The 72089-nt window shown below is 34.5% G+C and overlaps 3 protein-coding genes, 1 long non-coding RNA gene and 2 pseudogenes across 4 annotated transcripts; 5 read left to right on the forward strand and 1 right to left on the reverse strand.

Moving 5' to 3' along the window:
- The first annotated feature begins 20119 nt into the window (after positions 1-20119).
- Positions 20120-25670, forward strand: LOC115956006 (heat shock cognate 70 kDa protein-like). Its single transcript, XM_031074450.1, has 2 exons — positions 20120-20385; positions 23690-25670. Exons 1-2 carry the CDS (start codon positions 20172-20174, stop codon positions 25336-25338), a joined length of 1863 nt encoding a protein of 620 aa, XP_030930310.1. The 5' UTR covers positions 20120-20171; the 3' UTR covers positions 25339-25670.
- Positions 25671-31573: 5903 nt separating this feature from the next.
- Positions 31574-33650, reverse strand: LOC115956007. The gene is made up of 3 exons (XR_004084243.1): positions 33525-33650; positions 31725-31964; positions 31574-31632 (listed from the first exon to the last, which is right to left on the reverse strand). It is a non-coding gene; the product is annotated as an uncharacterized LOC115956007 (long non-coding RNA).
- Positions 33651-35308: 1658 nt separating this feature from the next.
- LOC115957164 lies at positions 35309-39615 on the forward strand (annotated as a pseudogene).
- A 2016-nt stretch (positions 39616-41631) lies between these two features.
- Positions 41632-45058, forward strand: LOC115957165 (annotated as a pseudogene).
- A 3776-nt stretch (positions 45059-48834) lies between these two features.
- On the forward strand, positions 48835-55524 carry LOC115957751 (heat shock cognate 70 kDa protein 2-like). The gene is made up of 2 exons (XM_031076074.1): positions 48835-49054; positions 53650-55524. The coding sequence occupies exons 1-2, from the start codon at positions 48841-48843 to the stop codon at positions 55212-55214; spliced, it is 1779 nt and encodes a 592-aa protein (XP_030931934.1). The 5' UTR covers positions 48835-48840; the 3' UTR covers positions 55215-55524.
- A 12762-nt stretch (positions 55525-68286) lies between these two features.
- On the forward strand, positions 68287-69995 carry LOC115957752 (heat shock cognate 70 kDa protein-like). The gene has a single exon (XM_031076075.1). It carries the CDS (start codon positions 68380-68382, stop codon positions 69916-69918), a length of 1539 nt encoding a protein of 512 aa, XP_030931935.1. The 5' UTR covers positions 68287-68379; the 3' UTR covers positions 69919-69995.
- The last annotated feature ends 2094 nt before the right edge of the window (positions 69996-72089 follow it).

The raw sequence follows: 72089 nt of genomic DNA on the forward strand, positions 1-72089 counted from the left end.
AGTTTCTTGGGTTTTTTTTTCTTAGTGCAACTCGAAGACTATTTTTGAGTTTTTACAATATAAATCACATGTTGCGCGACCTTTAAAAAAAATGGTGGCCATACTGAGACCGATACCAGGGATAGAACTAGGAATTTGTCTCAGGACCACATATATTAATTAAAAAATTTTAATCATGTAGCATACAAAAATTAAATCTCAATATAAGATAGCATTGCTTTGTCAACAAGATTTTGTTTGCTTTGCAAAATAGTTTGAGTGAGGGAAGCCCCCATGAATTTTGCCAAAGATATTCTATGCATTGTAGTACATGCTTGCTATGCCTAAGGTGGATAACACCAAAATGTTTGCCACATGAGATTTTTAGTCCATGAATAGTGACTTACCAATGGGACCATGATATCATAAATCATTGAATCATATAAACATGCTGATTTAAAGTCTAATCAAGGCTAGCTATTCTTCTGAAAATGTATTAAGAGATTAGAAACTTCCTTGAGGACATGGCTTAGAAGGCTTAAGAACATCTCCACGCGTTGCTTTAGCTAAAAACCTTGCTCTTTTGGTGGATGCTCTTGATCTTATAATTTTTTTTTTTTTAATAACTTTGTAGCTATAATAAGCTGTCATTTTTTATAGTTTACTGTAGTTTGGATGCCAAATTTTTTAGCTTTAGCACCATGAATGCAACATGCATTTTGTTGTTTATGGTGCTAAAAATAACTTTTTAGCAAATTAAGAGCATCACTGTGAACGCTATTATATTAGAAATTTATATAATTCTTCAAATTTTTTATGTTTAAATGTAAATTAAAATGTTTGTTGTGAGTGTTTTTCTTTTTAACGGAAATGTTTGTTGTGTAATCATTATAGAAATTTTAGAAATTAAGAAGAAAAAGAATTAAAATTAACACATCACCTATATGTAAATTTATACATTTTAAATGTGGAAAATTATTGAATACTCACTACAACAAAGCTGACTTTTTTCAAGGTTCAAAATCCTTACATGTACAACCCTTAATATATAGGTTATTTAAGGGTCTCTTAACCCTTAAATTGATGTCGGAGCATCCTTATGCAGGTGCCGTTAGGTTTTAATTTGGTAAATGCCTTGTGACATATTAAGGGTTGTATTTCAATGTGTATAAGCAGTGTAATAGTCTTTTACAATATTTTTTTTGAAGAAATTGAAGACAAGCAAGCTTGCACAAGTAAGTTCTAGATTGCTCAAGCGATTATTATTCGAGAAACAGAAATTTCGTGTGACACTCACAGGCTATTCGCTTGAGCAAGTTTCTTGGGTTTTGTTTTCTTAGTGCAACTCGAAGACTATTTTTGAGTTTTTACAATATAAATCACATGTTGCGCGACCTTTAAAAAAAATGGTGGCCATACTGAGACCGATACCAGGGATAGAACTAGGAATTTGTCTCAGGACCACATATATTAATTAAAAAATTTTAATCATGTAAGAATAGGAAATATACAAAATTCAAAAAACAAGTAATATATGAAATTTTAAACTAATAATTTTTTCAAGTATTAGCAAAAGAGAAACAAAATAAAAGCCACAAATAACTATTTCTTAATACATTCCAACTCAATCATATAATATATTAAAATAGAACTCAATTTTTTTTCTTGAAAATCATTTATGATTATTTTTGTACAAATTTTGTAACAATTTCAATATTTGAAGACAAGCAAGATCGCTCAAGTAAGTTCTAGATTGCTTGACTGCTCGAGCAATCATTATTCGAGAAACAAAAATTTCATGTGACACTCATGGTCGCTCAAGCAAGTTTCTTTGATTTATTAAAATAGAACTCAATTTTTTTTCCTCAAAATCATTTATGATTATTTTTGTACAAGTTTTGCAACAATTTCAATTTTTGAAGACAAGCAAGCTTGCTCAAGTAAGTTCTAGATTGCTCAACAGCTCGAGCAATCATTATTCAAGAAACAAAAATTTCATGTGACACTCATGGTCGCTTGAGCAAGTTTCTCAGATTTTGTTTTCTTAGTACAAGTCGAAGACTATATTTGATTTTTTATAGTTTACACTTTGTGTGGGTCCTTTTTTTTGGACAGTACCCAAGCCCAAGTAGAAACAAGGATCTTGGGCCCTTTACTTGTTATTTGGTGGACTGGGCTTGGTTCATTGCAGTTAAGTGGGGGCTGATTACAAACCAAGTTATGTGCAAGTCATATAAAGCTCCTCAAGGCAAAAATGTGATTCCTCCTAAGTAATAAAATACCATTATAAGTGTTTTAGTGTCATAAAATGACCCTTTACTTTTATGAGATAAGTAAAATAAATATTCATAATATTCACAATGAGAAGGAGATTGAAATAGAGTATTTGAGGCTTATCTTTTATTGTGTGAACATTTAAAAGAATTCCTTCACTTGGTACTCCGAGCGTAATATCGTGGTACCCCGGACGTACTGATGTGGTACACCGGATGTACTAGGCTTGTAATCCCAAAATACTAATTCTTTGAACTATAAGATCTTTCTCACTGCTTATTATGCAATGGAGTTTTGTCCTTTCCCTTTACCTCTATAGGTCCTGCATAAGAACACACTATACAATACGCAAATCTTCAAGTAATTGTTAGTTTCTTAGATTAGGATATACATTTTAATACATATACATATATGTAAATAAATCTCATGAGAATGAGTTAGCCACGAGGATCCTGACCCCAATTCTCACAGACTTAGTACTTTTGCACAAGACTTGTGGGATTTGGAACTTAAGTCCAAGTGACTTTGTTTAGGCATTGCCTTCCAAGATAGTTGGAAGAGGAGGATTTTTGTGGGAGAGAGTGATATTTGATGTGTGCATGTTTTTGGCATATGTTTCTTTGGAGGTTAAGTGAGATTTTGAATAATCTCAAGGATATGGGATGAATTCCTACTCCTTGGCTTTCTCTCATGTTTTGTCCCTTTTTTCTTTCCCCTCCCTTGCTAGGCTTTTAAAACTCTAAGAATATATCTTTTGAACCTCTAAAATCACCCTTTGAATCCCCATTTTTCTCCCCCCCACCCTTTTGCTATGTCTTAGTGTTTCTTTTATAGTGGACATGGTCTGGTATCCCGGGTGAGGACATCCTTGGTCTGCTGGATAAAACCATGTCCTCTAGAACCTAAAAAGGTACATTGGGCAGAGGTTTAGCTTATTTAGGCAATTATAACTCAAAAAGGGATTTGGCTTTAGTTATAAATAAAAGATTCCTTCTTGGAAAGTCAAAGGAGAGGGTGGGCTGCTTAGTGTACTTGATGACAGCTTTAGTTGAAAATGACAATTGAGAGAAAATTGTGGGGAGGTGTCATGCACATAGGGGAACTGAGTTTTCCATTGGTTCATGCATTCCAAGCAAATATATGAACCAAGAGAAACCTTCGGGACCCTCCTTTCACCAGAAATCACTCCCCTACCGACCAAACCATTTCTCCCTTACTATCCACTCGGGATCCCACAGGCTTGGACCATGGTTACAAAGATAATACTTAGTTTTTGTTGGATTTTTAATGGCTTTTTGCATCTTGGTTTTCCCATGTGTTAGCCAAGGTCCTCTTCTCAAGGCTTCAAAAGGATACATCAAGGTCCTAGGGCCTTGATGCTCTTCTTGCTGCATATCCTCTAATCGAGATCCTTGCTGCATGTCCTCTGGCCTGATCGGGATCCTCTTCTTTTTTCTTTATTATTATTATTATTTCTTTCTTTTTTCCTTCTTTTTGGGACTTTGGGCCTTCATGGTCCTTCTTAACTTCATGAATTATGTCTTCTTTTGTTAAGACCCATGGTCTTTCTTTACTTTTCATGGAATGAGCTTCCTTGTGAAATTTTGGTCCTCAACATTAGCCCCCCGAGCTCGTGGGTTACCTGTAGCCCACGTGCGAGAAAATAAATTGTTCTTGGACACTTTCCTAGTTTGTAGAACCAATGTGTATATCAAACAATTCTTAAGGGAAACTCCAAAGGAATTTCTACACTTCCTTCATGGGATGAACTAACATGTTGCGAAAGATTAGAATTCACCTTCATGTTAGTATTAAGATGTAGATTGGTATTCAACAAATCAACTTTGTCAAACTAACAATGATATATGCAGATATATATGTATAACCAAATTATATTGGTATTGCATTTGATGCCAAGAGTATATTTCTAGCACTATTGTTTTTGCTAGCAATTCTAGGATATGCTTTTTTGAAAGTAGCATACAAAAATTAAATCTCAATATAAGATAGCATTGCTTTGTCAACAAGATTTTGTTTGCTTTGCAAAATAGTTTGAGTGAGGGAAGCCCCCATGAATTTTGCCAAAGATATTCTATGCATTGTAGTACATGCTTGCTATGCCTAAGGTGAATAACACCAAAATGTTTGCCACATGAGATTTTTAGTCCATGAATAGTGACATACCAATGGGACCATGATATCATAAATCATTGAATCATATAAACATGTTGATTTAAAGTCTAATCAAGGCTAGCTATTCTTCTCAAAATGTATTAAGAGATTAGAAACTTCCCTGAGGACATGGCTTAGAAGGCTTAAGAACATCTCCACGCCTTGCTTTAGCTAAAAACCTTGCTTTTTTGGTGGATGCTCTTGATCTTATAATTTTTTTTTTTTTTAATAACTTTGTAGCTATAATAAGCTGTCATTTTTTATAGTTTACTGTAGTTTGGATGCCAAATTTTTTAGCTTTAGCACCATGAATGCAGCATGCATTTTGTTGTTTATGGTGCTAAAAATAACTTTTTAGCAAATTAAGAGCGTCACTGTGAACGCTATTATATTAGAAATTTATATAATTCTTCAAATTTTTTATGTTTAAATGTAAATTAAAATGTTTGTTGTGAGTGTTTTTCTTTTTAACAGAAATGTTTGTTGTGTAATCATTATAGAAATTATAGAAATTAAGAAGAAAAAGAATTAAAATTAACACATCACCTATATGTAAATTTATACATTTTAAATGTGGAAAATTATTGAATACTCACTACAACAAAGCTTACTTTTTCCAAGGGTCAAAATCCTTACATGTACAACCCTTAATATATAAGGTTATTTAAGGGTCTCTTAACCCTCAAAATAAGATTTTCTTAAAAATAAAAATAAAAAAACCACAATCATGCACAAAAACCACATACTACAACTAAATATATCAAAAGTTCAATATATACAACCAAATAAAAATACATCGTCCAATGTATACAACCAAATACAAAAACATCAAAAGTCCAATGTACTATAACCAATCAACCCAGATAATTACAAGACAAAAATTAACATCCGAAAATAAGGATATTGTAAAGGTACTGAAAGAGCATGACCTTGGCACTAAATTCTTCTTTCGAAAGCCAGGAACCCATTTTCAACAAGGCAGCCAAAGCAAGGCAACAGCTGAACCAAATTCAAGTGCAGAAGCTAATAATGGAACTAACTGTATAAACAAGAAAACAAAAACATAAGCTGGCATTCAAAGACATTTTAGGTAGATATATAACATTAGAATTTCCATGTCACACTTTTTTCAGGACAATTGGACGAGGAAGCTGCTCTGCTAAATTTGGAAGCTTGTGGATAGGGTCGGCCCTAGGCCGAGGCCACTTAGGCCACCGCCTAGGGCCCCCTACTAGAGGAAGGCCCCAAATTTTGGGGGGGGGGGGGGGGAATTGATATATTTAAAAAAAAAAAAATGGAGATATAGAAAAAGAAATTAGTTTTATATTTTTCCTCTACTTTTCAGAAGTCCCAAAGAATTGAGTAATGTTAGAGATAATACAACTTTAAATTCATGGGTCTTACAAATAGAGTAATGATACAGTTATAAACTATTTTACAACATTTTTACAAATTGTTGTTATAACCAACTTCTTACTGGTTCTCATCTAGACCCATCGATAACATCACTTTTTTATTTATCTATAATCATTTACCACATCATCAGTTTGTAAAAGTTTTTTTAAAAGAATTTGTATCTCTAGCATTTTTCCTTACAAATATATGTTTCACTAATCACAAGAAATAATTCAGATAGGAAATGTTTGAAATATTATTAATTTTACTTGAAAACTTTACAAATAGATGTGGCAATTAATATGATATATGGACATCAATAACCTATTAAATGCATTTTTGAATTATTTTTTTTATTAGTGATACATCTTTGTAAGCCTAATGTTATAAAATTTATAATATCCCTAATATCATTAATTCAAATGCTTGTTTATTATCTTCTTGAGGTGTCATTAATCGCATTTATTTCTACATTGTTTGAAAGTTTTTTTTAGTAAAATTTGTTATAGTTTTAGCATTTTTTTTCCCCAAAAAAAAAAGCATATTACAAAATGAAAGGATTTCTACATCGTTTGAAAGTTTTTTTTAGTAAAATTTGTTATAGTTTTAGCATTTTTCCCCAAAAAAAAGCATATTACAAAATGAAAGGAATAGGTTTTTGTTAAAAAAAAAATTATGATATTAAATAGTAGTTAAATATTATTTAAGTGATAACAAAAAGACCCCATTTAATTATATCGCCTTAGGCTTCCAAATTTGTTGGGTTGCCCCTGCTTGTGGAAGAAGGTATCCTTTTCAACAGTTTCTTTTAAATTTAGAGTCTCCATAAAATATATTGTGTCCACTAGTTGTAACACCAGATGTCTCTAAGGGGCAACAGATGTAACTACAAAATAACACAACTAGACATGGCCGTGTTTTAAACGGGGCTATAGGACCTGGACTTGGGCCGCGGTTAAAAAGTGCAGCCATAGGACCGTCAGTCCTATAGTCACAGGTTTTAGGCCACATTAGAAAACGCGGTCTAAAAAAACGCAGCTATAGGCTATAGCCACGTTTTTTTGACATATAGCCGTGTTTTAAAAACGCGGCCATAGAACCTTTTTTTTGTAGTGCCACCAAGAGATCCATACTACATTAAATTCAACACACAGGTATATTATATTCAAAACGGATGAATTATATCCAACCTTTCCCGCTCCAGAAATAGGGTTAGTAGAGCATACCCACTTGACAAAGATCGAATAATAGTATTTAGAAACCGAAGCTGCCTATGAAGAAAACTACAGAGAAAGGGATAGTCCAAGCCATTATTGACAAGGTAAATTCATGGCACTATTTGTACTCCAACTTGTGCGTCCTATTTCCATATTGAGATTGCACATAATTTTGTAGATCGTAAGAAAAATGCTTGCATCATGAACTGAAGCAGAGATGCGAATTAAAGTAAACACATGCTCAAAATTTTCCTGACAAATTTTTCCTCACAAAACAAGCATATTAGTATGGTCATTCATTGGCAAATTCTTGGTATATTTCTATATATGAGTAGCCAAGTGGCCATTTCTCCATTTACTGCCGCATTAAGCAAAAACTTGGGAACAATCAGTCCCATGAACCATCAAATTCATTTGGTGCATGTGGCCAAAACTTGGAGGTGGTAGAAATTCAAAATAATCTAGGTATCCATCATTTAGTTAGCACTTTGAAACTACTTCTATTGCTTCTAAAAGACAAAATTTTGCCTTTGGCACTTATAAACCAGTATTGTAGTTCTAAGAATGCAATTTCTTATTTGCTGAGATTGAATACAATTCCACAACAAAGAACTTTGATATTCAATATAATTACTAATAATCAAGGAAAGAGGAAGGTTTATAAAAACAAAAAACCTCAGAAATTCTTGAGAGTTATGAGAGTCATATCAGGAACTAGACAACATAAATCACACAAAAGAAATCTATATGTTTTGTTCTAGTAGCTCAACTATTGTATTGACAATGTTACTAATACTCCACATTGTAAGCATTCACAAAACCAAACACAACTGTAACAGATATAAAATACTCAAAAATATATAAATATATATATATATATATTTATAATCTCATTTCAAGCACTAAAGGGAGATTTAAGAGGGATATAGCAACAAAAAACTTCAACAACAAAAAAAAAAAAAAGACACACCTGATTAGTTGGGATACTCACTCTTTAGTGCATAAGCATAACAATCAAACTCAGCTATGAATGGTTAGAGAAAAAAAAAAAAAACATTTTTTTTTGCAAAAACCAGTCCTAATTAACCAACCATACTGCAACAATAGTAAAAAAATTAAAAAAAAATTAAAAAATTAGTAAAATGGCTGGCTGTAATCATGCAGAATCAATTCAAGCATCAGAAGCTTAATCGCAGGAAATTCGTGAAATGTTAAATTGTATAAACAAACACAGTAAAGTCTCCTAGATTTAAACAAAGTCTAGATGATCTAATTAAATAATTATTTGAATTTCGTAATTAATTAAAAAGGGGGGGGGGGAGTGTAATTTACATCAATTTATTATTGATTAGATCAATTATGTAACTATAATCAACGTTTCTTGGACTCCTCAAAATCAACCAGACAATGCATGGCAAATTGACTTATAGTAGGTGATACTAAAGCCAAAAATTCCTGTTTAATGTAAATTTTAATAAATTTAGATATCCACTTCCTCAAGACAGTCAAATTCTACCATTGGATTGATGTGACAGTGATCCTTCCTGCAAATTCAAAGCTCCTTATAATACAAGTTCAGGCAACAAAGGAATGAGATGTGGCATATTGGGTTTTGGCATACAAGTTTAGACAATTTTAACAAGTGGTTTAAAACTTTTATCAAGAGAAACAACAAAAAATACCCAAAAATTCCAGCCAATGGCTACAAAAAGTCAGTCCCATAAATCCTTGTGAAACATACCTTATAACACAAATTAGTACTTTGCCCTACTTTAGACATCTTCACTAGAAAAAAGAGGCCATAGAATGAATCAATTAGAAGGAAAACATAAAAGAAAAGTAGCAGGATCTACCAAAACACAACCAGAACAAACAACATAAACAAACTTCAAGCAATTAAACAGAATAACTGTTCGCTCATCAAATATGCATGCAAAAAGCCATGTTTAGTCCCACTTTATTGTTTGGAGAAGGTGCCAATTGGTTATGGTTTCTACACTAGGACAGATGAAAGTCACTGAAAGTAAGAAATAGAAGAGAAATTGCTACATAGAATAAAGAAGGGATCATATATAGGAATAACACCATCTGCAATCTGCAGCTTGCGCAACTCAGTAGCAGTAATCCTTAGTGTCTCAACTGCCTGCACAAAACAAACTTTTAATAGATTAAAATTAAATTAACAACAGGTAGAAAATCCTAAGAGTGAATGCTGTATAAACCTGTGGAGCCGCTAAGGCACTCTTCCACAAGATTGCCGAGCATGCTTCTGGACTGAACCATGACAAGAATAGAGCCACCACCCCCCCCCCCCCAAAAAAAAAAAAAAAACAGATGAGAACGTAGGGATTTAACATATTAAAACAATTTGCAAAAACTGAGTTAGGAAGGACTTGTATCCATAATGGGAAAGAAAAAAAGAAGATTGCATCACATAATCCAATGTATGGTTGTGTGGCCACATAAAACTAAAGATGAAACTATTTTGTTATAAGGCAGGACCATTAAACAACATAAACATTACTTCATTTAGTAAAAATAGCTCTTTGCCCATCTCAAATTGAGAATCAAAATGGAGAACTATGCTAGCAACTTTTAATGCTTATAAGGAGACTCAGCTCATTTAACAAATGACTATATTATCAATAGCAAATGGATATATTCAGCAACCTCACAAGCAATTATTACAAATGACACTTTTTGAATCTAAGTACATTTTTGTATAGCATTAATCCATAGTAATTACTTTTAATTTTAAGGTAAAGGTATGCTTTATGAGAACTTGGAAGTCATCATTTAAATGTCAAATTGCCCATATCTGCAATCAAAATTTTAACTTAGATGGAAGGTCTTATTCCCATTACCCACATCCTCAAATGGTGAATTTTCCAGCACTACAGGAAGTTTTACAAGTTTATAATGCATCAATATGATGCATTGACACCATGCAATAACTACATTGAGTTAATACTTGCATCAATAAGAATGCAAGGTTTGTATTCATTGGAACAGAACAATAACAAATATAAGGCAAAAATAGATTACCAATTCCAAGCTACATAACTTGAAAATGAATTTATAAAATTCATAAGCTCTAGTAAACATTATAATAAAAAAAAAAAAAAAATGAGTGTAAAAATCTCTGCAATGTAAAGAAGCTAAACAGAGCGTTGAATTGCAATGACCCAAACCAAGCAAAAATTAAATTGATACTATTGACAAACCAATGCTCGTTTCCACAGGAAACCTAAAATTAACAAACACAGCAACACAAAAAAAACCTCAAAGATCCAACCCATACTTAAATTGATATTATTGAAATACTACACCATTTACACTTACCAACTCCTTTTTAAGCATTTCTTCAATATAATATGTTCAAACCCCATACATCCAACCCATACTTTAGATTCCAAAGGACAGGTATGTAATTCCATTTCCAAAGTATCCAAACCCTAGCCCCAATTTATATTATTGGCGAGGAAGAGAAATATCAATGGAGAGAATGAGAGAGAGAAAACAAGAGAGAATACCAAAATTCCTTTGCAAAGTTCTACTAGGTAATTTTCAAATTCAATTTTTTTCTCGGGAAGCAAACACAGAGAGAGAGAGAGAGAGAGAGAGAGAGAGAGAGAGAGAGAGAGAGAGAGAGAGAGAGCAGTAATAGAACAAAGGGGCGAAGGAGAGGGCTCTGACTAGCAATAGCTGATTGTTGTCGGAGATAGGATCGCCAACCATTGCTCCTTAACCTATCGTCGGAGAAGAGATGAGCTCCAAGAGAGAGAGAGAGAGAGAGAGAGAGAATTTTCTAAGAGTTCTCTTTTAGTTTGGAAGATGGTTGAACAAAATGAAAATGGGTTTTCAAAGAGAGTGAGCAAAGACTTTATTCAAAAATTGGTTTTCTGAATTCTAAGTTTGTGAGTGAGAGAGAGAGACTTTATTCCTAGGGTTGAAATATTTGGATATCTTTTATTAAGGGTTGTGTTAGAATTCCGTTGAAGAATGTAAAAATTTAGAGGCAACAATTATGCGGGATTTTAGTGTTTTAGTTTATTTCAAGAGTTTTAATGACCATTGTAACAAGATTAGTCATATTTTAATTAGCGTGCCAGTTTTTAACGTTTGTTTCAACCATTTTCACTAAACCCTTGGAAAAAGTGGGTTGAAACAAGTCATGTTTTTTTGTATTGACTCCAGGAGTATCATAAATGTGTATTCTCTACTCTCACATGAATTATAAGTCCTACCATGAATTTAATTAGTGGGACCCACAATTATGTTAGAGAGAAATATACATTTATGGTATTCTCAAAATACTCAATAATTACCCTTTTAAATGTAGGACTTGTTTATATATTTAAGACCTCTTTTTTTTTTTTTTTTTTCATCATAAGTTGAAAGGAGGAAAAAAGTTTTTTCTCCTCTCCGTAGGAGTGCTCCTTCTCGCTATGGGTGAGACTTTCTTACACTACTTCGGTGGGCGTGGTGGTCATGGATTCTAATTTCCTTGATAAGCTTAGTAAGATATCACTCACCGAGGATGAGGAACTAGATATTGCTGTGCAGATTACCCATCATAAAGAAATCCTTGAGGAATGCTCCCTTAGCATGCTTGGACGATTTCTGAGTGATAAACCGATTAATATTAGGGCGGCAGAGAACCTGCTGTGCTTAGTGTGGCAAATGGGGAATGATCTTAAGATTGTGGAGGTGGATGAAGGGCTACTTCAATTCAAGTTTTCTTTAGAGACCCAACTGAAGTGGGTCGTTGATAACGGACCTTAGTGCTTTGATAATCATCTCTTAGTACTTTAGCGATGGGAGAAAGGATTATCGGTGATAAATGTCTCTTTCCCTAGTATACAACTATAGGTTCAGGTGTGGGGTTTGCCCTTCGACCTAATGAACGACGAGGCAGGGAAGGAGATTGGAAGCGGGTTGGGTGAGGTTTGGACGTGGATGTTAAGGCCATAAACTTTGAACGGGCATGCTTTCTCCGAGTTAGGATTGACATTCCACTGGACAAACCTCTGATGCAGCGGGCTCCAGTTTTTAGTCCTAAGGGTGATAGGACATGGGTCGCCTTCAAGTATGAGCAGATAGTAGGACTGTGCTTCTCATGTGGATGATCCGGGCATGAGTTGAAGGGTTGTCCTTATTGACGATCGTCACAAAACCCAATGGATAGCAAGTATACTCTATACGGCAACTGGATGAAGGCTAGTGGTTGACGAAGCATGGAGGTACCACAAGTCCATGAACGTAACACACTGCAACAGCAGCACGAGGGTGGTGATGGCACACATAGTAGGGCTTCGTCTCCCTCTGAACATACTAAGTTGCTGACTAGGACTGAGACCACAAGCTGAGCATGTGCAGCGGAATCCTTGGAGGGGAATAATTGCATGAACCCAAATATAGGGGGTGGGGATCCTAGTGGGCCCAAGCCACAATTAATAGGCACTGATTTGTCATAGTTTAATGCTCCAGAGAGTAATGAAGAGGAAATAAACAATATCTGTGTGATCAAACCCATGACTTTAGACCAATGCCATTTTGGGATAGTTGACAAACACAAACTCATAGGTGGGGAGCATGTTATTGGTGATGATAGTGAGACATGCAAAGTAAACCATGTGAGCAAGAAAACTCACTCCCAACATGTGCAACCTAGGTGGAAGCGAATAGAACTTATATAGGAAAATGATGGGATGAACTGTAAGGATGGGATGTTTGATAAAGTGGGAGACAAGAGATTGCATGAAAGTGTTTCAGTGGAGCTTGAACTCAATGTTACTAAGGATGGAAAACATATCAAAACTGGGGTGGACCTTACTTATATGGAAGCATCAATGATGGAGGCTGCAATGTAGCCCTGCCGAGCACAATGATCATCATTAGCTGCAACTATCGGGGGATTGGGAACCAACGTGCAGTGGGTGTACTCACTAAGTTAGTGAGAAAAAAAGGATCCACCATTTTGTTTCTTATGGAGATAAAGCGGTCTATAGCAGAGATGCGAAAACTATGTTTTTACTTGAACTTCCAATCAGCGCTGGCTAGTCCAAGTGACAGATGTAGTGGAGGGTTGGGTATGTTTTGGAAGTTAACATGCAACCTGCACATTTAGACCTTCTCGCCAAACCATATTGATGCACATATATTACCTGATAGCCAACAACCATGAGGATTACTGGTTTCTATGGTAGATTGGAGGGACACCGTAAGCATGAGTTGTGGCAACTCCTTAGACACTTACATGCAAGATCCTCACTGCCATGGGTTTGCATTGGTGACTTTAATAAAGTACTTCACTCTTCAGAGAAGCATAGTGGTCTTCCTAAACAACTGTCACCAATGCTAGCATTCAAGGAGTCGCTTCTTCACTGTGAGTTGATGGACCTCAGATTCCATGGTTATCCATTTACTTGGCGGAATGGTCGACCAGGCACAGTATTTGTGGAGATACGTTTGGATAGAGTGTGTGCCAACACAGTTTGGCAGGCTTTGTTTCATACAACTAACATACTCTGATCATGATCTTATACTCATAAACACCCAATATTCTGTCCAGCAGGTTCGGCCATGGCGTAAGCAGCTTCACAGGTTTGAGGAAAGATGGGCGACTCATGAAGGGTGTAAGGAAAAAATCAAGGAAGCATGGTCCTAGCACATGCCTAATGGTAGCCTTATGTTTCGACTGTTTGAGGAGATTAAGTTTTGTCGAATGTAGCTAGTTGCTTGGAGCCGAGAGGTCTTTGGGAACACAGGACACCAGTTGGACGAAAAATAGAAGGTACTAGAGGAGTTGATCAATACAGGCTATGGCAACAACCTGGACCAGATCAACCAAGTGCGAGATGATATTAATGACTTGTTACACCATGAGAAGGTGTTTTGGAGGCAAAGATCAAGAGCCATATGGCTCCCAGCAGGGGATAAAAATACCAAGTTTTTCCACAAATGAGCAAGCCAAAGAAGACGAAAAAAATCATATTGAGGGCTCAATGGATGAAAATGGGAGTTGAAGTTCAGATGAGTAGCAAATAGGTGGTATAGCAGAGAGGTACTTCTAGGGGATTTTCTCCACATCACACCCGACCAATGTAGAGGAAGTTCTAACCTCGATAGATAGTGTAGTAACAGAGGAAATGAACTAGAAGTTGAGTATAACCTTTATGGGAGATGAGGTGAGGAACGCATGCTTTGCGATGCATCCGTCAAAATCACCAGGCCTGGATGGTATGTCACCATTTTTCATTCAGAAATATTGGCACATAGTGGGTGGGAATGTCACCGAAGCATTGCTCTCAGTCCTAAACTCAAGCCACATCCTTAACAAGATGAATTTCACCCACATCCTACTCATCCCAAAGCTTAAGGATCCGCAACATATGGCAGACTATCACCCTATCAGTTTGAGCAATGTGGTGAGCCGTATAGTCTTAAAAGTTTTGGCTAATCGTGTAAAAACTATCCTCCCGAATATCATCTTTGATACACAAAGCGAATTTGTTCTAGATAGACTCATCTCCAATAATACGACGGTTGCATAGATGTTGCATCCGTTGAGAAACAGAATGTTAGGACATATGTGTTTCACATGTTAAGAACATATGTCATGATTTTATGTAATTGGCTTATCCTTTGACAAAACGCACTTTACTTGTATTTGGGTAGATTTAGGATGTCTTTAAATACTTCAAGAAACCTTGTTTCAAGATCAAGTATTGAAGTCTTCAAGTCTGTTCAAGAAAACAAGTTCAAAGTGCAAAATCATTAAAGCTCGACAGCTGCATCTATCGAGCTTAAGGAAGCTGTTCTACATTCGGTGTGCTCGACACCTTATCGACAGCTACTCGACACCTGCTATCTGTCGAGGTTTAAGATTTTTAGAATTTCAATCTGATTTTCTTGGGATCCGTGAATGTGTCTTTGGGCTTTCTTTTCTCCTAACCCTAGACATATAAAAGGATCAATTTAAGGGCCGTCAAAGTGTTCACAAGTTGCACAACCTTTGAGCAAACTCTGTTCAAGCAAATTGTGACCGGAGACGAAGTTCTTGCCCTAGTTCATCTCTTTCTCTTGAAGAAGTTGCTGTGTATGTGCACCGTAGGGTTTTGTGACCAAGCATCTTCTTGAACTTCATCGTGTGGATGAACTAAAGAACTTTGCAACCAACAACCTTCTTAGTTGGTGATTGAAGTCGCGTATTGGGATTCTCGCAATTAGTTAGTCATGTACTGGGAGTCGTGCATCTGAAAGAGGAACTGTCACTACAGAACAAGTCCAATTTAAAAGGTAAGGGTTCAACTGTAGGTTGGTAAGGTACTTGGATTCCTTTACTTGTAACCGCTTGTTGTGATAATAGTAGAGTTTCGGGAGTGGTGACCAGAAAATCACCCGATGGGATTTTTGCCGTTAGGTTTTCCCCATTCGTAAACAAATCACCGTGTTATTTATTTTCCGTTGCATATTTAGTTTATTGGTGATTTGTTTGTGCTTCCATGCGTTTGCATGATAAATTGATTAATTAATAACTTGACTAATTAATTAATTAAATTTCATCACAAGGGGTCATTCAGTTTGTGGCCCATCATAGAAGACAAGGCAAAATAGGTCACATGGCTGTGAAGCTTGACATTAGTAAAACTTATGACTGAGTGGAATGGGAATTCCTACATAAGATAATGCTAAAACTAGGTTTCACAAAGAGGTGGGTAAACTTGGTTATGTGGTGTGTTTCGACAGCAAACTATATTGTGCTTATTAACAGAGAGCCACGAGGCTTCATCTCTCCAACCCCCGACATAAAATAGGGTGACCCTTTATCGCCATACTTGTTCTTATTTTGTGTTAAAGGCCTATCTGCCTTGATCTGGAAAGCGATAGAGTGACAACAGCTTCATAGGGTGCTGTTTTGCCTTGGGGGGGTCAGTATCTCCCACTTGCTCTTCGCTGACAACAGCCTATTGTTTTGTCTAGCTTTCCACTTGAAATGTAGTAACCTTCTCCATGTGCTAAGTACATATGAAAGAGCCTCGGGCCAGGTTATTAAACGGCAGAAAACGACCTTATTTTTCAGCCCAAATATGGCCTGGATGGTAAGGGACAATATTCGCAGGTTGCTAAATGCCCAAATAGTAATGGAGTTTGAGAAATACTTAGGACTGCCAATGGTGGGAGGAAAAAATAAGGCCAACACGTTTAAGGACCTTCGGGAAAGAATAGCAAAACGAGTCATGGGTTGGAAAGAAAAGCTTATTATGAAAGCAAGGAGAGAGGTTTTGATCAAAACGGTGGCACAAGCAATACCAACATACTCAATGAGCTTGTTCAAGCTTCCAAAAGGCCTATGCAACGATATTAACTTTATCATTGCTAAGTATTGGTGGGGACAGACAAGCAATGAGAGAAAGATACACTGGATAAAGTGGAAATGGTTGTGTGAGCCTATGAAAAAGGGTGGAATGGGCTTTCAGAATATTAATTCCTTCAACTTGGCTATGCTAACGAAATAGGCATGGAGGTTACTCAACCAATAGAATTCCCTATTCTTCAGAGTGTATAAGGCTAGAAACTTGCCCACGTGCTCTTTTCTGGAAGCCAAACTAAGGAGCAATCCATCGTATGTGCGGATGAGCATATTACAAGCTAGAGATGTCATACTAGCCGGGTTGAAGTGGAAGGTGGGAAGTGGTAACTCAGTGGATATTGCATGTCACGTGTGGTTGCCTTGACCGCCATGTTTCCGGCGACATGGGCCAGGACAGACGAAGGTGAGGGAGTTGGTGGATGTAGCTACAAGTCAGTGGGACAAAGCAAAGCTAGCATATTGGTTTGAAAGACATATGTGTGATGACATTCTACGAATACCTTTAAATAACTTGCATGGCAATGATGTACTCGTTTGGAAGGAGAATAAGGCCTAGAGATTTACGGTCAAAATAACGTATGGTGTGGCACAGAGACTGCTCATCTAGGAAGCACTGACACAGCTGGAAGGATGCCACACCGAAGTTTGATGAGGCCCGACGCGACTACCCGCTCGTCGGTGCTGCGTCTAAGTGTAGGTTTTTTTTTTTTTTTTTTTTTTTTTTTTTTAATGGATTTGCACTGACTTGGCTTCAATTCGCGTAGACTCGGCTTTGATTTATGTATACTTGGCTTCGATTTGCACCGAACCGAGCAGATTTGGCCAGAATTGGGTTGTATCAGCTAAATCAAATCGTATCGGTCGGTGGCCGAAATTGATTGAAACGGCCGAAATCGACCTTGATTCATGCTGGAATAGCCAAAATCGGCCTTGAATCATGCTGGAATAGCCGAAACCGGCTTTGAATGAGACTCAAACATCCCAAAACTATCCTTCCTCAATTTTATTCCGAATATTTGTTGCTTCTTTTGTGTTTTCTTTGTTGTTTTATGTTTCTTGCCTTTGAAAATATATTTGAAATGAAAAGGATAACATATAGAAAATATATAGAAAATGATGTTGTTTGCATGCTTTCCCAGCAGTGAAATATATTTGTTATCATTTGTTGTTTGCATGCTTTCCCAAAATAAAAATATATTTTTGCCTTTGAAATATATAGAAAATATAAATAAAAATATTTTTAATAACTTTTTAATTGCCGCACTCCACCACACCCGCACCCTATTTTTTCAAAAATTGCCGAGTCCCGCATCCGCACCCGAATCCGAAAACACACCCGTGCTTCATAGCTGCATATCCCTCCAGGTGTAGTGGCGGCGCCACATTCAGTCCAGGGTGTTGCTCTTGAAAAAAAAAAATTATATATAATAATTAAATTTTTTTTTATTTTTTTACCCTTAAAAAAAAAATTAGGAACACCTTTAAGCAAAATTAGGAACACCCTCAAATATATATATATAAATATTTGTTCTACTTTCAAACAAAAAAAAATCCCAAAAAAAAATTTTGAGCTAAGATCTGAAGAAAAAAAAAATTGTAACAGAGCAAGCCAACTAGGGAAAAAAAGCCCAACATCAAAATGAATAGATTACATATAGTAGCAAACCCACAGATTCCAAAAAAAAAAAAAAAAAAAAAAAAAAAAAAAAAAAAAAAAAAACCCAACAACAAACAAACAAGCAAACCAAACGCCAATATACACGTCTGATTCATCAAGTAAAGCAAAAACTGAAATAAAAAACCTCATCAACCATGAATGACAACAACCAACGGACGGCGCGAGCTCCAGAGCACATCGATCATCAGTGATCGAGCCTTAAACTCGAGTTCCAGAGCATATTGGGCATCCGAGATCAGAGATCGGTCCGATCAAATCGGAGATTAGTCACGCCTCAACATGATGCCCAACGGCACCACCCCTCTGCTCAGCCTCAAGCCTCCCTGCTCCCTCAACCTCAAGGTATTTCATCTTTTTCTCTCTTTAGTCTCTTACATATACAGGTTAATGGGTATGAGTTTCTCTCTTAGACTCTCTATCTCTCTCTCTCTCTTTATCTGAAGATTGAAGGCAATTGAGAGTCTCTCTCTCTCTTTGAGACTTTATCTGATTACTTAGCTTTACTTTATCACTTTATTAATATTTGCCCCTGTTTTTGGGTTTATCCATTGGTGTTGGTGTTGGTGATGGTGAGATACAATTAATTGTTTTTTAGTGTATTGTGATTTGTGATTGTGAATTTATCTGATTGGCTCTTGTGATTGGGGGCCATGGGGCTTGTCTATTGAGTGGGGGGTAGATGGGGCATGGGGCTGGGGTGGGATATTTGAATTGGGAGGAAGTAAATGCATAGGGTGTGTGCTAGTGCAACTAATAAACAATAATTTAATTAACCAATAATTAATTGGGGGAAGCAACTAATAAACAATAATTAATAATTTAATTAATCAATATATTATAAAAGACAAACAAATTAAATTATGTTAGGCTAAACAACAATTAATAATTTTATAATTAATAAGACAACAATATAACAAATTATAGTTTATAAAAGACAAACAAATTAATGAAACAACAAAACAATAATAATTAATAATTTTATTAATGTTTCAAATGAACTTATAGTGTATTATTTATTCTTTTACTAGAATTATGTATTTGCATGTTTTTTATTATTGTTGTCTCAATATATAAATTTATCTTTTTATTAGATTGTGTAATTTATCTTTTTAAAAGAACACTCTGAGAAAAATTTCTGGAATAACTACTGTCCAGGTGGGGACCACTCTATGGCTGGCACGAATGGATGGGTTTGGAAATCGGTGTGGGCGCTCAACACTCCTCCTAAGGTAAAAAATTTCCTATGGAGGGCTTGTTCTAATATCTTCCCAACCTGCGACAACTTACACAGAAAAAAGTTGCAAATAGAGCCTCTCTGTATGGTGTGCCACCAACATAGAGAAACGGTATGCCATGCTCTTTGGGAATGCCCCTTGGCTCGTAATGTGTGGGGGACTGGTCAGTGGTAAGATTCAGAAAAGCAAGGCCTATGCAACAGATTTTTTCCTTTTGACGCGAAGCATGTTAGAGAGGCTACCAAAAGACGAGATGGAGCGACGGATGACAGCTGCATTGGCAATATGAAGGGCACATAACAAGTTTTGTTTTGAGGAATTCTAGCCTAGACCTGAAACCATCATTCGCGAGGCAATGTCCATTTTGCATGAATACCAAAAGTTAGTGGCAAACCAACGTACACATTTGTTGTTTGAAGGGATGGGTGTAATAATGTTTCTTGTTTTTTTTCTTTGTCCCGGGTGTCAGGCTAGAATGTATAGCCCTGAAGCACTTCATTACCCTTACACCTTTGTACATTTATCTCATTATTTTAATACAAATTTTACCTTTTCAGTCCAAAAAATCAAGTTGAAAGAACGAAACTTCGAGGTTAAGGGATATAGCTTGTCAAGAAAAAAAGAAAAAGGGCTAAGGAAATTGTACCGTCTTTAACTTTTCATGGTCAAAAGTGTGTCATGCAGACTGCTTTCTTCTATTTCGTTTTGCTTTTTTCTAAAAGCACCCGCCCATGTTTTAAGTATTTAGGGCCTTCAACCTTTCAGTTCTAAAGTACGTCATTGTCTACTTTCATCTACTTTAGTTTCGATTAACAAAAGTCTTTGGGCTTCTGTTCCCGGCGACAATGTCCGACCATGGAGAGGGTCCGGCGATAGGGATCGATCTAGGAACGACGTACTCGTGCGTGGCAGTGTGGCAAAATGAAAGAGTAGAGATAATAGTTAATGATCAGGGTAACAGGACCACTCCCTCCTATGTTGCTTTCACTCCGATAGAGCGCTTGGTAGGTGATGCCGCCAAGATCCAGGTCGCCAGGAACCCCACCGACTCCATCTTCGGTAATCTTCAAAGGTTTTTTTTTTTTTTTTTTTTTTTTTTTTTTTAATTATTATTATTATTTTTTTTAAGCACTTTGTGTTATGCTCCCCCATTAATAATAATAAGGTTATTCGTGAAAATAACTTTGATCACATATATTGTTAGCTCATCGCATGAAAATAATAATTCCACATATAACATTAAAAAAAATTCCACATAAAAATTCAAAAGTTATATGTGAAATTATTATTTAGATAAAGTTATATGTGGACCCAATCACAATTTAGATAAAGTTATATTTGGAATTTTGATCCCTTAGAATAAATTGAGAAAATAAATCAATCTAAAAGTTTTAAGAGTATAATTGTATATATATATATATATATATATATTTTATTCTTGTTAGTAAGAAATTTATATATCAGAGATCAAAATTAAAAAAATAAGAGATTTATCTAAATATACATAATTCAGAATGTGAACAGTACAAAATGAAAACTGAAAACTGAACAGTACAAATTTAGTAAGAGATTTAGGGCCCATTTGATACGTTTGTTTAAACAACAGTTTTCAATTTTTTTAGAAATACATGTGGGTGAAAAAGTGTGTAAAAATACGTGTAATGTTGTTTAAAAATTGAAAACATGTATTTAAAATGGTATACCAAATAGGACCTTATATTTTTGGATACCGTTTATTTTGTTGAAAACTGAAAACTTATTACTGAAAGTACTGTAGCAAAATAATTTATAAGCTAGCTAATTTTTTGGATTGAATGTATTGTAGCTTCAGCTAAATAGTAACGTAAACAGTACAAAATAATTTATATGCATTTTTCATTTTTTGTAGGGTTCATGAACAGTAACGTGGGACTCAGGTAATTTTTAGCCAAATGCACAAAACGCTATCCAAACACTCACCTAATTTGACTTGTTAGAATAAATTAAGAAAACAAATCAATCTAAAAGTTTTAAGAGTATAACTACAAATTTTTTTTTTTTTAAATTTTATTCTTCTAAGTGTTTAAAATTTGGGTTTATGTTTTATAACCAGAGTTCAAAACATTGAGAGAGAGAGAGAGAGAGAGAGAGAGAGAGAGAGAGAGAGAGAGAGAGAGAGAGAGAGAGAGAGAGAGAGAGAGAGAGAGAGAGAGAGAGAGGATGCTTCAGCCTTTAGGGATTTAGTTTAGTATAAGAGCATTAAGTTTTTAAAAAATATATAAATTTATGTAATTATGGTAATTGAATTTCCTTGAGAAAAGATAAAAAGAAATGTTAAATTACTACAAATTTTACTACAAAATGATAATAATTTGATATGGTAAGAATGTGATTAGTGTCACTTGAAAAAGTAATAAATAATTATATAAATTGATTTTTTTGTGATGGTGATATATCATCTTATAAGACTAATATAGTAAAATTTGCAATATACGTAAAATTACTCAACAAGAAAAGAGACATAAATAGTGAAATGAGTGAAAATAATGAAAAAGAAAAGAAACTAGAAAAATGGATGAAAACCTAAGACAAAATAAAAGCTACTTTAAAAGAATAGTAAAGTAGCTGAAAAAGTTAGGTTATGTTTGGTAACAATTTTTGTAATCTATTTTCAAAAACTTGTTTTTGGGAATAAAAAGATTTTTTTTTTTTTTTTGAGATCAAAAACATGTTTGGTTAGTTGAAATTAAAAAAAAAAAAAGTTTTTTGAAGAAAAAAAATAGAAAATACTATAGTATGTTGTTACTAGAATTTGAACTCTAATACTAACTCATTAAATGAAATAGATTTATTAAATTAAATCCGTGTTTTCATTGACTTTTGAAAAATAGAAACTGAAAATAGCTTTTTGCATGTTTTCAGTTTCCTTCACAAATTCAGATTTGAGAATAGTTTTTGTTTTCTGTTCATTTTGGGTTGGCAAACAAGTTTTTTAGTCTCAAAAATAGAAAATTGTTTTTCGAAATAGAAAATATGGGTAAAAACAGTTACCAAACATACCCTTATATTCTTTGATATGTGAAGGAAGATTTCCACCCCCCCCCCCCACTTTTTTTTTTATGTTGGTATCATTGGCTGTTTTTCAGGAGTGGGAGTTGTTTATTTTCTATTTCTAACCGTGTTAGGGAGGCAAACTACTTAAGTGCAGAAGCAATTGAATGAGTGGCAATTGGCCCCTCTCACCCCTGGCTCCACCTGGTCTCATTCTAATATATTAATTTATTTTTTTATAGTTAGAAATAATATCAAGCTATATTAGTTTAAATTAATTAAAATTCTCCATTTTTTTATAAGTAAACAAATGGTACAACAAATTTCGATTAAATTAGGTTTGATCTTTTTAAAAAATTATCTAATTAAATTTTATTTATTAGTACTTATTGAATTAATATGTATCATATATAAATAAACTTTCCCCTGGAGCATAGAGATAACTAGTACCCCAATACTAAACAAATTCTAATTTTAGGTTTAATAATTTCTAATTAAATTAGGAAAGATCCTTTCCACAAATTCTCTAATTTAACTTGTTATTTATTAATAGTATTTTTTTATTATTGAATATTAATAGTACTTATTAATTGAATGTCTCATATATAAATTCTATTTATCAAACTTTTCCATGCATTAATTGATCAGATTAGTGAATAATTTAAAGCAAAAATGGAACTTATTTTCCAGACGTTTCTAGTTATTCCTTTTACAAAATTAGTTTGCACTCAAATATTAGCCAAAAGATGCAGGGGTTATTCAACTTAATCATTGTAATATGTTTGGATGAGCTTATTATTATTTGCCTTTTATTTTATTTGAAATTAAATTACATAAAAATATATCTATACTTCTGTTTTTTAATAAAAATATAACTTTACTTTTTCTTCGAATGATAAATATATTACTATACTTTACCTAATTAAATAAGTTAAAAAAAAAAATTAAAAATTAAAAATTAAAAATTAAAAAAAACCCAGGAAAAAAAATGAACTTACCTGAATATCACAATGTTTTATAGCACTCATATTCACCATTTTATAGGCGACAATCTCATTCAAATTCTACCACACATGGTGTTAAAAACTAACAATTACGGACAGTTTTGGGTTTATTAATTGTAGTGAATATGAGCTTAATTAAAGTTCTCTGTTACAAATTTCAGACATATAGTAACGATTTATATTAAAAAATTTCTAGGTCATCAGCAAGTATGTTTTCTAATTATACTTAAATATATATATGGTCAAGAAATGAATAATTTATTTCTGCTCCTTATTCTTTATTGTTGTCAAATCATTTTTTAATTCCTTAAAATGGTATTGTCATGTAGATGCGAAGCGATTGATTGGTAGGAGATTCAGCGATCCTTTAGTTCAGGAAGATATCAAGCTTTGGCCTTTCAAGGTCATTTGTGGTCTTGATGACAAACCTATGATCGTTGTCAACTATAAGGGCGAAGAGAAGAAATTTTCTGCGGAGGAAATCTCATCCATGGTCCTTAGAATGATGCGTGAGATTGCCGAAGCCTACCTGGGCACAACTGTGAAGAATGCGGTTGTTACTGTCCCCGCCTACTTCAATGACTCCCAGCGTAAGGCTACAAAGGATGCTGGAGGCATTGCTGGCCTGAATGTCCTGCGTATAATCAATGAACCAACTGCTGCAGCCATTGCTTATGGTCTAGACAAGATTGCAGATAGTAATGGCAAGAGAAATGTGTTGATTTTTGATTTGGGTGGTGGTACTGCAGATGTCTCACTACTTACCATTGAAAAGGGTGTCTTCCAAGTGAAGGCCGTTGCTGGAGACACTCACCTTGGAGGTGAGGACTTTGATAACCGAGTAGTAAAGCACTTTGTTGAGATATTTAAGAGGCAACACAAGGTGGACATTAGTGGGAATTCCCGAGCTCTTAGGAGGTTGAGAACTGCTTGTGAGAAGGCAAAGAGGATTCTTTCTTCTGCAATTGATACTACCGTTGAAGTCGATGCTTTGTGTAATGGTATTGATTTCTTTTCAACTATTACCCGTGCCAAATTTGCAGAACTCAATATGGATTTATTCATGAAGTGCATCGCTATTGTGGAGAAGTGCTTGACTGATGCTAATATGGATAAGAGCTGCGTCCATGCTGTTGTTCTTTCGGGTGGTTCTTCCCGAATTCCAAAGGTGCAGCAGTTGTTGCAAGACTTCTTCGATGGGAAGGAGCTTTGCAAGAGTCTTCATCCGGATGAGGCTGTTGCTTATGGAGCAGCTGTTCAAGCTGCGATCTTGACCAATATGAGAAATGAGAAACTGCAAGACATCGTGCTCTTAGATGTCACCCCTCTTTCCCTTGGTGTAAAAGCTAATGGAATGGATATGAATATTATGATTCCAAGGAATACCGCCATTCCTACTGAGAAGAAGAGGTACTACACCACTAGCGCTGACAACCAAACTTCTGTATTGATCTCTGTTTACGAGGGTGAAAGAGCAAGAACTTGTGATAACAACTTGTTGGGACGATTTAAGCTTCCTAATATTCCTCCAGCACCCAAGGGTGTTGTTAAAATAAACGTTTGTTTTAATATTGACACTAATGGTATCTTGAATGTTTCTGCTAAGGAGATGACCACTGGTGTAATGAGGAATATCACCATCACTAATGATGAGTCAAGACTGTCCAGCGAAGAGATTAACAGGATGGTCCAGGATGCAGAGATATACAAGGCCGAAGATGATGAACACAGGAAGAAGGTCAAGGCTAAGGAAGCTTTGGAGAACTATACCTACAACATGAGGAATACTATCAATGATGAGAAGATTGGTGCCAAGCTTTCCCGTAGAGGTAAGAAAAAAATTAAAGATGCTATTCAACAGGTGATTGAGTGGTTAGATGGCCTCCAGCTCGTGGAATCAGAAGAGTATGCGGACAAGCTGGAAACGCTCAAGAGCATCTGCAATCCCATCATGGAGAGAATTTATAGATTAAATTGAGCAGAATCTCTCAACGGTGCAGCATATGTAAGGGTGCAAACCATGTTACTAGTGTGACTATTTCGACTTTGTTTGTCCAAACCTTTAACTCAATTATTTTCTTGCTAGTTATTAGTAATTTGTCCTTGGTTTGAAATTTATTACTTAATTTATGGTTTGTCATTTTTATGTCCACTGATAAGGTTGAGCCTCAACCTGTCTAGCTTGGATGTGGATTTATCCTCGTAAAAGCCACAGTTTGTTTGGATTTTAGAGTCTTAGATTAGATTAAGAAGCCATGTGAATTGATAAAGGGTTAGCTCTGACTCTGTTCATGGAGAGGATAAATTGCCCCTGTTACGTAGCCTTTGTGAAATGTATCATGGCCCTGAATTTACATTGAGAAAAAAAAAAAAAAAAATCTGATTTAAAGATATGGAAATTTTGGCAAATTCCTTAAGACAAATTCTTTGAGACAAATTAAGGGCGGTAGTTCAATGTAAGTTAGTTAGGGTTTAAATAGTGTAAAAGTCTTTTACAATTATTTTGTTGTTGTTGTTGAAGAAATTGAAGACAAGCAAGCTCCCTCAAGTAAGTTCTAGATTGCTTGACTGCTCAAACGATCATTATTCAAGAAACAGAAATTTCATATTGTTGGGGATATTACACAAAGTAATGATGGAAGAACAATGTCAACACAAAAGACAAACATAAATAGATAATTTGGAGGCACATTATCATTTGCCTTAGAAAATATTTGCCCCCATATTATTATTGCTAAAGAGTTATCACAAACTTGTCTTCAGGATACATCCAAGTTGTTGGGTTCTACAAATAGCAATTCTAGAAAATGACCAAAGGATTTCTTGTATTTCTTTGTAACTTACTATTTTGTGTTTCTTTTTAAGTGAACATAAACCTCTGTTTATACCCATAGCGATATATTTCACCAAAAGACACATATGGAGAGTTAAAATGTTTCATAAAACTGTTCACAATGCATAAAACATTTTCAAACATTCAAAACAGTTATCGAAAATTCTGCAGAAAATTTAGTTTTACGAGTCTCGATCGATTGAGCATTCCTTTCGATCAATCGAACAAGAATCGAGCATCAATCAAACCAGGCCGAGACTGTAGAGCAATTTTATTCATCAATTTGATTGATTGAGGAAAGACTTCGACCTATCGAAAATACTGAATTTTGAATTTCACTTAGAAAATTCCAGAACATGAATTTTCACTTTATAAACTTTATGAAACAATATTCTCATAACTCAAATATCATTATTACAACCTATTCATATATATACCTAACAAAAGTGAATATCCAACCAAACGTGGATTTGTTATCACTCACAGTAGTAATCCAACTAGCATCTAAATAACCTTCCAACATAACTGGAATTTCGGAATAAAAGAGTCCCAAACTAATGGTTTTTTTTAAAAAAAATAACCAAGAACTCTACCAATTGCTTTCCAGTTGTTAGGGTACATTTTTTTTACGCCTGATTTTATTTAAGCACTACCTATTTATTTTCAAACACCACTAATAAGTCATTGGACTTTCACAAATAATTTTTGCCCTATTATTATATTAACCACATATATTTCATATTTTATTATCTAAATTGAGTCATGATATAAACTATCACAAAAAGTCCAAAAAACTCATATTTTTTCTAATTTTATTATCATTATTTAGTTTAGCCCAAAATCGGCCCTACAAGCCCAATACACACATCTCATTTTATTTAAAGTCCAAGAATACTTATGCTTGACAATATTTGAAAAGCCCATGATTCCAGTCCATGGCAAAACAATTTTATCAATGGAATTCAAATCCATAATCAAATCTCATGGTTTAAACCCACGGCAATTTTATCAATGGAATTCAAATCCATGATCAAAGCCCATGATTTAAACCCGTGGCAATTTATTTATCAAAAATCCAATTCTCACAGGCAATATAAAAAAAAGTCTAATTCTCATTGGCAACATTAAAAGCCAAGTTCTCACTGGCAATATTTAAACCTCAATTCTCATTGACAACATCAAAAACCCAATTCTAATTGGTAATATCAAAGCCCAATTCTCATTGACAATATTAAAAACCCAACTCACATTGACAATATCAAAATCCAATTTACGTTGACACTATTAAAAGCCCAAGCTAATTACTTGAAACTATTTTATCAAAAGCCCAAGGTTATTAATACTTGGCAAAATATAATATCATAAGTATTTTGCTTAAAAGCCCCATGATGAAAGATGTTTTTAAGTTCTTAAACATTACTATATATTATAAGCCCATGGAATCTATGACAATTATTTATTCTCAAAACCCATGGTAATTATCTTATAAAAGCCCATGGAAAGTTATGATTCTTTATCTTAAAATCATGACATTTATTTATTTCATAACATATTATAAAACCTTGGAATTTATATAATAAGAACCCATGGTCACTATTTATCTTATATCACAACATTCATAATGTTTATTTCCAAAACCCATGGTAATTATTTATCCTACAAGCCCAATATCATTATCTATAGAAAACCCATGAGAATATCACATTATTCCATTATAGTGGTTGTTATCATATTTTATTGGAAACCCATGGATATTGCCTTTACCAAAACCCTTGGTAAATATTATTCACAAGAAACATTGGAGGTTACTATTTAAAAGCCCCAAAGAAAATACCATTTACAAAATAATCCATGGCAAAAATTATGAGAAATTATTCAAATTTTTATTAAGACCCAAAAACCTATCACAAATATTTATTAAAGCTCATGAATACATTTCATTTTAACTAACACAAGCCCATGTGGAATAAAAATCCATGGCAATATATAGTAGTTTTGTCCATTAAGTAGGGCTCACAATGAGAAAGCAAAAGGATAGGCCCAAGTGGAGAGAACCACCAAGTCAAAGGCTCACCAAAGTACTCAGCCCTCCAAGCCCAACATGAAGTCTCAACCAAAACAGCTCATGTATACAAACTGACCAAGCTGGAGAACTCCATTTAGTTTTACCTTCCACTGGAGATCACCTCAAAAAGCAACCCCAAACCAAATTAGGAGTTGACCACTTGTCCCATCAGCCTCTCTGCAACTGCCATTTCTGATGTGAATAGCACTAAGGGGCTGGACTGACACCAAAAAGCTGAGATGCAATAAATGCCATTCTTCCTTCCTACATTTCAATTACTACTAGAGGAAGCCATGACCAACTCATCCAAACTTCAACAAACTAGTTTCTTTAGTACTAAAAATGTCTAAAACTAATTCATGAACCAAACCCATGAATTCCTAAAAGAGGAAATAGAGGGAAATGTGATTTGGAGGGCATAAAAAATCTCCAGTAGATCTCCCTAAAGTAGGCTAAAAGCTTGACACCTAGCTTGGGGTGATAGCTCCTACTCCTTAAACCTCAAATCTTAGTTGCAGCACCAAGATTCTACCATAATACCTGCCTTAATCCCATTGGCTGAAGCCAACCTTAGAAATCTTAGCATTTAATGCAAGATTACCCAAATATTCACCCATGTATGACTTTGCCCAAAGAAGTAAGGCAGCCCAAAAGAAAATCACACCATTTTTGAAATCCTAGGTTAGATACTTTGAATTTCAACTCCATCTGACATTACCCAAAGGAGACAAGCACTCAAAAAGAAGTTCATACCATTTTTGGCCAAATCTCATGATGGATATTCTGAAAATTCTCTTGCTAATCAGACCTAACGTTTTTCACTTTTGCTAATTGCTCCCTAAGCTTCTCTACTCGCCAAGGGGGATGAAATTGTCTCAAAGTCTCCATCAATCTTGCTAATTTCAACTCTTGATTCAGAAATAATTTCCTTTTTTAGTTCATAAATAACCATACCCATCAACTCACGAATATTGCTTCCCTTTTTTTAACAAAACTCACCACCATAAAGGTCTCATGATTAGTTAAAATCAGTCTCTCTCCACCATGGCAAAAAATAACCAAGTTCCTTTACCATTTTATTCCCACATCACCATATACTCCCCCCCCCCCCCCCCCTCCCCCGCCCCCCACTCATATAATAGTAGTTTCTATCATTTACCATACATCCTTCCACATATTCCAACATGGGCATAAGAATCTTGGTTAAATATTTGCTACACTAAGCTAGGGGTCTTTCTCTCCCTTCATTCCATCCTATTTTTTTCCTCTTTTACTTGTAATTATAAGCCTTTAATCCTTTTTTTATTGCTATTATAATGAAGTGATAGGCCAAAAACGAATCGACCCTTTGTGATAAATTAACCAATTAATTTAGCCAAGTGAATTAATTAAGTTAATTAACATGCAAACGCGTGGTAGCACAAACAAATCACCAATTAACCTAAATATGCAATGGAAAATAAAATAACACAATGATTTGTTTACAAATGGGGAAAACCAACACGGCAAAAACCCCCACCAAGTGATTTTAAGGTCACCACTACCGAAATTCCACTATTATCACAAGCGGTTACAAGTAAAAGAATCTCAATACCTTATACCAGCCTAGTTGAACATTTATCCCAATACCCAATTAGACTTGTTTTGTAGTGATAATTTCTTCTTTCGATGCACGGCTCCCAATACATGACTAACCAATTGCACGGATCCCAGTAGCGACTTCAAGCACCAACTTGAGAAGGTTGTTGGCTGTAAAGTTCTTCAGTTCATCCCAACAATAAAGATCAAGAAGATGCTTGGTCACAAAATCCTATGGTGCACAAACACAGCAACTTCTTCAAGAATGATGAACTAGGGCAAATTCTGTCTCCGGTCACAATTTGTTTGAACAAACTTTGCTCAACACTTATGTAACTTGTGAACTCTTTAACAGCCCTTAAAATAATCATTTTATATGTCTAGGGTTGTGAGAAAAGAAAGCCCAAACACATAAAACCGGATTGGAGTCAAAACAGAACTAGAATTCTGTTTTTCATAAAGCTCGACAGATACCTGTCTACCGAGATGCTGTTGAGCAACTATCGAACCACGGGGCTGGAACAGCTTCTTAAGCTCGATAGATAGCTAGCTGTCGAGCTTTAATGACAGACACTTCTTCAGCTTGTTTCTTGGACAGACTTACATGTCTTCAACACCTGATCTTGAAACACAGTTTCTTGAAGTATTAAACACATTCTAGATCTACACAAATACAAGTAAAGTGTGTTTTGTCAAAAGATTAGCCAATTACAAAAAATAGTAGCATATTTTCCTAAAAAGTGAATCACATATGTCCTAACATAAAGGTCATAATTTTTTGGATACTATAGGAGTTTTCCCTTATGTTGACTTAATAATAATGAGGAAAATATATGATTCTTATTATGTAAACACATTTATTAATTAATCAGAAGTTAACATTGGAGGTTTGTTATGTTCATTATTGGACCATTTTCTTCCTATGTACTTGTTATAAGAGGCCCACTTTTATATTAACTGACTATGGATGAAATGCATAATTTTTACTATGCAAATACATTTATTAATTTTCCAAATATCTACCACTAAATGTTTTTCTTATTTACTGCTGGACTATTATTTAAGCACTTATTGTGGAGGGTCATCTTTTGTGCTAACTTAACTTTGTAGGAGGTATTTTTGGGGCCTTATTATTATATTTGTTGGATGCAACCCGAACCTTGAGCAAAATGGGTCTTTCACACTTCACCGATAGCCTTTAGGCCATATTCCAAACCTAAAGTCGAATCTCGGTCTTGACTTCCCAAATATCATATTGGCAACAAATAAAAAATGCCCTCGACATTCTGGCAACTCCACTGGGGAGTCAACAGTAAATGAAGAATCACCATGCCTCCTAAGTTGCGAAACATCTAGCAATATGGAACTTAAAATATCAACCATCTAGTAGTACAAAGTTAGCATTCCACAATTGCACTTGATGCCAAATTTCAGAAGTAGCAGACTCCACTGCCTAGTTGCACCAGATGCTGATCTCTAGTAGTATCAGTTTGCACTACCCAGTCGTACTTGATGTTGAGCTCTAGTAGTAACAATCTGTACCTTGCCACACTTGATGTTGAATTCCAGCAGTAACAATCTACATCACAACTGCACCTAATGCTGAACTCCAGCAGTGACAGTCTACACCACAACTGCACCTGATGCTGAACTCCAGCAGTAACAACTTGCACCAGATGTTAATCTCCAATAGTAACAGTCTACACCACAGCTGCACCTGATGCTGAACTCCAGCAGTAACAACTTGCACCAGATGTTGATCTCCAATAGTAACAGTCTGCACTTCCTAGTTGTACCTGATGTTGAACATCAGCAGTAACAGTCAGCACTACCTTGTTGCACCTAATGCTGAACTCCAGCAGTAGCAGTTTGCACTATTTAGCCATACCTGATGTTGAACTCCAACAGTAACAGTCTGTACCATAGCCACACTTGATGCTGAATTCCAGCAGTAATAGTCCTAGCCATCAATGCCCTATAAAGGAAGCTCATAATCCGCACAAGCAACCATAATAATTTGCTTGTGTGATGCAAGGTGTCATGCTCCTTGGGAAAATTATTGATGCTTTAGACAAAACTAGCAGAAACTTCATTTGGGGCTCTTCGGTGGAGAAAAGGAAGCTGCACACTGTGAGTTGGGAAAAAATCACTAAGCCTAAAAAAGAAGGAGGCCTAGGAGTGACTGCGGCAAGGCCAAAAAATGTAGCATTGCTTGCTAAGCTTAACTGGCGTATGCATGTGGAAAAAGACCAAAATTGGGCCAAGGTGATGAGAAGTAAATACACAAACCCCAAGAGACCTTGCTCTCGTACCTGGTCTGCCATTAAAAAAGGGCAGGATGTCTTTAACAAAGGATCGAAATGGCTGGTGGGAGGAAACAGCAATTTAAAATTTTGGCATGACAAATGGCTATCGAAAGGGCCTCTCAGGAACATGATCATCGGACATCTTAATAGAGGTGAGGATCAATTGTAGGTGAAAGATATGATCCTAGATGGAATGTGGAATTTGCAATGAATCTCCTTTGATTTACCAAGTGTCGTGGGGAGGACAATTGGAGCTATACCAATACCAATTTCTCCATACACTATTGATTGTATCAGCTGGGCTTATTCACCCTCAGGAAACTTTGATGGCAAGAGTGCCTACAGAATTGCTAAAGAGGAAGGGGGAGAAGCTGGTTTCTTTGAAGGAAAATGGATATGGAAGGTGGATACATTACCAAAAATCCAGTGCTAAGACAAGATAAGCATCGTTAAATTTTCTAATATACCATAACATCCAAGATTTCCTTATCAAAGATTAAATAAAAGATGCTCATTTTTTTTTTTTCATATCAACAATTCATGCATTTCCCCAAATGCAATACCAAATATGATGCATTTTCATATATAATAATATATAGTAGAGTCACAACACAACACTTTTAAGAAAACATATATTCATATACAATTTTCCAAAATGTGCTTGATCCAAAAACAACATTTATGAAACATGGCTATTTTCCAAAAAATCTCATTAAAAAGCTACTTATCTCGCAACCGCAAAATCCTAATTCTCCAAGCTCCAAGGAGATTAGCTAGAACCTAAACAATATCAAGTAAACCTATCACAATGAGTATAGAGCTTGAAATTGCATCTAGTCACAATTTAGGAATTGCCAAATAATCACTTAATTAGGCAAGCCTAGCATCTAACCTCATCAATAATAATATATTCCACTTCCATAGTTTCTTAACAAAATGATTCACAAGGCAAAAACTCCAATTATAAATTTAACCCATTTAATATCATCTCCAACATTATGACTAGTTTCCATAAAATTTACACTACATCATTAAGAGACCCATGAAAGTAAAATCAATATATCCTCCAAGATAAGAAATTTGGAACCTCAACTAACTCCAAATAAACCCAATGGCAATAGAAAAATTAAATTCACCAACCATCACATGTTATAACTTAAAATCCCTAAATTTTTCCACCATATATAAACCTTAAGTAGTCATTAATAGCACAAAATATATACCCACTCATCAAATAATTCTACCAATACAAAACACATACATAAAACACATAAATATCACTTCCAATACTCATAAATCACATGAGTATCATTATTAAAGCTTAGATAAAAATAACCTCAAGAAAAAGTGTAAAACCCACCAAAAAGATTAGAAATTTTTACCTTAAATAAAATGATGAAGATGCTTTGGAGTTCCTAAATATTTTTCCGGTGATCTTGTTGGAAAAATAATGGTGAGATGGTGTGGTTTGGAGTGGAGGCCGGCGGGTGAGTGTGGAAGGGAGTGTGTGTGTGTGTTTAAGTAAAGAGAAAAGAAAGAAAAATGAAAGAAAGAAAAGAGGGAGCCGGCCAAAAGAGAGAAGATGGATAGTGTGAAAATGAGTGGCTGAGAATGATGAGTAGTAGGGTTAGGTGGGGCACGTGGGAACTAAAAAAAAAAAATCTAACCTTGACCCCCTTTTTTTTTTTTTGTGTTGACTGGGTTGTTACACTCATTCTAATATATTAATTTATTTTTAATAGTTAGTAATAATATCAAACTATATTAGTTTAAATTAATTAAGATTCACCATCGTTTTTGATAAGTAAACAAATGGTACAACAAATTTTGATTAAATTAGGTTTGATCTTTTTTTTTTAATAAATTATCTAATTAAATTTTATTTATTAGTACTTATTGAATTAATATGTATCATATTTAAATAAACTTTCGCCTGGAGCATAGAGATAACTAGGACCCTAATACTAAACAAATTCTAATTTTAGGTTTAATAATTTCTAATTAAATTAGGAAAAATCCTTATCACAAATTCTCTAATTTAACTTGTTATTTATCAAAAGTACTTTTTAAATTTATTTTTGAGAATGTAGGACTTATTAATTGAATGTCTCATATATAATTATCAAATTTTTTCTGTGCATTAGTTGATCAGATTAGTGAATGTAGTACTTATAATTGAATGTCTCATATATAATTATCAAACTTTTCTGTGCATTAGTTGATAAGATTAGTGAATAATTTAAAGTAAAAAATGGAACTTATTTTCCGGTCGTTTCTAGTTATTCTGTTAGGTTCTAAGACTTTAGGTTTAAATATATTATAACTTCATTATGTAATGTTGGCAAACCATGATCAAAACATTCAGTCCTGTTTTAGACTTGATCAAAGTATATTTGTATGTAAAGTTGAAATCGAGTAATTGCAAAAAATTACTATTGTTTTTCTGCAAGGCTCGATAGATCAAAAATTAGACTCGATCGATCGAAGCTCATGCAGATTGTTTTTCTACAAAATTTTTCAACTCAGCCCAAGCCCGTTTGACGTGTAGGGTTTTATGTTTTGCCTTAAGTATAAAAGGAAAAACCCTAGCCACATTTTGTGGTTGTTGTTTATGCTGTGTATGTGAATCTCTTGTAAGATCTAGATGTGTTCGCCTTCACATATACTTAGGGTTATCAAGAATCAAGATTATATCAAGAACTTGATGATCGGTTCGGTTGCTACATAAAGAGCTTAAAAATACATAAGTGGGAGTACTTGTGCTTACTGTAAATCCAAGAAAGAAGTAGTCTGTGGACTTGGAGCTATTATGTGATCGTGATAATAAGTTTTTTACTCGATGTAGCAATAGGATGTTAGTGGTCTAAGTCGCTATTGTATAAACTTCAATTCTTTCATAGTGGATCTGTTTTACCTTGAAGATAGTTAGGTTAAATCTTTCCGAGGTTTTTTACTAATTTGGTTTTCCTAAGTCATCATATCTTTGTGTTATTTATTTTCTGCTGCTTTACATAATATGATATATTTGTGTTAACCTAAATTTGAATAATTTGACTAAGTAATCACTTGGCCAATTAACTAGGTTAATCTGGTTGTGTTTTAAGGGGTCTAAAAATGTACATATTCCTTTTACAAAATTAGTTTGCACTAAAATATTAGCCAAAAGATGCAGGGTTGTTCGACTTAATCATTGTAATATGTTTGGACGAGCTTATTATTATTTGCCTTTTATTTTATTTGAAATTAAATTACATAAAAATATATCTATACTTCTGTTTTTTAATAAAAATATAACTCTACTTTTTCTTCGAATGATAAATATATTACTATACTTTACCTAATTAAATAAGTCAAAAAAACCCAGGAAAAAACGAACTTACCCGAATATCACAATGTTTTATATTATTCATATTCACCATTTTATAGGCGACAATCTCGTTCAAATTCTACCACGCATGGTGTTAAAAGCTATCAATTACGGGCAGTTTTGACTTTATTAATTGTAGTCAATATGATCTTAATTAAAGTTCTCTGTTACAAATTTCAGGGACATAGTATCGATTCAAATTAAAAATTTTCAAGGTCATCAGCAAGAGCTTAAGCTGCCAATTTTTGATGTTTTCTAATTCTACTTAAATATATATATATATATATATATATATATTTATATATACCTTGACATATATATATATACCTATGGACAAGAAATGATTAATTTATTTATGCTCCTTATGCTTTATTGTTGTCAAATCATTTTTTAATTCCTTAAAATGGTATTGTCATGTAGATGCCAAGCGATTGATTGGTAGGAGATTCAGCGATCCCTTGGTTCAAAGTGATATCAATCTTTGGCCATTCAAGGTTATTGAAGGTCCTGGTGATAAGCCTATGATCATTGTCGATTATAAGGGTGAAGAGAAGCACTTTTCTGCGGAGGAAATCTCATCTATGGTCCTTAGAATGATGCGTGAGATTGCTGAAGCCTACCTAGGCATGTGAAGAATGCAGTTATTACTGTCCCTGCCTACTTCAATGACTCACAACGTAAGGCAACAAGGGATGCTGGAGGAATTGCAGGCCTGCATGTCCTGCGTAAAATTAATGAACCAACTGCTGCCGCCATTGCTTACGGTCTTGATAGGATGGCAAGTAGCATTGGCAAAAGAAATGTATTGATTTTTGATTTGGGTGGTGGCACTACAGATGTCTCACTAATTACCATTGAGAAGGGTGTCTTTGAAGTAAAGGCTGTTGCTGGAGACACTCACCTTGGAGGTGAGGACTTTGATAACAGAATGGTAAAGCACTTCGTTAATATATTTAAGAGGCAGCACAAGGTGGACATTAGTGTAGGCTTCAAAGCTCTTAGGAGGTTAAGAACCGCTTGTGAGAAAGCAAAAATAATTCTTTCTTCTGCAATGGAGACTACTATTGAAGTTGATTATTTATATAAAGGTATTGATTTCTCTAAAACTATTACCCGTGCCAAATTTGCGGAACTCAATATGGATTTGTTCAGGAAGTGTATCCATATCGTGGAGAAGTGTTTGACTGATGCTAAGATGGACAAGAGCTGTGTCCATGATGTTGTTGTTACAGGTGGTTCTTCCAGAATTCCCAAGGTGCAGCAGTTGTTGCGGGACTTCTTTAATGGAAAGGAGCTTTGTAAGAGCATTAATCCAGATGAGGCTGTGGCATATGGAGCTGCTGTTCAAGCTGCAATCTTGACCGGAATGGGTAATGAGAAACTACAAGACATCATGCTCTTAGATGTCACTCCTCTGTCCCTCGGTGTAGAGGTTTGTGGATCAGAGATGTCCATTGTGATTCCAAGGAATACCGCCATTCCCACCAAGAAGGAGGAGAACTACTACAACATGAGTGACAATCAAACTTCTATGTTGTTCTCTGTTTACGAGGGTGAGAGAACTAGAACTTGTGAAAACAACTTATTGGGACAATTTCGGCTCTCTGGCATTCCTCCAGCACCTAGGGGTGTTACTAAGGCAAAAGTTTGTTTTGATATTGACACTAATGGTATCTTGAATGTTTCTGCTAAGGAGATGACCACTGGTGTGATGAGTAAGATCACTATCACTAATGATAAGGCAAGACTGTCCAGTGAAGACTGAAGAGATTGACAGGATGGTCCAAGATGCAGAGATATACAAGGCTGAAGATGATGAACACAGGAAGAAGGTTGAGGCTAAGTTAACTTTGGAGAACTATGCCTACGATATGAGGAACACTATCAATGATAAGAAGATTGGTGCCAAGATTGGCCTCGTACGTAAGAAAAAGATTAATGATGCTGTTGAACAGGTGATTCAGTGGTTAGATGGCCACCTCAATAGGCACGCTTTGAGACCCAACAAAAATATTGGAATATGTTGCGAACCTCAATCGACACGTTTTGAGACCCAACAAAAATATTGGAATACTTGCCCAAGAAAGCTAAAATTCAGATTTTGATAGAAAACCCTGACCTAACGTTTATAAGTGAAACGCGAACTAAAGGTATAAGTAACACCTTGACCCAATAATTATAATTGAATCATGAACCAAAGGTATAAAGTTTGAACGCCACAAGCAAGAATCTCTAATAAGTTCACAGTCAATAGACACGCTTTGAGACCCAACAAAAATATTGGAATATGTTGCGAACCTCAATAGACACGCTTTGAGACCCAACAAAAATATTGGAATATGTTGCGAACCTCAATCGACACGCTTTGAGACCCAACAAAAATATTGGAATACTTGCCCAAAAAAACTAAAATTCAGATTTTGATAGAAAACCCTGACCCAACGTTTATAAGCGAAACGCGAACCAAAGGTATAAGTAACACCTTGACCCAATGATTATAATTGAATCACGAACAAAAGGTATAAAGTTTGAACGCCACAAGGAAGAATCCCTGATAAGTTCACAGTTCTCGAAGAACCAAAAGAAGAGCAAAGCCTCACCTTTTCTGATTTTTTATTCAATAATATCTGAAAAACGTTTACAGACTTAGATGACTATTTAAGGGCTCCATAAAACTTGACAAACAAGAAAATATATTCTAAAATAACTTCTAATTGATACCTAACCATATCAGGAATAAAATTTGACCTAAAAAGCATTAAATGCACCTAAAAACAAGGAAATAAATCACCTAAACCTAAAATAACGTTTTTTACATAAAAATACCAAAAATAATAAATTACAATAATTAAATAGTAAATTGTGTCCTACATCAGACCCCTCCTCTTGAAACAAACTCGTCCTCGAGTTCATCTTTGAAATTTGAAATCTTCCGCTCCAAATAAACAAATACTTCGAATGCTTTAATAACTTGATCCGATTCTAAAACTTGAATCCTTCGTAAAGTGTAGCATAAAATTTCTTCTCATCTACTTTCAATTTATTTGCAACATCAATTAACAAAGGGTTGATAATAAAATAAAAATTTTCTACTCCAAGAAAATCAACATATTGTATAGTCATCTTCAACAAATCAACTGAGACTTGAGGATTGTGAGTTGTGGACTCATCCTCATATTTGACCTCAATTGAATCTTCCACAATGTTCTCAATAATTACCATCTCTTCTTCTTCTTTTTTTTTCACTTTTTTTTTTTTTTTTTTTTTGAGCTTGGTGCACGATTTTGACCTAGTGCACGTCACAAAATAAGAACAAGGACACAAAAGGAACAAGATAGGATGATAACAGGAAACAAAAGATAAAAGGGATAGAAAACTGATTTTAGAACCTGTGCTCTGATACCAAATGATGTGAACCTCAATAGACACGCTTTGAGACCCAACAAAAATATTGGAATATGTTGCGAACCTCAATCGACACGCTTTGAGACCCAACAAAAATATTGGAATACTTGCCCAAGAAAGCTAAAATTCAGATTTTGATAGAAAACCCTGACCCAACGTTTATAAGTGAAACGCGAACCAAAGGTATAAGTAACACCTTGACCCAATGATTATAATTGAATCACGAACAAAAGGTATAAAGTTTGAATGCCACAAGGAAGAATCCCTAATAAGTTCACAGTTCTTGAAGAACCAAAAGAAGAGCAAAGCCTCACCTTTTCTGATTTTTTATTCAATAATATCTGAAAAACGTTTACAGACTTAGATGACTATTTAAGGACTCCATAAAACTTGACAGACAAGAAAATATATTCTAAAATAACTCCTAATTGATACCTAACCATATCAAGAATAAAATTTGACCTAAAAAGCATTAAATGCACCTAAAAACAAGGAAATAAATCACCTAAACCTAAAATAACGTTTTTTACATAAAAATACCAAAAATAATAAATTACAATAATTAAATAGTAAATTGTGTCCTACATCAGATGGGCCTCCAGCTCGTGGATTCAGAAGAGTATGAGGACAAGCTGAAAACGCTTGAGAGCATCTGCAACCCAATCATTCATAGGATTTGTGGACAAAATCAAAAACTTTGAGTAGCACCTCTCAAAAGTACAACACATGTAAGGGTGCAAACCATTTCACCAGTGTGACTATTTCGAATTTATTTTTCCAACCCTTTTAAGTCTTTTATTTTCTTGCTAGTAATTTGTCCTTGTTTGGAAATTTATGACTCTAAATTTTTGGATTTGTCATTTTATGCCAGCTGATAAGGTTTAGCTTCAACCTGTCTAGCTCGGAAGTTGATTTATCCTGTAAAAGCCACAGTTTGTTTGCATTTTAGAGTCTTCGATTAGATTTGTAAGCAATATGAATTGATAAAGGGTTAGCCTGGACTCTGTTCATGGAGAGGATAAATTGCCCTGTTACGTAACCTTTCTGAAATGTAACCTTACCCCTGAATTTATATAAAGAAAAAAAAAAATCCAGATTCAAGGACAAGAGAATTTTTAATTTTTGGTTGTGAGAGAAATAGTGGACGGCAAAGGATCCTGAATCAATCCAGATGCCGACAATGAATCAATCCTCACGTTTTCCTTTACAACTCCACTTGATATAAGTTAATAAAAGCAAACTGTGCCTACAATGACAGTTAGTCATGTACCATTTTGTGAAAATAAAAGATGCAACTTATTAATTTTAACATAACGAATAATACGTCATAGGCTGAAATCCTTTTAAAAGAAAAAATATTGTGAGAAAGATTATTGAAATAGTTATCCTTACTATTAGAAATAATAGACCTAGTCATTAACCGTGTAACACATGAAAAAGTTAGACAAAAGAATTATATATATAATTTTTTAATTAATAAGTACATAACTAAAAGGTGAAATTAGAGAATTTATAGAAAAGAACATATCTAATTTAGTTTTTTTTTTTTTTTTTAAAAACAATGAATTAAAAATAATATATTTTGTTTTGACCTGCTTAATTTATTTAAAAAATGTGTGGTTTTAATTAGTTTAAAGAAGCATAGTATAGCATTATATATTCATAACTATTAAAAATATATGTTTGACTAATCATGTGAAAAGCTTATAACTGTTAATTTTCAAAAAAACTTATATGGTAACTTAAAAAAAAATCCACAAAAATAAAAAAGATTTCATATTATATTATATATAAATATTGATATTAATATAGATATAGATTAGAAAGTAAATGTTTTGATTTTTTTTAATAATTTTTTGGTGGTCTTGTCAACTTGAAATCCTATAAAGTTTATTTTTTATTTTTTATTTCCTTTCACAAGCAAAATTACTTTTTTTTTTTTTTCAAAAATAAACACACACACAAAAAGGAGAAAGAATATGGATCTTACACAAAGAAACATCACAAATTCTTTATCCTTTGTGTGTGTTTGTTTCTCTAAAAATATATGGGAAATTGTTCCATATTATTTGTCATATTCTCCTTTAAAATTACATGTCTTCTAAATAGAAAGGAAAACAAAGTGAAATGATGTTGAAGTTGGATCTAAACTAGTAAGGCTTATAATCACGTCGAGTTTGACTTGATAAACCTGAATTTAGAGCATGTCCTAACTGCTTTCTTCTTTATCCTCCTCAATATATAGATTGCTAGTAAGCCTCATTCGTTCCTCTAGGGGATTTCGATAAAGGGGATCCCAAAACCAACAGAGGAGGTCCACATCTTAATCATTTTTTTTTTTTTTTTGAAAATAAAATCTTCTTCTACTATTTATTTTTTACTACACATACTGTGCGTACCCAAAATATGGCTATTGGGTTCAGCCTCTACTTGGGGCTCACAATCTATTTGTATTGTGGGCGTTGGGTTTCCTACAATGGGTGGCCTTATACTCGGAGACCCAAGTACCCTCCTGTTTGCTCAAACCCTTCTCCTTACCTCATAGAGTCGCGTCAGACGCAGCACCGACGTACTCAGAGACCCAAGACTCGGCTTTGATTCGCACCGATTCACGCCAAACCGAGCCAATTCGGCCAAATCGGGTCGTATTGGCTGGCAACCGAAATGGACCGAAACGGTCGAAACAAGCCAAAATCGGCCTTGAATCATGCCAAAACATGTCATCTCATGGTGGGATTGGTGATGATGATGATAAAGTTGAGTTGCTAGAGCTTGGGTCTGTGTATGGAACTGGCTCCATTTTGCTGTTTTTGTTTCAGGTTTTGCATTGGGATACTTTGTGTTTGTGTTTATAAAGGCCAGAGGCTAAGATGCACGATTGACCACCAGTTACTTAAAATAAACAAAGTTAGGTTCCAAAGTGGACAGAGATTAGCTCCACTTCTTACCTAGGGTTGTTATTAGGTACCGGTATATGAAGGAAATATATAGAAAATAAAAATAAAAATATTTTTAATCGTCGCACCTACACCCAACTTTTTCAAAAATTGCTGAGTCTCGCACCCGAATTCGGAAACGCACCCATGCTTCATTGAACAGGACTACTCCTTCCTATGTTGCTTTCACTCCTACCCAAAGCTTGGTCGGTGATGCTGCCATGAACCAGGTTGCCAAGAACCCCACCAACTCTGTCTTGGATAATCTTCAAACAACTTTTTTTTTTTTTTTGGATAAATTTTTTTTTAATTCTAAAAAAACTTGGTTTTTTACTTACCAACATCCAGGGACGGAGCTAGGATTTCGAATGGGGGGGGGGGGGGCGAGATACACTCAAACTCAAGTGCTTAAAATAAAAATTTATAGCCTAAACCTTCATATTGTAGCTCTAGATTAACCCAAAGATAACCATGTTTTTTATCCAAGCAATTTATAAAAGAATATATGTGTGTGTGTGTTTATCCCAAACTTCTTTGGGGAACTTCATCAAACACTTAAACTGCAATTATCTTATACTAATCTTTTAAGATAAATTTCATAAATCATTTAAAACCCAGACAAATAACCACAAAAAGAATAAAAATTTAATGAAAATTTGAATAAAGAAAGTTTTTTTTTTTTTTGGTATGAAAGCGTGAAAGTATTGAACAAAAATAGAGCATGAAAATTAAAAAAACAAGCTTTATATATTATATATTATATACTTCCCTTTTTCTCATTGGACTAGGGGGGGCATTGCCCCCCCCGGGGGGGGGTCCAAGCATAGTTCTGTCCCTGCCAACATCAACGTGTATTCTTGGTATATATTGCGTTTGTGTAAGCCTGTCTTCTTGGCTCTTGCTTTTACATGGATTATTATTTTGGCGACTGTTAGAACAACTTATTTTGGACTGTATTTAATCACAGATAAAGTTTTATGTTCTGAATTCTCATTCACCAATAACACAATTTATTGCTCTTGTATGATATACTCCTTAAAAGAAAAGGGAAAAAAATTATTTTCAGGAATTTTCTAGTTCCTCTTCTTTTGTTTTCTTTTTTCTTTTTTTCTTTTTAAAATTATTGTGCACTCACATATTAGCCATAAAAATGTTCCTCCCTACAATAGTTCAGAAGAAAATAAAAATTTCTCCACTTAAATCACTTTAATAATGTTAATAGCATTCACAATTTCAGTAGTAAAAAATAAAAATCATTTAATGAACTCATAACTTTTTCCCTTATATGAATAAATTATGAACTCTTAGTGACTGTAATTATCAAGTCCCCATTTAAAATTTTCAAACTTTGTATCCATGTATCATCAGCTCTAATCAAATTTCAGATTTTAACGTGAAATCACAATGTTATAAGAGCAGCTTCTTGAGCCAATAGTTGATTTTTTTTTTCTCCCTTTTAAAATTTTGTTATTAGTTTTATTATATGAGCTACAAAATGTCCTCTTTCATTCCTATAATTCACAAATAAAATATAATTGTCAACCAAAAAAAATCAATATCTAATTTCTGCTTCTTGGGCTTTATTGTTGTCTTATAATTTTTTTCCTTTCTATTTGAACTGTTTCTAAAAAGTTATTATATTGCAGATGCAAAGTGGTTGATTGGTAGGAGATTCTCTGATCCTTGGTTCAGAGTGATATCAACCTTCGGCCATTTATGGTTATTGAAGGTCCTAGTGATAAGCCTACGATCGTGGTAAACTGTAAGGGCAAGGAGAAGCATTTTTCTGCTGAGGAAATCTCATCTATGGTCCTTAGGAAGATGCGTGAGATGGCCGAAATCTACCTGGGCACAACTGTGAAGAATGTGGCTGCTTACTTCAATGATTTCCAGCGTAAGGCCACAATGGATGTTGGAGGCATTACAGGCTTATGTCCTGCGTATAATCAATGAACCAACTGCCGCAGCCATTGCATATGGTCTTGAGAAGTTTGGCTGCATTGGCAAGAAAAATGTGTTAATTTTTTATTTGGGTGGTGGTACTGCAGATGTCTCACTACTTACTATTGAGAATGGTGTCTTTGAAGTGAAGGCAGTTGCTGGAGACACTCAAGGACTTTGATAACAGAATGGTAAAACACTTTGTTGCAACATTTAAGAGGAAACACAAGGTGGACATTAGTGATAGCCCCAAAGCTCTTAGGAGGTTAAGAACTGCTTGTGAGAAATCAAAACGGATTCTTTCTTGAGACCGACATTGAAGTCGATTCTTTGTATAAAGGTATTGATTTCTCTTCAACTATTACCCGTGCCAAATTTGAGGAACTCAACATGGATTTGTTCAAGAAGTGTATGGACATTGTGAAGAAGTGCCTGACCGACTCTAAGATGGACAAGAATTGTGTCCATGATGTTGTTGTTTCAGGTGGTTCTTCCAGAATTCCTAAGGTGCAGCAGTTGTTGCAGGACTTCTTCAAAGGGAAGGAGCTTTGTAAGGGCATTAATCCTGATGAGGCTGTGGCTTATGGAGCTGCCATCTTGACTGGTAAAGATTCTGAGAAACTTCAAGATATCGTGCTCTTAGATGTCACCCCTTTGTCTCTTGGGGTATTAACTGATCCTACGAAAGATATGTCTGTTTTGCCTCCAAGGAATTCTGCCATTCCTGCCAAAAAGGAGGGAAACTCACCACCATACGTGACAACCAAACTTCTATCTCCATCTCAGTTTACGAGGGTGAGAGTACAAGAGCTACGGATAACAACTTCTTGGGGGAAATTTGAGCTTTGTGGTATTCCTCCAGCACCCAGGGTGTAGCTAAGGTAAAAGTTTGCTTTGATATTGATGCTAATGGTATCTTGAATGGGGCGTAGCTTAGGTAAAAGTTTGCTTTGATAGTGATGCTAATGGTATCTTGAATGTTTCTGCTAAGGAGATTACCACTGGTTCGACGAGTAAGATCACCATTACTAAAGATAAGTCTTTCCAGTGAAGAGATTGAGAGGATGGTGAAGGATGCAGAGACGTACAAGGCTAAAGATGATGAACACAGGAAGAAGTCTAATGCTAGGAAAGCTTTGGTGGACTATGATTGCAAGGTGAGGAATACTATCAATGATGAGAAGATTGGTGCCAAGCTTGACCCTGAATGTAAGAATTAAAGATGCTATTGAACAGGTATTTCAGTAGTTAGATGACCATGAGCTCGTGGATTCAGGACTGTATGAAGACAAGCTAAAATGTCTCCAGAGCGCTTGCAATCCCATCAGTATTTGAGGCAGCCCCCAAAAAGTTGATATTCTAGTGTTTTATTATTCGTTCTAGTGTTTTCTTGTTAGTTATTTGGTCTTTGTTAGGCAATTGTTGGGAATTTTGAAGACATTTCCACTGATAAGGATTTAGCTTCAACCCGTAGCTTGGTGCCGTTGAATTCTGTTTCAGTATACATATCTAATTTTATTATTATTGTTGTTGTTTAAAAAATAAACCTAATTTTATAAGGATTTATTTGGTATTGGGTTGCTTTATAGATTTTTTTTTTTTTTTTTTTAAAGTGTGGGCTTTAATTAATTTAAACAAACATAGTTTATCACTATTTGTTACTCTGAAAATCAAATTGAAAAGATATAGTATTTGACTAGTCATGTGAAACACTCTGGATTTTTGATAACTTGTATGGTAACTTTATAAAAAAAAGATCAACTAAAAGTTAAAAAGATTTCATTTTATATTATAAATATTGGTGTGTGTATATATATATATACACACACATATATATATAGATTAGAAAAGTAAATTTTTTTACCAATTTTTATGGCCTTTATCCCTTGAAATCCTACAAAGGTTTTTTTTTTTTTTTTTTTTTTTCGTAAGCCAAAATTCCTGTCTTGAAAGGAAAACAAGGCGAACTGGTGTTGAAGCTCTGTTTATAAAAGCAATTATATTTAAATTGATATTTGCTGCCCATAATTAAAGTTCTGTTTATAAATTTCAAGCTTGTATTTCAAATGGAAGATTTTAACGTGAGATCAAAACGAGTAAAAATCAAGGCACAAGCCGCACAACACAACCCAAAACGAGTGTAAACTAAAATCTTCCTAAATCTTGAGGAACCAACAAAAAAAGATTATAGATTTCATCAAACACCAATTTCGAACTCTCTTTTCGGCTTCAAATTCAACGAGGTAAACTTAAAACTGGGTTTTTATAAAATAAAAAGAATCAGCTTCGGCTTTAATTCCTTTATTATTACGGGTTCAGCCTATGGAGACTTAGGAGGCTCGGTAGACATCTCAGCTTTGGGCCTGTAGTCGAAGATGGTCACATTGTAAGGCCGAATTGGAGGTCCGAAATGTTATATGTTTGGGATTTTGTGATTGAAAGTAATAATCACCGACCAAGAGTAAAATGGTGCAAATTACATTTTTGGGCTTTTGCAAATCCATAAATATAGGGATACAAAATTTTTTGCCATTACAATTATTATATAATTGGTGCATAATAAAAAGGAAATCGGGTAAATTTATATGTAAGTGATGTTATTTCAATCACAACTTATTATTTTTTATATATTATTAAAAATATTATGAAAAAAGTTGTCCTTAGTGTTGTTGGAAAAAACATAATGCAAATCATTAACTAGTACAAACTGTAAAATACATGAAAAAGTTGGACAAAAAATTTATATATGATATTGATATATAAAAAGTCAAATTAGAGAATTTATAGAAAAGAATATATCTAATTTAATTATAATTTTAAAAAAATAATCCAGATTTATTTGGTATTGGGTTGTTTTATTAAAAAAATGTGTGGATTTTAATTAGTTTAAGCAAACATAGTTTAGCACTATTTGTAATTCTAAAATTCAAATTAAATGTATATTTGATTAATGATGTGAAAAAAAAAAAGGATTTTAAAAACTTATATGGTAACTTTAAAATTATTTAACAAAAATAAAAAGATTTAACCTTACATACTTACAATGTACAAAAAATTTTTAAAAAATTCCTCAAAAAAAAAAAAAAAAAACATTATATAAAACTTTTGTAAGTATAGATATAAATATAGATTAGAAAAATAAATGTTTGTTTTCTACTTTTTTTTGGTGGCCTTGTTGGCTGTCGTCTTGAAATTTTGCCCCTTCGATTTAGTAAAATTACATGTTAGCCCTTTACGGAAAGAAAAATAAGATGAAATGGCGTTGAAGCTAGATCTCAGTAAGGGTCCATTTGGAAAAAACTTATTTAGTTAAAACTAAAAACTTTTTGCTGTAATTTAGCTGAAATTGTATAGTGAGACCCATAAATAGTATCATGTCAAATGCAACTTCTTAAAAGCCATTATGCTCAAATTGAGATTTGTTGCCTAGTGGAGAAATCTGACTTTGGAGTGTCTCTCAAACTCTCAAGTACTTTGTGCTCTATAGTAGTCTATCCTCCTCCATGGATGCTTCTTCCATTCTTCTGGGGTGGGGGTATTGGACAGAGATTCCACTTGGATGCATTCTCAAAGGACTTGTATATAGTAATAGAGAATCATTCTTTTTTTTGTTGAAAATAATATCTTTTTCTATTATTTATTTTTTATAATATATATATATATATATATATATCTCGAATTTAAATATTATTGATATATGAATTTAAAAGGAAATTACAAATATGTAACAAAGACCATTACAACTTGAATTAATTATGCATTGTTAGAGCATTCACAATGATAAAGGTAAAATTTTTAACTTTTAGCATTTCAAAAACTTACTTTATCTATTTTAACACACTATTTTATAGCTCTCCCTACATCAATTCTCTTATTTTTCACATCTAAGCCAAAACATTGTTAATTTATTTATTAATTTCTTTCTTACTTCCTCCCTCTTCCTCTTTGCCACAAAAACCCAACAAACCTACACACACAACTAGCCACAAAAACCTAGCAAACCGGCCACACAATCAGCCACAAAAACCCAACACCACCAACCACCGCCACCACTACCACTAGGCACAAAACGACATTAAACCCAACAATTCACAACTGGCCACAAAACCTATCACCACTACCCCCACAACTGGCTACAAAACCTATCGCCACTACTCCTACAACTGGCCACAAAACCCATAATCACTACAAATGAGAGAGCGAAGAGAAGAAAAAAAAGGTTCAAGTCTGAGGAGAAGAGAGAAAAAAAAAATGATAGAAGAAAGAGAAAGAACAGGCTGGAGAGCTAAAAAGAGAAAGAAATAGAATAAGAGAGAGAATTGGAACAAAAAAAAAATTATAACTTTGTAACTATAATAAGCTATCATTTTTTTACAGTTTACTATAGTTAGGATCTAAAAATTTTAGTTTTAGCACCATCAATGCAGCATGCATTTTTTTGTTTATGGTGCTAAAAATAGTTTTTTTTAGCAAATTAAGAGCATCACTGTGAACGTTACTATATTAGCAATTTTTATTATTCTTCAAATTTTTATGTTTAAATGTAAATTAAATATTTTTTTGTGTGAGTGCTTTTTTTAACAGCAATGTTTGTTGTGTAATCATCATAGAAATTAAGAAGAAAAAGAATTAAAATTAACACATCACCTATATGTAAATGTACACATTTTAAATGTAGGGCCTGTTTATATTTAAGACCTTTCCTTTCTTTCACTTTTTCCATCTTAAGTGGAAATGGGGAAACTTCGAAGTTAAGGGATATAGCTTGTCAAGAAAAAAAAAAGGGTTAAGGAGGTCGTACCGTCTTTTCCTTTCTCTTTCTTTTTTTTGCTGAATTCGTACCGTCTTTTAACCTTTCATTGTCAAAAGTGTCTCATACATACTGCTTTCTTCTATTTCGTTTTGCTTTTTTCTAAAAGCACCGGTCCATGTGCATGTTAAGTATTTAGGGCCTTCAACCTTTCAGTTCTAAAGTGCGTCATAGTCTATTTTCATCTACTTTAGTTTCCATTAACAAAAGTATTTGGTGGGCTTCTATTATCGACGACAATGTCCGACCATGGAGAGGGTCCGGCGATAGGGATCGATCTGGGAACGACGTACTCGTGCGTGGCAGTGTGGCAAAATGAAAGAGTAGAGATAATAGTTAATGATCAAGGAATGAGGACGACGCCATCTTATGTTGCTTTCACTCACATCGAGCGCTTGGTTGGTGATGCGGCGAAGAACCAGGCCGCCAGGAACCCTGTCAACTCCATCTTCGGTAATCTTCAAAGTTTTATTTTTTAGTGTTATTCTTAAGCACTTAGTGTTATACTCCCCATTAATAATAACTAGTCGCTAACTCGTGCGATGCACGGGAAATGTATTGAATACAATATATAATTTAATCTTTGTTTATTTTACTACAATACCAAAATTGAATTTGTAAAATAAAATCATATAGCTAAAACATTTGTTAATAACTATACGTTTCAAACATTTATTAAACTATATTATTATTATCAACTTAACAGTATTTTAATATATGATACCAACATGCTTCAAGAAAATGTCCAACACTGAAAACAATTTCGAAAACAAACTCAACTAAACAATTTGATGAATAAATATATTACAATCTATAATATAAGCCAAGAAATAAACTTTGAAACCAATATGAACAAAATCCACGTCAAACAAAACCATTTCGATCATTAAGAATATGACTCACTAAAGTCATGAAAAACACAAGATTCATTACAAAAAAAAAGAAAAAGAAAAAAAGAAGAAGCATCTTTAGTCTTTATAGATTTTGCCTAAGTACCCAGATACGATGACACATACTCACACAAAAATCATTAAAGAAAGAATCAAAGAACATACACAACATGTACATACGCTATGAAAGTAAAAATAAGAAAAACAAAAGAGACGTAAACACGGACAATTAAAGAAAAAATATAGGAAAAAAAAGTTAGGAATAGAAATATAAGATAAAGATGGGTTACCCTCAAAAAGAATAATCCATGGATATTCTTTGAAATCTTCTAGATAATTTCTGATAATAGAAAAAATAAAACCCAAAAGTTATGATGTTAAAACTTCCAAAAGGCCAAAAAAAAATTTTTAAAAAAAATCAGAAGATTCAAAGCTTCAAAAGTATTGAAATAAAACAATATATAAATATATATATATATATATAATTACGCAATAGAGAAATACAATAGAAAGAAGGGAATCCATGATTATAGCTTTTCTACTATTGAAATTGGCCAGACAATTAAATGTATTGCAAAAAATGAACTTAAAAATTCATATGTAAACCAAACAATTAGAAGATTTTGAGCCAAGAATTTATTAAAACAAAACAAAAATTATGTGACTACACAATGGAGAAATATAATAAACAAAAAAAATATGTCTACACAACATAGAAATATTAGAGAAATATGAGTTACCTTTTAAATGCTAAAATTCAAAATATTAAAACTTTTAAAAGGTTAAAAAATTTGAAGATTTAATTAAAAGATTCAGGCCCAGCAATTAAATAAACAAAACAACAATTGACAAACTTATAAGAAAAAGCAACAAATCTATAATTTTTATTGAACAAATCAAATAACCCTAACCTTGATGCATTGACCGAAGAAGGAGAGGAGTCCAATACATAAGTGGAATATGTGAATTGTGAAGCATGAGCCGCCTTAAAAAAAAATCTTGAAGAAAAATAAGTTTTAAGGAGAAAATTGTGTTGCGGCAAAAGAAGATAATAGCAGATCTAATCATAAAATCTAAAATAAAAAGAATTTTAAAAAAAAAAAAATAGTGGTGACCAACGGCCATACATATAAATATAAGATATTGACCAACCTTTATAAAAAGATGTCAGTTTCAATATTCACTTTGTGGTGAGGGTCCTCAAACATCATCTTCTCCGCGAATAGTTTTTGGGGTTTAGGTTTTCTATGCAAGCAATTCTTAAATAGGAGAGAGTAGAGGCGGTGAGAGAGTGTCCTTATTTGGCTAGAAGTCTAATTTGCATTAGAAAAAGAAAACAGTGATGAGGTGGAAAATTTAATTTAATTTAAATATTATGCTGACGTGGAAAATTGTGGGAGTTTCAAAAGTTTCAGTTTTATATATATATATATAGATAAGGTTATTCGTGAAAATAACTTTGATCACATATATTGTTAGCCCATCGCATGAAAATAATAACTCCACATATGACAGTAAAAAAAAAAAAAAAAATTCCACATATAAAATATTTTATTTTATTTTATTTGCTAAATTGTGATTGGGTCAAAATTGAAAAAAAAAATATAGTCTTTCTGACTTTTCTTCAAAAAAAATTTGACTACATCAAATTGACTACTATATTACGTCATATAATAGCTCATAATTTGTCATAAAAGGGCCCTCCTAGCCTAGTGACATTTGTCACAAAGGACTAAGGGAGTGAATTTGTACCTCAAAATTTTGGAATTATTGCTTGGTGGTGGTTCACATTTAGTAGCGAAGCCATAATTCAGTTTAAAGGAAGATAAGATTAAAAGTTAATATTAAAAATGAAGTAAATCTAAAAAATATCAATCAACAATAATAGTAAATAATTAAACAATTGTGTATATATTTCATATCATTAAAATAAAGAAATAAAAATAACTAATTCATAGTTACTAAAATTCAAAGTAAGAGATTTATCAGATATCAAAATTAAAAATAATAATAATAAGTAAAGGATTTATCTAAATATACAAAATTCAGACATCTAATTAATTTGATCCCTTAGAATAAATTGTGAAAACAAATCAATCTAAAAGTTTTAAGAGTATAATTGATTTTTTTTTTTTTTTTTTTTTTTTGTATTCTTGTTAGTAAGAGATTTAATAGAGATCAAAATAAAAAAAATAAGAGATTTATCTAAATATACAAAATTCAGACATCTAATTTGACCCGTTAGAATAAATTGAGAAAAAAAATATTTTATTCTTCAAAGTGTTTAAAATTTGGGTTTATAACCAGAGTTTAAAACATTGAAGAGAGAGAGAGAGAGGATGCTTTAGCCTTTAGGGATTTAGTCCAGTACCATAAGAGCATTAAGTTTTTTTTTAAAATATATTAATTTATGTAATTATGGGCCCCAATAATTGAATTTCCCTGAGAAAAGATTAAAAAAAATGTTAAATTACTACAAATTTTACTACAAAATGCAAATAATTTCATATGGTAAGAATGTGATTAGTGCCACTTGAAAAAGTAATAAATAATTATATAATTTTTTTTTTTTTTTTTTGGTGTGATGGTGATATATCATCTTATAAGACTAATGTCGTAAAATTTGCAATATATGTAAATTACTCAACAAGAAAAGAGACATAAATAGTGAAATGAGTGAAAATAATGAAAAAGAAAAGAAATTAGTAAAATGGGTGAAAACCTAGACAAGATAACAGCTACTTTAAAAGAATAGTGAAGTAGGTGAAAAAGTTATATACATTGATATGTGAGAGAAGTACCCCCCCCCTTCTGTTTCTCTAGAGTGGGAGTCGGTTATTTTCTATTTTTCACCATGTTAGGGATGCAAACTACTTAAGGACAGAAGAAACTAAAGGAGTGGCAACTGGCCCCTCTCACCCCTAGCTCCACCCCTAGTCTCATTCTAATATATTAATTTATTTTTCATAGTTAGAAATAATATCAAACTATATTAGTTTAAATTAATTTTGATTAAATTAGGTTTGATCTTTTTTTTATAAATTATCTAATTAAATTTTATTTATTAGTTCTTATTGAATTAATATGTATCATATATAAATAAACCTTCCCCTGGAGCATAGAGATACCTAGGACCCTAATACTAAACAAATTCTAATTTTAGGTTTAATAATTTCTAATTAAATTAGGAAAGATCCTTTTCACAAATTCTCTAATTTAACCATTTTTTTATATTAAAAGTACTTATTAAATTTATTTTCGAGAATGTAGTACTTACTAATTGAATGTCTCATATATAATTATAAAACTTTTCTATGCATTAATTCATCAAATTAGTGAATAATTTAAAGCAAAAATGGAATTTATTTTCCAGTCGTTTCTAGTTATTCCTTTTACAAAATTAGTTTGCACTAAAATATTAGCCAAAAGATGCAGGGTTATTCGACTTAATCATTGTAATATGTTTGGATGAACTTTATTTGCCTTTTATTTTATTTGAAATTAAATTACATAAAAATATATCTATACTTCTGTTTTTTAATAAAAATATAACTTTACTTTTTCTTCGAATGATAAATATATTAGTATGCTTTACCTAATTAAATAAGTCAAAAAAACCCAGGAAAAAAATGAACTTACCCGAATATCACAATGTTTTATAGCATTCATATTCACCATTTTATAGGTGACAATCTCATCCAAATTCTACCACGTATGGTGTTAAAAGCTATCAATTACGAACAATTTTGGCTTTATTAATTGTAGTTAATATGATCTTAATTAAAGTTCTCTGTTACAAATTTCAGGCATATAGTATCGATTTAAATAAAAAAATTTCAAGGTCACTGGCAAGAACTTTTTGCTGAAAGTATGGTAGATAAAGGTAAAAGTTAATTGAAATAGTATAGTGAGACCCATAAATAGTACCAAAAAGTGCAGTGAAACCCATGAATAGTAAAAAAAAAAAAGCTAAATAGTAAAATAAACTGACTTTTTAATTTGGAACCAAACCCATACCAAGCTGCCAATTTTTTATGTTTTCTAATTCTACTTAAATATATATAACTATGGACAAGAAATGAATAATTTATTTCTTCTCCTTATGATTTATTGTTGTCAAATCATTTTTTAATTCCTTAAAATGGTATTGTCATGTAGATGCCAAGCGATTGATTGGTAGGAGATTCAGCGATCCCTTGATTCAAAGTGATATCAATCTTTGGCCATTCAAGATTATTGAAGGTCCTGGTGATAAGCCTATGATCATTGTTGATTATAAGGGCGAAGAGAAGCACTTTTCTGCTGAGGAAATCTCATCTATGGTCCTTAGAATGATGCGTGAGATTGCCGAAGCCTATCTGGGCACAACTGTGAAGAATGCAGTTGTTACTGTCCCTGCCTACTTCAATGACTCACAACGTAAGGCAACAAGTAGCATTGGCAAAAGAAATGTATTGATTTTTGATTTGGGCGGTGGCACTACAGATGTCTCACTAATTACCATTGAGAAGGGTGTCTTTGAAGTAAAGGCTGTTGCTGGAGACACTCACCTTGGAGGTGAGGACTTTGATAACAGAATGGTAAAGCACTTCGTTAATATATTTAAGAGGCAGCACAAGGTGGACATTAGTGTAAACTCCAAAGCTCTTAGGAGGTTAAGAACTGCTTGTGAGAAAGCAAAAATAATTCTTTCTTCTGCAATGGAGACTACTATTGAAGTTGATTATTTATATAAAGGTATTGATTTCTCTTCTACTATTACCCGTGCCAAATTTGCGGAACTCAATATGGATTTGTTCAGGAAGTGTATCCATATCGTGGAGAAGTGTTTGACTGATGCTAAGATGGACAAGAGCTGTGTCCATGATGTTGTTGTTACAGGTGGTTCTTCCAGAATTCCCAAGGTGCAGCAGTTGTTGCGGGACTTATTTAATGGAAAGGAGCTTTGTAAGAGCATTAATCCAGATGAGGCTGTGGCATATGGAGCTGCTGTTCAAGCTGCAATCTTGACCGGAATGGGTAATGAGAAACTTCAAGACATCATGCTCTTAGATGTCACTCCTCTGTCCCTCGGTGTAGAGGTTTGTGGATCAGAGATGTCTATTGTGATTCCAAGGAATACCGCCATTCCCACCAAGAAGGAGGAGAACTACTACAACATGAGTGACAATCAAACTTCTATGTTGTTCTCTGTTTACGAGGGTGAGAGAACTAGAACTTGTGACAACAACTTTTTGGGACAATTTCGGCTCTCTGGCATTCCTCCAGCACCTAGGGGTGTTACTAAGGCAAAAGTTTGTTTTGATATTGACACTAATGGTATCTTGAATGTTTCTGCTAAGGAGATGACCACTGGTGTGACGAGTAAGATCACTATCACTAATGATAAGGCAAGACTGTCCAGTGAAGAGATTGACAGGATGGTCCAAGATGCAGAGATATACAAGGCTGAAGATGATGAACACAGGAAGAAGGTTGAGGCTAAGGTAACTTTGGAGAACTATGCCTACGATATGAGGAACACTATCAATGATAAGAAGATTGGTGCCAAGCTTGGCCTCGTACGTAAGAAAAAGATTAATGATGCTGTTGAACAGGTGATTCAGTGGTTAGATGGCCTCCAGCTCGTGGATTCAGAAGAGTATGAGGACAAGCTGGAAACGCTTGAGAGCATCTGCAACCCCATCATTCATAGGATTTGTGGACAAAATCAAAAACTTTGAGTAGCACCTCTCAAAAGTACAACACATGTAAGGGTGCAAACCATTTCACCAGTGTGACTATTTCGAATTTATTTTTCCAACCCTTTTAAGTCTTTTATTTTCTTGCTAGTAATTTGTCCTTGTTTGGAAATTTATGACTCTAAATTTTTGGATTTGTCATTTTATGCCAGCTGATAAGGTTTAGCTTCAACCTGTCTAGCTCGGAAGTTGATTTATCCTGGTAAAAGCCACAGTTTGTTTGCACTTTCGATTCTTAGATTAGATTAGTAAGCAATATGGATTGATAAAGGGTTAGCCTGGACTCTGTTCATGGAGAGGATAAATTGCCCTGTTACGTAACCTTTCTGAAATGTAGCCTGACCCCTGAATTTATATAAAGAAAAAAAAAATCCAGATTCGAGGATAAGAGAATTTTTATTTTTTGGTTGTGAGAGAAATAGTGGAAAGCAAAGAATCCTGAATCAATCCAGATACCAACACTGGGATTTCTATATTCTACTTGAAAGTCGAAGTAACGATCTTAAGCTTGTCTTGCCATAAAAGATAAAGTGGAAGGTAACCTTAAAATTAATTTCCCATTCCCACGTTTTCCTTAACAACTCCACTTGACAGTTTGTCAGGTACCATTTTGTGAAAATAAAAGATGTGACTTATTACTTTGAACATAACGAACAGAATGCCGTAAGCTGAAATTTTTTATAAAAAAAACATATTGAGAGAAAGGTTTTTTTTTTTTTTTTTGGTTAAAAGGAAAATATCATTCAACTAAGCCAAAATGGCTAAATTAGAGGCAGTAAGCCTACAAAAGTTTTCCCCCATAGCATCCGAGTACACAAAATCAGATACAACATCAAATGGGGAACTGTCCATAATAACAAAATTTTCCTGCATATGACATCCTAACTTAGCCAGTGCGTTTGCAACTCTATAAACTTCACGGAACACGTGCTGCACCTTGCAATGTTGAAACCTGCCCAACAAAGACCTACAATCAGCCAGGAGAGAGGAATAGTATGCATTAGAGGTGGTTTCAAACTGGACTAACTCCACCACAACCTTAGCATCTAGTTCAATCACCAGGTTCTGCACCCCAATCTGATCCGCCCGTAACAACCCATCTCTTAGAGCCCAAAACTCGGCTGTAATACTAGTAGTGAACCCAATAGATCTAGCAAAGCCTTTCACCCATCTTCCCTCACTATCTCTAATAATCCCACCTCCTCCTGCCCTACCCGGATTACCAAGAGAGGGCCCATTTGTATTTAATTTACACCAATTTAAAGGATGTTTTTTCCAGCTAACAGTACACACCACCTTGTTCCTGTGACAATTGAGCTTCCCCACACAGTAGTAAAACTCCAAAGCTTGGTTCTTACTAATTCTGTGTAAGTTAGCATTGAATGTAGTATTATTAAAAACCATTCCATTCCGTTGTTTCCATAAATTCCAAACGGCAAAAGTAAATATATAGCTCCACGGCACTAAAGAGGAATGAGACACCTTACTTTGACAATTAGTTTTTAGCCAGCAATTCAAGTCCAAATCAAAAAAAGAGCTAACCATTGCAGGGGGGATCTTAAGGTTATACCAGAAATTTTTTGCCACCACACAATCTCTCAACAGATGGCTTATGGTCTCTGGGAAATTATTGCACAAAGGGCAGCAACTGCTTGTAATTATACCTCTCATAGTTAATTCAGCCGTCACAGGTAAGCTGTTATGCATACACAGCCAAAGAAAACTAACAATTCTTGGCAATGTGTCTATTTTCCATATCCATTGACCTTGGAAAGGCAAGGAATTTTGCTGAGCACCATTTAGCAAAGCATAGGCAGACTTGGTGGTGAACTCTCCATCCTTAGAAAACTTCCACATAATGACATCTTCCCCTCTGTCAACCTGCTGCCTTGGAATAGCCTTAATCCTATCCTTGATACAAGGAGGTAACTCAAAAGACAAAACTTCCCACTTCCACTCCTGTATATGATCAAGGAGCAATTCGGACAACTTCATATCAACCTCCCTTTGAGTTAAAGGGCCTTCAATCAACTCTCTCAAGGAACTCCCCTTTATCCAACTATCAATCCAGATTTTAATTCTTTCACCATTTCCAATCCCCCAACAAATTCCATCATTAAATGTTTGAAAACTAGCCTTAATAGCTCTCCAATTTGGAGAAGCTGGCAGCTTATTCGGATCTTTAGCTCTCCTTCTCTCAACCGAACAATACTTTCTTAAGATCACTTTAGCCCATAGGCTTTCTTTTTCCTGATACATTCTCTAGTTTAGCTTAGCTAATAAAGCCAAATTCTTAGCTCTAGTAGCTTGAATCCCAAGACCTCCCTCTTCCTTTGGCCTAATAATCTTGCTCCAACCCACCAAATGTAGCCTTCGCATTTCACTGGTTGAACCCCATAAGAAGTCTCGATTGATTTTGTCTAACTTTTCACAAAGATGAGTAAGGAGGGCGGCAGCCTGCATTACATAGTTAGGGATAGATGACATGACCGACTTGACCAATACAGACCTTCCTGCAAAGGATAATAACCTTGCCTTCCAACCAGCCAGCTTATTCATAACCTTCTCAACTATAAAGTTTAGCCTATTCCTTGGGACCCCTTTATGCTTTATCGGAAACCCCAAGTAATTCCCAATATTAGCCGTAGCTTGTATTCCCAGTCTTGAGCAGACTCCTCTTTTTAATTCAGCTTGCACATTGGGGGAAAAAATAAATTCTTGACTTCTCCACACTCACCTTTTGACCCGACTCTTCACAAAACTCATCCAATACTTCCGAAATAGCTTCACATGAATCATCATCTACTTTGGCAAAGAGAATTAATTCATCCGCAAAAAATAGATGGGAGATTCCTATATTATCCCTGGAGGCTTTCAAAGGTTTCCAGGCTCCTACCATACATGTCTTTTCTATTAAATGACCTAAATATTCCATGCACAAAATAAATAGGTGCGGTGATAAAGGATCACCTTGCCGAATCCCTCTTGAAGGATTAAATGACTCCAAAGCCCCTCCATTAAACAAAATTGATATCTTAGTAGAAGAGACACAACTCATTATCACCTTAACAATATTTTGGGGAAAATGATAAGTTTGAAGAACCTTGTGAATAAAGCACCACTCCAACCTATCATACGCCTTCTCCAAATCTATCTTAATAGCCATATACCCTTCTTTGCCTTTCTTCCCATCCAAGGCATAGAAGAGCTCTTGAGCAATTAAGACATTATCTATTCCCTTCCTTCCGGGCACAAAGGCAGATTGGACAGGAGACACAAGCTTGCTTAGGTGAGGTCTAATCCAAATTACACAGACTAATCTTATAAACCAAATTACACAAACTAATCGGCCTATAATTGTTTAGGGATTCAGGGCTTTTACACTTCGGAATGAGAGTTACAAGAGTATCATTGAGATAATCTGGAACTAAACCATCCTTGAAAATAGTCTTCACCTCCTTACAGATTGAATTCCCCACTTCATGCCAAAAATGTTGATAAAAACTAGCATGGAGACCATCCGGCCCTGGGGCTTTAAATGGTTTCAAAGCCCACAACCCATTTCTCACATCTTCATCAATAACTTCCCTCCCCATCCAATTTCTTTCAACTTCTATGAGAAAGCTGCCTGAGAAATCAGCCACCGGAGAGAACCTATAAGACATCTCGAAATCCATAGAGTAGAGTTTCTTAAACCCATTCAAAATATGCTCCTGCACCGCCTCTTCCTCTACTATCCATTCCCCCATGCTATCCTTCAAACACCTTATTTTATTTCTTTGCCTCCGAACAACAGTATTTAAATGAAAATAAGAAGTGTTTCTATCCCCCAAAGTAGCCACATTAATCTTGGACTTAAGGGCCCAAAACTCCTCTTCCTGGAGCAAGATAGAAGAATACTCCTCAATGAGTGGATTCTCAAGCCTCATAAGAGACTCACTCGGATTTTCAGCCAATGCCTTTTGAGTCCCCTGTAATCTGGCTAAAACTCTCTTTTTCTTCCCAAAAATATTTCCAAAAACCTCAAAATTCCACTTCCTAGCCTTCCTAATAAAATCTGGAATGGCCATTTGTAAATGGGCATCATTGGGCCAAGCTTCCTTAACAATCCTGTAAAAATCTGGATAAAGAAGCCACATCGTTTGGAAACAGAAAGGCCTCACCAGTCTATTCACATTGGGTTTCCATAATTCAATCAAAACAGGATGATGGTCAGAAAAGGTCCTAGGGAGATGGGTAACTACTGCTTCAGGGTATAAAATTCTCCACCTAGGATTAGCAAAACACCTATCTAAACGTTCCAAAATCAGATCCGAAAGCTGCCTTCTATTAGTCCAAGTATATTTTAGGCCGGCAAAACCAAGGTCAACAAAATTGCAAGAATCCAAACAAGATTTGAACTCAAGGGCCCTATTTAAATTAATATGATTCTCCCCAAATTTATCCTCCCCACTAAGCACTTCATTGAAATCTCCGATCATCAACTAAGGAAGATGATGTAACTGCCCAACCTCTTCTATGTTGGACCAAAGAATTCTCCATTCAGCTAATCGAGGGCTAGCATAAATTGTAGAAATTAACCAAGAAAAGTTTGAGACACATACCTTCACAGTAGCATGAATCTCCTGTTCCGTAGCTGAAAGGAGATTAATATCCACATCCTCTCTTTTCCACAGAATCCATAAGCCTCCAACATACCCAATAGTCTCTGTTATAATAAAACCATCAAAGGGAAGTCCTTCAATGATCTTTTCTGCTCTACTTCCACCCACTCTGGTCTCCGTGATTACCATTATCGATGGAAGATGATTCACAGCCTCAAGCACCCTCCTCTTAAAATCCGGGTTTAATGCACCCCTGCAATTCCACATAAAAATATTTATCTTCGCACACTGATCCAAGGGAAATTCAACTTGACTAGGATTCATTGTTGCAGCTTCGACCATACTCCATCCTAGCCTCCTCAACAACTCTGTCGAATGATTCCACTCCGGTTTCCATATCATCATGTGCTTCAATATTCCCACTACATCTTCCCAGCAACATATCAACACATCGCTCTTCTCGATCGGAGCAAGGATTTGGATAAGCTTCAGCATCGGGTGGTTCCCCATTAAAGCTGTTGCCATTCCCCTCTGGTCCACTAGCCTTCTTTCTTGTATCAACCATCCGAATTCGTCGAAGTGAGGCAGCACCAATGGCCTTCTCAGCTTGTTCAAGGCTTCGGCCTCTTCCCGTGAAATTAACGGAGTGTCTGTTATGAATTGCCACCAAGGATTGGGCGTCTGACCCCAGGCCAGATGATCCAGTAATAGTGTCCCCGATTTGTGGCTCTCCATGGTTAACGGGAAAATGTTTCGCCATGCCTGACCCATCTCCGACTTGCACCACCCCAACTCCTGCGTCGGTATTGACCTAATCTGAAGGATTGTCGCATCTGGCACCTCGATCAAACTGTTTCGGTGCCAAATCGCCCAACCACTCCTTGTTGAACTGCACCGATTCACTCGGTTTTCCTTCATTCTCCCTTATCTGCGCACTCTTTGAAAAGGAAGCTCTCTAGAATGATAAGGGGTGTTGTCTTTTCAAGGATTTTGATCCCTTCACTCCAATATATCTGCTGCCTCTTGTAATCGTGCCCGAAGAACCGAGCTGGTACTTTCCATCAGTCCATATCACGTCTGCTCCTTGTATCGAGCTTGCCGCACTAAAGCTTCCTACAAGATTTCTCAAATCTCCATTCTGCATTACTCCTTGGACAGAAACGTCACTCACAGCACGTGCTTAGTCAGATAGATTGGACAACACCTTCCCTTTATTGGACTTGACTGAATCACCCTCATCATTTTCCTTTCCATGGACAAAATTGCCCTTCTGGTTGACTTCTCCCTTATGATCGCGCCTCAAGGGAAATCTTGACCATCCATTCCTAACTGAACTCTTTTTCCTTGTAACTAACATCCACGAACCAAAGTTTGGATCCAATTGCTTGTCTTCCTCACTAGCCTGGTTTGGACTTTTCTCTATTTCACTGTCACTCCTATCCTTTTCCTTAATCTAGTAGCAGCAATTCTCTTGTTTGTGCCCAAGTCTCCCATAGCAAAAACAAAGAGAAGAGATACCTTCATATTTAACTTGTTGCACCAACCTACCTATCCTGATGGAATTTATCAAGGGCTTATCTAGATCAATTTGTATACATAGCCTTGCATAGCTTCCCCGTGATCCTGTGGCCGTGTAGGAATCAATACGAAGAACCGGCCCAATAACACTACCTATTTCTTTCAAAACTTCCATATCATAAAACTCAATTGGCTATTCAGGGAACCTCACCCAAACTGCAACTGAAGTTAGATTATATCCTAAGGCTCTGAAATAAGGTTCCCAAGGCTTAATGGCCAAAAAATGCTCACCAATAAACCATGGGCCTCCACGTAACACTTGATCATAATCATCTGCACAATAAAACTTAATCAGGAAATAATCTTACAATCCATCCTAGTTGCAGGTTTCCACAAGGCATTGAGCTTGAAAGTGAGATAGCTATATCCAACAGTTCTACCAAACACTTTCACTATCAAAGCCTTTGACCATGGGGCTTTGATACGAGCCTTAGTTTCCTTAGACAGCTTCACTTCCGCCATTCCTTCAATGAGAGGTTCCACTTCTGTGTCTGATTCCTCACCATCATCCCAGACATTATCCAGCTTAAAAGCTTGTTCATAAGCTCCAGGAATGTCTCCTACAAGTCTATCTTTGTAGCTTACAAAGTTCTTTTGTGGGGTAGATTGCTTAACTCCACTGCTCTCTTTAAACTTCTTGACACTATGTCCTAGCTCATCTTCTTCCTCACTCGATCGTGGTGGATCATTGCAATACTCAGCTTCCATTCTCAGACTCTCAGCTCCTCCCATTATGTCGCCTATTGAGAGAAAGGTTATTAAAATAGTTGTCCTTACTATTAGAAATAATAGACCTAATCATTAACCCATGTAACACATGAAAAAGTTAGACAAGAATTATATATAAAAAAAATAATAATTAATTAATAAGTACATAACTAAAAGGTGAAATTAGAGAATTTATAGAAAAGAACAAATCTAATTTAGTTATTATTTTAAAAAAAAAATGAATTAAAAAGAATATATTTTGTTTTGACCTGCTTAATTTATTTAAAAAATGTGTGGTTTTAATTAGTTTAAAGAAGCATAGTATAGCATTATATATTCATAACTATTAAAAATACATGTTTGACTAATCATGTGAAAAGCTTATAACTGTTGATTTTCAAAAACTTATATGGTAACTTTAAAAAATATCCACAAAAATAAAAAAGATTTCATATTATATTATCTATATATATATATATATATAATCAAAACCTGTGAAACTCCCACAATTTTCCATGTCACCGCTATTTTCTTTTTCTTTTTAATTTAGATTCCTTTTCTTTTATTGAGTCTACACTACAAGCCCAATCCAAAGTCTTATATATATATATATATATATATATATATATATATATATATATATATTATTTAACAACCAAATGTTTTCTGGAGCTCCCGCCTTTTGTTTCGACCTTTCTGAAGAGTGTTTTCTGTTTTGTCTTTCTTCTTCTTCTTAGGGTTTAAGGATGCTGCAAAGTTTGCAACAGTCCCAAGTCACCACACCAAACTAGGTATCTACAAACAAAAATCTCTCTTCTCTCTTCTATCTTTTACCTTCTCTCTCTTACTCTCACATACACGTACGGCTCTTCTCTCTCTCTCTCTCTCATGCACGGCTCTTCTCTACAACAATAAACCAAGGCTTAAATCTCTTGTCTGTAGAGCTAGGCTAATTAATCCCCGAATCCTATGTAGTTGTTTTGTGCCTTAGGCTTACTTTGTAGAAAGTTGGAATCTTTCAACAACTTTTATAGACTACATTGTAGGCATTTAATTTATTTGATGCTTTACGAATATTTATGATAGTTTTATTTGATACGTCGAATTATGGAAATATTTTTGTTATTATTTATGGTTTTATTTATCGCTTCTATTTGTCAATGTACGTTGTATTTGTCATTAGTAGCTTCTCTAAAGTGAAAGAAAATTTGTGTTTTATTTTAGGTTTTATTTTAAACTAAAAACTTGGGTCTTCTTAAAACCCTAAAACATAATTTGTTAAAGGGCATAAGGTTTTGCTTGCTGCAAAATCGAGGTGAGAACCCCATCTTCAAGTCGATCAATATTATTATAGTGTTATATGAATCTTGAAGTAATATATAGATGGTTTGGCAACATAGTGAGATTTGGTTATTCTGCTATATTGTTTACTTGATCACAGTGGAATCGATGGTCACACTCTTATCGTTTTATTGACGATAAAGAAAAAAAGGTTCTTTAGCGTCAAAGGTATTTCTTCTAATTTTAAATTGTAAATTAGCATCAAAGGTATTAATAAGGTATTTCTTAGACCCTTTAACCTTGATGCTAGAAGAAGAAATACCTTTGTAAAGACCCTTTTTTTTCTTTTACAATTTTAAATTATAAATACCTTTGAAGAAATAATTAAAGGTATGCTAAATTACAATTAAAATTTTCCAATTTCTTGGATTTGGTTTGTCAATCTTCTTTTCTGGTTAGAATTTTTTTACTGCTTGGCAAATTTGTTTGTTAGATTTGTTTTTTTTTTTTTTTTTTTTGCCCTTGAAATAAATTTCTCATTTTTTTTTTTTAGGATAGCATTAATTGTTTGTCTATATACATCTAATTTCTAAATATTGCAGTGTTCTCTTTACATTTAAAAAACTCATGAGACTCAATTTGAATTGTAACATATCATGTTTAAATAATTTATTTTGAATTTTAAGTAATTAATATTTGCATTGGTAAGTTGTTGAGATCCAATAGTTGTGTCTTTAAAATTAAGAGGAATTGAAAAAACAATATCTAAAAAAAATTGTAAAAGAGTCATGAAGGTTGGTACTAAATATATATTGAAACAAAGGAAAATTGAAAAGCTACATGCTGATACAGGTTGGTACTAAAGATATATGGAAAGAAAGGAAAATTGAAAATTGTAAAGTTGTAATTTACAACTATGTGTTTTTGTAGGCTTTTATTCCGTGCCAAATTTAATTGTAATTATGTTCAATCTTTTGTATCATGTATTTCATGTGGGATTTATTTGTAAGGGTTGTGTGTGAGAGAGAGAGTGTGTGAAGATTCAAGGCATTGAAGACTAAAGTGTTTTCGCGGGTAGCTCGCGAGTAAGCATCCCGCGAAGTAATGCATGTACCCTGCACATAATTGGAATGCGAAGAGTCAGGACAGATGGAGACAACTGTGTTTTGCGAGTGTCTCGCAGGTAGGGCCTTCCTGCAAGATACCCGCGAAACATTATGTTTTATTGAATTGTCAATTCTGATACAGTACTCTATCCTTACCCACACTATATATACCCCAATTACCCACAGATGTTGAGGAGTGCTTATGAGAAAAAACTCTAGCCACAAACCTTGAGAGTTAGAGATTGTTATACCCATATATCTCTACACAATTGCTTGTGGATTTTCCTCAACTCCTACCTCTCCATTTCCATACCATTGAGAGGTTGATAGCCCAAACACTTACCACACCCTTTTAGAGTGTTCAATGAGGTTTTGGCGCTACTGGAAAGTATTGGAAGAAGCCAGGCTTTGGCAGATGCAATCGGGCGTATTGCAGGATCCAGAGAGCTAGACAAGACACAATTCTGAGAAGTCTTGTTGAAGTAGGAGCTTAGAGGGTTTAGGTGCATCGGGTAGATTAGACTTGGAGGGTCTTGTACTAACCCATGTATCCCAACTGATTGTCTAATGAATCGATTACCGCTTGGAGGGTGGCGGAGAGGTTTTACGTCGAGTACTTCGATTTCCTCTTCGATAACACATCGGCGTGTTATCTTGTGTTTGCATTCTTCTTACCTATTCTTTTAGCTTTCATATTACTACTGTGTTATATTGAATATGGCTTTGAGTAGTTTATTTGTTTATTCGTTCACATTTACTCTATTCTGCACTTAATATAAATTAGAGTAAAATCTATCGAGCCGTAATTTTTAATTTAGGGGTCTAACCAGCTCTTGTGTTTTAACACGTTTTCGAGCTTTCAAAAATATACATACTGATGCTTCTATAATTACTCATTTGAAATTCAAACAAGTTTCAAAAAGATAGTTTGTGGTTTAGAGCATTTTCTGTTTTCACTAATTGTGTTTTTTTCACTATACCTATTTTTAAAATTTGGTTTGTGTTGTCTATCATTTAAGTTTTCTATATTTGTGGAATTCTTTGTTTTTTACCAGCTTTGAAACAAATTTAGCCAAATCAGGATCCACACTACTAGCATTATTGTTAGTCACTTTAAGTTCAATGGTGTATTAAAGTACACACATTTGAAACTTTTGATTAGTTATGAAAAAATTAGATAGTTGGGTGCATGAATGTATTTTGCACATTTTTGTTGAAACATTTGTAATAAATGACAAACATTGCAAGAAACAAAAAATTCAGTTCTAGACCCCTTGATAAGTGCACGGGGTACACATCTGACGTCAGAAGCCTCTAGAACCGCACTCCGTTTAGTAATCCTTCCCGCGTAATCAATGCTTCGAAGCGTAGACCTAAGTGGAAGCTAAGTCACAACAATGACGGTGTGTTCTTGGAAATAATGGGGAGGCTTTCGTGTAGCTTGTATCACCGCCAAAGTGGTCTTCTTGAGGGACTCCTACTGATAGGAGCTTGATCCTACCGTGATTAACCGTTGCATTCGCTAACGTACAAGCTCTTCCCACAGACGATGCCAATTGTAGGGTCACGTTTTTCAGCCCAGGCCCAAGATGCATGGGACCTTAGACTAGCGAGCCCGGTACAATAAATTTGTAAAGAGTTGGTCAAAGAGTTAGGCTTTAGTGTATGGACAACGGTTAACACGATGTTCTTCACGATCAAGCTGAGATGGACTGAGTTTACCAGAGAGGATAGGTCCTCAGCACGGTCAGAGGAGCTTTTCCTAGTGCCTCTAATGTGTTGGGGGGGGTCTCAGCCCCACTTTTCTGTCTCCCTTCACTCCCTTTTTATAGTAATTTCCTTCCTCTTGAATGGGGTTCTTAGGGTAGGTACTTGTGCCATCAGCCCTCCTCTCCAGTTGTTGGGAGTGGTTGTAAAGGTAGAAAAGTATGGCTATATCAAGCACAAGGCACTGAATGAAATCATGGTAGCTTTTCCCTCTGACATTTCCATTTTCTTCGTTGTTCTTTTCTGTTTTAGTACTTTTTCTGTTCCGTAGAATGACCTGGAATGTCACTACCAGTGGCAGGTTGCCCCATTTGTCCTCAGCTACAACCATGCCCAGGAGGGTTCTTCCCATGACCGAGGAGGGATTTTTCCTTGGACTGGGCCCTTGGCCCCATGTAGACATTGATATGGACCTCCTGGTCTTTTACCCCCCACAGTTATTAAAAATAAAATACAATATTTTATTAAGATTATATCGCTTCGTTCAATTAAAAAACTCAAATTCTCTTTCTTCCTTATTATTTAAATGAGTTATTTATATTATTTTAAATAAAGTGATTAAAAAAAATAGAATATTTGATATTAGGTGTATTGTAAAGTGAGTGAAGTGGTAAAATAGATAAAGTAGCTTTTTGAGGTATTAAAACCTAAAATTTTTAGCACCACCATTGTGAATGCTCTAATTTCAAAAAAAAAAAAAAAAAAATCCTAGCTAACCTAGTATTAAAAAGAAATATTATTTTGTTTTTGAGATACGAAAAGCTAAAATTTATAGCACCACAACGGTAAATGCTCTAATTTCAAAAAAAGAAAAATTATAGTCAACCTAGTATTTTAAAAAAAAATTATTTTGTTTTTTGTCTTTATTGGTAGATAATTGCCTCTTAATGTATTTAGAAACAACTATTTTGTGTATTTATAATTTTTTTAATACTATATGGATGCCTATTTGGAGTTTTTTTTTTTTTTTTTTTTACTCCGGCCCCTGATAGCTTAAAATCCTGGGTCTGTCCCTATTGTTAACCACCAAATATAGAGGATGCAATAACAATACAATTTCAAACATAGAGTGTCGCTGGGGTGCCAATATAATACTTGAGGGATAGTTGAGCACACCGCATTGATGGAAGGGAACAAATACCAATGATACTTAATACCCCAAGCTCTAAGAGGCAAAATCAAAATTACCCCAAACTTTACGGATGTTATTTGTAATTTAATCTTAGAATATTTTTTTCTCTCCTTTATACTATCTTATTTGCTGAGATTTGTCATTACGAAAACTTTGTCAAAATATACTTGACACTAAAAAAGAAAGTATAGATGTCAAATACTTGGTAATAAATCTCATCACACTCAAATAGAATATACAAAGAAGTTTTATTGATGCTTATAACATTACACATAATTCGCCACACACCACTTATTCGCTATCTCACTGCTTATTCTTTGATGCCTTGATACTTTACGTAGCTAACCTTATATAGAGATATATAAGAGATTACAAAGTAGACAAGAAAACAGAGTATTAAACAATACCACCTAAAAAGCAATTGAAAAAAAAAAAAAAAAACAAACAAACAAAAACAAACAAACAAAGAAAAACAAAACTCCACTAGTTCTACATTCACACGTTGAAGCCAAATTTATTTGATAGTCAAACCTCTCAACTCACCTACTAAAGAAGGAAAAGTTTCCTTGTCAACTAAAGACATGAAACACTTCTCTATCCTGAACTCTTCTTCACCTATTGTCAAACATGCAAAACATTGAAAACTTTACTGCCGGCCTAATGCTCTAGAGTCGGTGATGACTCTACATTATTAGGCTAATGAACTACAAAAATGTCCGCTTCCATTACTTAAATTCACGAATAAAAAATATAATTGTAAAATAAAAAGTAAATATATATCTTGTTGCTTCTCGTACTTCATTATTGTCTAACAGTTTTTCCATATACTTTTCGAGGTATCTATTTCTTAAAAGGCTAATTATATTGCAGATGCAAAGCGGCTGATTGGTAGGAGATATAGTGATCCTTTGGTTCAAAGCGATATCAACCTCTGGCCATTCAAGGTCATTGAAGGCCCTAGTGATAAGCCTATGATTGTGGTCAATTATAAGGGTGAAGAGAAGCACTTTGCTGCCGAGGAAATCTCATCAATGGTCCTAAAAAAGATGCGTGAGATAGCTGAAGCCTACCTGGGCACAACTGTGAAGAATGTGGTTGTTACTGTCCCCGCCAACTTCAATGACTCCCAGCGTAAGGCTACAAAGGACGCTGGAGGCATTGCAGGCCTGAATGTCCTGCGTATAATTAATGAACCGACTGCTGCAGCCATTGCTTACGGTCTGGACAAGATTGCAGATAGCATTGGCAAGAGAAATGTGTTGATTTTTGATTTGGGTGGTGGTACTGCTGATGTCTCACTACTTACCATTGAGAAAGGTGTCTTTGAAGTGAAGGCCGTTGCTGGAGACACTCACCTTGGAGGTGAGGACTTTGATAACAGAATGGTAAAGCACTTTGTTGAAGTATTTAGGAGGCAACACAAGGTGGACATTAGTGTAAACTCCAAAGCTCTTAGGAGGTTGAGAACTGCTTGTGAGAAAGCAAAGAGGATTCTTTCTTCTGCAATTGAGACTGACATTGAAGTCGATTCTTTATATAATGGTATAGATTTCTTTTCAACTATTACTCGTGCCAAATTTGCGGTACTCAACATGGATTTGTTCAGGAAGTCTATTGATATTGTGGAGAAGTGCTTGACTGATGCTAACATGAATAAGAGTTGTGTCCATGATGTCGTTGTTACGGGTGGTTCTTCCAGAATTCCTAAGGTGCAGCAGTTGTTGCAAGACTTCTTCGATGGGAAGGAGCTTTGTAAGAGCATTAATCCAGATGAGGCTGTGGCTTATGGAGCCCCTGTTCAAGCTTCTATCTTGACCGGTATGGGTAATGAGAAACTTGCAGACGTCATTCTCTTGGATGTCACCCCTTTGTCCCTTGGTATAAAGATTAATACAATAGATATGTCTGTTTTGCTTCCAAGGAATTCTGCCATTCCCACCAAAAGGGAGAGCAACTACACCACTAAATATGACAACCAAACTTCTATGGCCATCTCTGTGTACGAGGGTGAGAGAGCAAGAACTACGGATAACAACTTGTTGGGGGGATTTATGCTTCATGGTATTCCTCCAGCACCCAGGGGTGTTGCTACAGTAAAAGTTTGCTTTGATATTGATGCCAATGGTATCTTGAATGTGTCTGCTGAGGAGATCTCCACTGGTGTGATGAGGAAGATCACTATCACTAATGATAAGGCAAGACTACCCAGTGAAGAGGTTGACAGGATGGTCCAGGATGCAGAGACGTACAAGGCTGAAGATGATGAACACAGGAAGAAGGTCAAGGCTAAGGAAGCTTTGGAGAACTATGCCTATGACATGAGGAATACTATCAATAATGAGAAGATTGGTTCCAAGCTTGCCCCTGCAGCTAAGGAAAATATTCAAGATGCTATTGAAGAGGCGATTCAATGGTTAGATGACCTCCAGCTCGTGGATTCAGAATTGTATCACGACAAGCTAAAATGGCTCGAGAACATTTGCAATCCCATCACGAATTATGGAAAGTAATAATAATTTTGATGATGGTTATGGAGTCCGTTGTTGCAACCTATTATTTCAATTATGGATGTAATTGTTCAAACTTCAAACTATGTTACCACCACTTCCCAGTGTTATTATTTTGAGTCTTGACTACAAATTTCTTTTTCTTTTTTTGGTTCCATTGTTTTCTTGTTAGTTATTTGGCCTTATTGGCAACGGTTGGAAATTTTGAAGACTTGTCCACTGATAAGGATTTAGCTTCAAAATCCTCCTGAATCTTTCGGAACTAACAAAAGAAAATTATTTGGATTTCATCTAACACCAATTTCCATGAGGCAGGCTTATTAAACTGATTTTGGCACCAGCTTTGGGTTTTAATTGCTTTACTGGCTCAGCCTCTGGAGGCTTGGATAGGAGGTTCAGTGAGCATCTCAGCTTTCTACCTGTAGTCAAATATGGTCACGTCGTCAGGCCCAATTTGGTGTCCCTAATATTATGCTTTTGTGAGTGAAAGTGAAAATCTCCAACCCAGGGAGTAATTGTACAAACTGCAAAATATTTTTTTGGGCTTTTGAAAATCGTATAAGTTTAAGAACACAAGATTTTTCACAATTACAGCTATTATGATGGATGCATAATAAAAATTAGTTGTAGACCCGTGTGATGCGTGAAAAAATTTGATATGATTATTTTTTATTAGATAATTATTGAATTAATATATTAGATTGTATATTTTTAAAAGTTCAATATGTATTATTTGAAATTATGTTTTAATTTAGAAGTTTTTTGTAGTCAGGTATTATATATAGTGAGATATATATGAAAACACAATGCAATAATTTTTTTTTTTTTTAAATTGATAGTGTGAGGACTATTAGACCAAGTTGTAACTAATTATACTTTGTTTATGACTATACAGATGTATGCAATTCAACTCTTATAGGTACATTTTCCTCCAAAACATAGATCCACATATCTTTCTTCCTCACAATTGAAACTAAGTGAAAAAGTAAATAAAGATAACTATACAATAGATCATTATCAATAAACCATATATCATAAAGTGGAAATATAAAATAAAATAAAATGCAAAAAGAAAAAAAAAAATTCCTTAAGTATCTATACATAAAAACATTATTAGCTTAATAATGCTCTATGGTAAATTATATTTTATCTTATTCTCTTTTTGCATTTTCAGTAAAGATGATCAACTAAGCAAAGTAAAAGTTTACCAAGAAAGTTCAAATTCACTAAAAATTTGATGGTGGAGATACTAATTATTTGTAATAAAATGACCAAATTAAAAATATAAAAAAAAGTCAAGGAACTTATAGCAAAATGTTTTCTATACAAAATTCCAATAGAAGGGAGACTAATAGGCCCTCCACTTTCTTCAAGACATAGTAGATTATAAAAGACTATACATCCTTTGCCTACCCTTTTCTCTTTCTCAATTTCACATTACTAAAGAAGTATTTGAAGCTAAAAACATTGTGAATACATCTCTATTCAGTGAAAGTCCATTGTTAGGCACATTCAAATTCGTAGTCATGTATAAACTCAAATTTCTATTTATAAAAAAAATTTAAAAAAAAATAAAAAAACTACATATTAACCCAAACCAAAATTCAACCAAAGCTATAAGAGTGATTTGTGATGGGATTTTTGAAAAATACAACACCCAAAAAAAAAAAAAAAACCATCAACCTAAATTAGAGTTATAGGAAAGAACAAAAATCAAGAGAGAGAGAGAGAGAGAGAGAGAGAGAGAGTACTCACAATTTTTGTGTAGAAAAAATATGAATTGAATGGAATAAACGATATCAAATTTATAAAAAATAAGATAGGGAGAAGAAGAGCCAAAATATAAGAAAGAGGAAATGATGAAGGAAGTTTAACTGTAAAGTAAAGAGTAGTAGGTAGATAAAGAGGCAAAGAGAGAGGGGAAAAGTTGGAGGAAGAGAAGAAGAATTTTTTTTTTTTTTTTTTTTTTTAAGAATAGGAAGATGAAAAGTTTAAATATTCAATTTAACAATTACTTGAAATTAGAAAGAAGAAAATGAAAATTTGAAATCAATTTTGGTAGTTGAATATAATCAAACATTTGCATCTAATGAATAGTAACATTTGTAATGAATAGTCAAACATGTGCATATATCCACTAAAAAATAATAAATTATTCAATTTTAACAATTACT

The sequence above is a fragment of the Quercus lobata genome, chromosome 8, assembly GCF_001633185.2.
Source record: "Quercus lobata isolate SW786 chromosome 8, ValleyOak3.0 Primary Assembly, whole genome shotgun sequence".
Classification (NCBI taxonomy): domain Eukaryota; kingdom Viridiplantae; phylum Streptophyta; class Magnoliopsida; order Fagales; family Fagaceae; genus Quercus; species Quercus lobata.

Coding starts and splice junctions, on each gene's coding strand:
- LOC115956006 (XM_031074450.1), top strand. CDS start 20,172: ATGTCCGACCATGGAGAGGGTCCGGCGATAGGGATCGATCTAGGAACG. Junction 20,386..23,689: donor CCCCACCGACTCCATCTTCG/GTAATCTTCAAA, acceptor ATTGTCATGTAG/ATGCGAAGCGATTGATTGGT.
- LOC115957752 (XM_031076075.1), top strand. CDS start 68,380: ATGATTGTGGTCAATTATAAGGGTGAAGAGAAGCACTTTGCTGCCGAG.
- LOC115957751 (XM_031076074.1), top strand. CDS start 48,841: ATGTCCGACCATGGAGAGGGTCCGGCGATAGGGATCGATCTGGGAACG. Junction 49,055..53,649: donor CCCTGTCAACTCCATCTTCG/GTAATCTTCAAA, acceptor ATTGTCATGTAG/ATGCCAAGCGATTGATTGGT.